At 39.4% G+C, this 72089-nt stretch overlaps 1 protein-coding gene across 1 annotated transcript; it reads left to right on the forward strand.

Annotated features, from left to right (window-relative positions):
• The first annotated feature begins 27789 nt into the window (after nucleotides 1-27789).
• Nucleotides 27790-31503, forward strand: nptx1l (neuronal pentraxin 1 like). The gene is made up of 5 exons (XM_084926391.1): nucleotides 27790-28352; nucleotides 28632-28839; nucleotides 29447-29691; nucleotides 29803-29982; nucleotides 30281-31503. Exons 1-5 carry the CDS (start codon nucleotides 27909-27911, stop codon nucleotides 30500-30502), a joined length of 1299 nt encoding a protein of 432 aa, XP_084782517.1. The 5' UTR covers nucleotides 27790-27908; the 3' UTR covers nucleotides 30503-31503.
• The last annotated feature ends 40586 nt before the right edge of the window (nucleotides 31504-72089 follow it).

A 72089-nucleotide genomic window follows, 5' to 3' on the forward strand; every position in this document is an offset into this window, starting at 1 on the left:
GTCATACAGCTGTCCAAGTCACGCTGAATTATCAGTCTGCAGGCTGCCGCTCCTGAAAAATCAATTTGAAGGGATGCACTGCAGAACAAAAACTGTCGCATGACTCGGGAGAAGCGTATGTTTTTCACAGAAGAGGTGAGATCGTTGATATGCCGAACACACATGCACACAGAACAAAAATGAGGAAGAGCAGCGGAGGAGGAGGAGGAGGAATGTGTGTGCAGATTTCAGTCCGATCTCCTGAATCCCTTTCACTGCAGCGAGATTTTCCCTGTGATTTGGCTCTGGTGCATATAAGGATGAACAGGGTGGTGTAAGAATGAGTCAAGTTGATACATGCAGTAGTGGGTGAGAAGGAGCATTTCACAGCGACGCCCACATCCTCACCATGAAGACCTGCAGTGGGCCAGCCATGGCAGACAGTATTGATTGATTTGTCTATTTAGAAACTTAGAATAGGGCACAGAATGAAGAAGAGCTTATATACCAGCACAGACACACAACATGACTAAACCACACACCTGTCCTGTCACACTCTGACAGCTTCTGTTGCCCTAGTTAGAGCTTAATATAAAGCTGTGCCATAGCGCTGTAACAAGACAGCCCACCGCAGTGTCACTTTTGACCTTTTTAATCACCCACCTGCACGTTAATGACACAGCAGGTTGGAAACATGCTTGCTCCTCATTCCTCCTCACACAAAAATGAGAACAGGTACCATCATTACCCAAACGTCTCTCTGCATAGCTGCATGTGCTCATCCAAAGTCAGAAAAGACCTCATTATCTAGACCCAGGTTAGTGCTACACTCGCCAAACACACTGATCAAACTATTATTGGTTTTTTATTTATTTATTTTCCAACAGATCCTGTGAAAAAAACATTAGCTTCTGTTGGTTGGTTAAAGCGATAAAGGTTTTAAGAGGCTGTTTGATGTGATTGTGAGAGATTGCAGTTTTTCCCCCCATTTTCTATAAATAGTAAACATTTTTTTGTTTCTTTGTTTGTTTTAATCATGAGTCCAGTCGAGCTACAGCACCTAGACCCTCTTGTCTGTGAGCTCTGACTCTTGACATTTAATTTGGGATTGCTGGTTACCGAACCAACAACAACCCCCACCCACCCACCCAGCCCGGTAGATGCTCTGAACAGAGCTATCTCTGATCTCTGCCACGTTTGCAGGTTAATTGCTGCCCGTGTTAAACCTTCCCATCTGACAAGCTGTTATGTAGGCCATTGATCCCTCCAGCTGGCTGTTGCCACATGATGCCAGCATCTGGTATCTGGGCGGAGACAAAGGTCACAGGTCACCTGTCCTCCAACCTCACGTCTGCATCATAAATACCAAACACACACATGCACACACACGCTTGTTAAACACAGTTGATTAACAATAATATGAACATTTCATTACAGTAGACTGATAAAGTGAAAGAATTTTCAGATTTTTTTTCTATATTTGTTAATTACATGGTGAATTTGAACATTTATAAAAAAGGAACGCCTGTAAAAAGATGGATTATAATACTGGGAGAACACCTGGACATTTTCATGTTTAAAAAAAGATCCTTTTTGTCTTTGTTGTTATTTATTATTAATTATTTATTTATTTATTTTTAACACTGTAGACAGATAATGCATTACTGAATTACCAAAACTGACCTGGACCTGCATAAAAAGCAGAAAATCAATATAATCTTACATAAACATTCAAGATCAAAGACTTGGGTCAATAGTGGTGGATATTTTCCACACAGTTCCTGCAAAAACTGCTTTTGATTTCATCTAAGAGGTTTTTGGGGTTTTTTTCGGGGGGGGATTCATGTCAATACTTGAAAAAAAAAAAAACCTTACAGAAACTGAAGCACTCGGTGTAACACAAACACACAAGCTGGTAGAATTTTATTTGGTGGGTTCATTTAGGCTCAAGCTGGAAGAAAAAAGTGAACTCAAGAAAATGTAGCGACATAATGAAACAACCTACAGGGTTTTTTCTTTGCCGTTTGTTTGTTGGAGCCAAGACTGAGAAGAGAAGTTGCTGGAATCGTGTCAAGTAATCAGCAGTCTTTGTTTCTGCTTGCCATTCTTACCCATTTTAAAGTTCGTTTTTCAGAAGGCGACCGTAGCTTCAGAGAACAATTGTTCGTTCTTTCCTGCAGGCCCTGCGTGGATGTCTAGCAAAGAGATTTGAATATGGCTAGAAAACCAAGCTGCCAGTCTTGTGTCTACAAGTTTGGTGACCATTTTAAAAGAAGCGCCTCACTGACAGGAAGAGATCGGCATCTGATAAGTGCTGAAGAGGTAAAACTGCATCGCGTTTCATCTAAATGACAAAACAACCAGAACACAATGAAACGGGTCTTTGCGTCGTGACTCTGGGTAAACACCATCGCGCTCTGAATACTGTATGGATGATTTGAGCCGTGGGTGGATTAAATGGAATTTGTCATCTGATGAGCTAACAAAAACTGCACTATCAATATATGGCAAGTCAGATGTCACTATGATTCACTGGGGGCTTCTCAGAAGTTCTCAAATAACGATATCACTCAATGGAAGTTTTGCGCCTGTTAGTTCTGCCTCCAGCTGTATGTGAAGCGCAGATAAAAGGCGGTGGGAGAGACGTTCGCTTCGGCTGTGTCTCCGAGGATCAACAGTGCACAACCCACACACAGCTGTGTTGATGAGGAGAGCCCCTTACTAATACGGCACGGCCCTCGAAATTTGGATGGACGCAGCCCGGAGGTGATGCAGACAATCAGCGACAATCAGTTAGTGTGTCGACGTTATAAACTTGCATGAGAAATTCAGTTTTTTTTATAACTCTCCCCCCTTCTCTTGGGAAAATATGTGTGTGTTTATCTCCTTCTCTGGATGGAAACAAACTCATGAATAAACAGAAGGATGGTGCATGTGAATGTGAAAACACATGGCTCGAGCTAATATAAATGTAGATGCTTCAGCTACAGAAATGATTTTAACTGGATTAAGGAGATACTGTGAGGAGGCGGTCCAAACAAAAAAAGAAAAAAAAGAAAGTGCCAAAGATTTCAGCCTTGGGGTTTGCTGGGAGAGAGTTTCGTTGCCTTCTTGTTACAAGGACTGCAGTGGGCCTCTACGCTTTTATTGATGACATTCAGTCAATTTTTAATGGATTCGCTGGTATCAAATTTTGCTCACCACGCTCACGGCATCAGGTTGGATCAGCTGTCTGTGGTTTGTATTGACAGGCTCTGCCTACAAGGCTATTCCTTTAAACCTCTGCGTGGTAAGGCTCGCAGTCTCTTGGAGGCTCTCTGCAGCTTCCAGAAAAATGTTTTTTAAAGTAACACCACTGCTGGAGTAGTACTGTATGCAACAGCAGGAAAGGAACAGCTGGACATGTCTCCCGTTGTTTGTTTCTGCTGCTTCCAGTTATCCGAAAAAAGCGTGGAAGTTAAAGTAAATGGGCTGCTTGACAACAGAGGAGCGTTTTGGGGTTAATGCCTTTGTGCTTTCTGCAACAAGCGAAGTGCACAATTCCTGCACTGAGAAAAACTGTTGTGTCAAATTCAGAGAGCGTATGAGTGGAGACAAGAGATCCAACCCACTTTGCTGATTTACTAAATATCCACATTAACATGCATCTAGGATGCACCGCTCTGTGCTAAGCGGTTTCAATCAGAGCTTCCACACATTTTCTTTTGAGTGCAGTTCCAGGAAAACATTTACTGCAGATCCATCCAAGAACAATGGCAGCAAACCCCTGGATGGCAGTGTTTTGAAATGAATGATCAGGCAGCTCAAAATAAAAGATTTAAGTTTTGCTTTTGACTGAGCTGTAATGAAGCGTCTTCGACAACACCGGAACCAATTGGAGATTATGTTTTTATTTCCAAGTAGGCCTGCATGAAATTACTAGACCGTTTTATTTCCCTCCAGTCTCTTTTCATCTACCTCCTCTCTCTATGTCAGGGGTGTCAAACATAAGGCCCATGGGCTAGAATTGGCCCGGCAAAGACTCCAAAAGGAGTGCTTCCTGGCAATTCTTTTGTAATTTAGCAATTTATTTTTTCATGCTGGCAGATTTCTCTCCTTTACACTACGGCAGCATTTCTTTAAAACTGAGACCCACTGTTGAATTTGCACTTGTTTTTCTTACATTAAGATATTTCAGGGATTCAAAATCTGTAGTTAAATTACTTTACACTGACAGAAAGGGAAGTGTCACTGGCCCAGCACACTTGAGGTCAAAGTGGCCTGCATGTAGTCCACCCTGTAAAATGAATTTGACATCCCTGCTCTATATGTAGATAGTTTTATAAAGGTACTTAATTTGGCATTCACATCAGTAGCACCAGGTCCCTTATGTACTGTGTGAAAACATCTTAAAATTGAAAATATCTGAGGTGATCTTACTGCCGTGGTTGTTTTTAATGATGCATCTCTCTACCATCTTTAGATCATGTAAAGCCGGTTTGGGGGAATTTCAGGCCTCGAGGGCCAGTGTCCTGCAGGTTTTAGATGTGTCCTTAATCCAACACAGCTGATTTCTATGGCTAAATTAGCTCCTCAGCATGTCTTGAAGTTCTCCAGAGGCCTGGTAATGAACTAATCATTTGATTCAGGTGTGTTGACCCAGGGTGAGATCTAAAACCTGCAAGACACCGGCCCTTGAGGCCTGGAATTGCCCACCCCTGATGTAAAGGCAGCCATTTATATAAAATCGTATCTTCTAATCTAGTTGTGTAAAGCCACACTAACTTTACATTTTTCCATGAACTCTGGATTTGGGCCATCTATAAAAGAAAGACACCAGACACAGAAACAAAGCACAGTTTCTGAAGAGTATAAACAAGTGTCAGATAAATAAAATAAAAATGTCTGAGACCAACATGTCCAGAATTAACTTAATTCAAAGCTTTAAGATTGCACACAGTTAAACTAACTTTCTTTCTGACACTCAGCCATGCATTTAAAAGACTGGAGTGGGAGTAAAATGTTTATGTTCACATGGGTGGTTGATTCATCCATCTACCAGAAAAATCGCTGGTTCCAGTTACACAGGAAAGCTAATTTAAAACTCGAAGTCTCAGAGTTATGCACATTAATATATTATATTTAAATTTGCACAATGTCTGATTTTTAATATCAGGACATAAAAGATTATCTGGTCCTTAATGGATCTTAAAGTCAGGTAAATACAACCACAAATAAACATCATCACATATTATGCCAAATCATTGATTTAACACAGACTAATCATTTTCTGTATGACTTTATAAGCTCACATCATTGTGGAGGATATTTTGCACACTCTTCTTTACATCTTTTTACAGACGAGAGACTATACAGCTAGTCTTTTTCTAATTGTCCTGTCGCTACCTGAGCCCTGTAGAGTCTGAGGTGCAGCTCTTGGGTTTCTGCAGGTTCTCTGAGAATTGCATGGTTTGACCTTGGGGTGAATTTGCTGGAACATCCATTCCTGGGAAGACTGGCAACTGTGTTGAATCTTTCTCACTGTTGACTGATGAACTTCAAATTACTTGGAAATGGCCTTATAAACATTCCCAGACTGATGGGCAATTGCTTCTTTGAAATCACCGTGCAATTCTTTCCTCTTTGGCAAACCTGAACACTTCAGACCTGCAACCTGCCCAAACTTCTGCTTTTACAGAGTCGCTCACACTGGCTGAGGATCAATTAATCAAGTGATTTTGATTAGTAGCACCTGGTTGCTACTAACTCTTTTAATTTGTATGGAAGCAGTAAGGGTGTGCTTAGTTTTTCCACACATGATGACTTCCAAATTTTGGCTTAGTTTTTGTTTACAAAAATATTACTTGGTGCAATATGCCACAAGGTTTATTTACCTAATTTTAAGAGCTGCTAAGGATCAGATCATTTTTATTTTCAGCAACTGGGACTGATAAAGTGTTGGAGGTGGAGGTTTTTCCCTCAGAGTGAAGGCACATAAATGTAAACTTCTATTCCACATCTAATTCTAATTCAAGTATAGTGTAATTATAAGGAGATAAACTATAAGTTTCTATAATATATGACTGACATGTCAGGATAGTAAGCCCGACACTGACACATCAGCATAAGGACTGTTTCTTTTAATGAAGGGTATATGCCATCGTCCATTTTAGTCCTTTCTGGAGCCCCCTTTAATTTAAATACAGCATATGTTTCAAAGTCACTTTGCTCTACATTGCCATGGCATGAGGTACATTATTTGTCTTATTGTATCCAGTAAGAAATGCATTCCCTCCAATCAGAAGATAACCTTTAAAGACAGTGAAATGAAAGGTCACAGTTAAACACCTGATACCCTCCGTCAGCCACAGCTTTACTCCGTAACTCCATCATACAGGGCACAGTCTAAGCTGTAAACATGCCCCTGGCAATGCACACAGATGATGGGGAGAATGAACAATAACAGTTGGCTCCGTGTTTGAGTAAATGAACCTTCCAAAATCGAAATCACCATACCGAAGAAACAACTCCCACGCATTTTTCATTTTTCCAGTAGAAACAAGTTTTCAGATGAAACAAGAAAATCCTACTGCCATGACCATTTGAAACAAAAGCAGAAAGCAGAGTGAAGTCTTCCTAATAAATTCCAGCCGAGCTTGGGTCAGATAAACAAAGCACCAGGCACAGAACACAAATCGATAGGTCAAGACAGGCCAAGAGTTTCTGGGGATGGAAAAAAGTCAGGTTAAGTCAGAGCTGAGAGCAGTTCATCGAACAGTGCACCTCACAGCATGTCTCTTTGGCCACCCAGTTACTCTTTGTAGCTGTGAAATCTGCCCATAAGATTTAATGTGAGCTGAAAAAAAGAGGGAAACAAAGAAAGGAAAAAGGAAAAAAAATCCTCTTTAAATTCTGAAATGTTTGGGAAGCCATTAGCGAAAGATTGGTGTGCAATACAACTTTGCAGCTATTCAAAAGATTCTCTTTTTGTGATAGTCGCCATCAAACAGACCCAAACAGACAATGACGCCAGATCTCTTCGGGCCACGAGATGAAAGCAATCACCAGCAGGTGTTTCTACCGCAAATGCATTAGGCGGTGATATTAAAGAGCGGGTATTGTGCTCCCTGCCATTCAGTCTGCATTTCCATCCACCCAACCTCCAGTACTATGTGGGAGGGTCATGACCACTCAGCCAGAGCTAGCTCTTCCATCAGAGATCAGACAGACACAGCAGGCCAGGCGCTGTGACCATACCTCCTTAAATAGCTCACACTGATGCCTGCTCACACAGATACACAATGAGTCACTATAGCACAGAGCCAAAATCCTGCTCTGGAAAGTGGGGAGGAAAAAAATATTTGATGATTCTTTTTTCTTTCTAAATTAAACTTTTTTGGACCACATATACACATTTTTCTTATTCTTGCCAGCGTATTTGTTGCACTTGTATTTGTAGCACACATGAGTCATTAAAAACAAAACTTTTAAGGGTGGACAACTCATCATAGTGCCACAGGCAGTTCTTCATTTAAAGTAACTGTGCAGAAATTCTTCTGGATTATTTATCATTTCAAAATGTAACCCCTTCTGCAGGACAGTTAAAACTTACAGTTTAACTTAAGTCTTGGGAAATCTAGTTTAAATAAATATCAGCTAATGCACAGATAAGGGTGACATTTATTTATAAGTGTCAACTACAATCAAGGTCAAAACAACCACCTTATGGCTGTAGAAGAGGAAGGATACAGGTTAGGGGATCTCCAAAGTCTGTATTGGTCAGTCTTTGGGACTACAAATGTCTATATACAGAGTTCTTTGGCACCAAAGATGTTTGCTGTGCATGAAAAGCAAGTTAGAAAAGTCTTTTCTGTGTTTCTTTAGGTTGGAGGTTGGAGTCTTTTGACGCTGAGAGCAGCTTGTTTGCTGGCAAACAGAGTTTGCATTGAATTTCCAAGTAAGAAATGCTTTCCTGCCCATGCATTTCTGGCTCTGCTGTGCTGGCTTGGGGTCCACTGTGTAACTGACGCCACCAACATTAACATGACGCTTACATTAGATCCTCTTATTGTGTGTTTTGTTTGGGTTTCCAGCAATTCGTTTAATTACCAAAATTAGAGAGGGGACAGCCTAACATATGAAACAGGAAATGACCATCGTGTAATCGATTTATTTCAACAAAGTAACTGTATTCTCATTATCACCTATTTAAACGGTAACTGTAATGAAATACAGTTACTCATATTGTGGATTTTAAATACGTAACGCCGGTACATGTATTCTGTTACTCCCCAACAATGCATATGTACAAAGACTTCTGAATCAACAAGGGCAGGAAACAGAAAAAAAGACCCAAAGATGATTGATATGAAGTGTAATACAAACACAGATTTCAAAATAACACAAAAAACTCAACATAATGAGAAACGGGCCCATAACAAGGGTCCATATTTAAGAAGTCAGCACTGAGACTAATCTTACCTCTTAGATGCCAGTGGCTCATCAGTCATTAGTGCTTTAAAAGAAGCTATATGTTAAATAACACATTTCTCCAGAAACCGAGGTTATCATAAAGGATGAAAAACTTGATGCGATGAATTTTCAGAGCACACAAAGTCTACATGCAAAGTGTTATAGTGGATGGACGGGTCAACAAAACATCAGTCTTTAAAACCAAAAAAGAACTCTTAGTTCTAACATTGCTGATGTTTTTTTTTTATAGTTACCTGTGTTAATTGTGTGTACCATGTATTTATGATTATCACCATGGAGCTAATATATAACACCTCACATCTCATAGTGCGTAAACTATGAACCAGAAAACTAACCAAAGAGGTTTTGTACCAATCAAACTTCAACCATGTGTTAAGTATTGACAAATATGTATTTTGTTTTATTTTCTAAACTTTTTTCGCCTCCTTTTGACGTCACAGAGGACTAGCTTTGACGGATATGGAAACATTTCTTTGAGTTTTCTTGGAAGCCTGGTAAAACTGAGACAGAAATATGCACGGACCAGTACTTTGTATGTTACTAGTACACAGAACATTCATGTTTCAGTCCCACAAACAATAATGTATGTATGTATCCTGTACTTTAACACCAAAACTCCACATGATCACATTTATTTTCTGGTGTTAGTGTGGCTCTCTGAAAATATTGAACCTTCAGTAAGTTGAAAGCCTGGTCAGTTTGACTTTGCAGAAATGCACAGTATTGCATTTTGAATCCCTGGCTGGAAGTTTGCTTTGATCGATGCACCAAGGCTTACAAGAGGCAGAGTGGATCTGGCACCTGTGAGGCACATTGAGTTTGAATTGACAGCTGCTGAGCCCTGAGAAGTGTCTCCAGTGTAGACAGGCAGTATTTGGTGTTGAGATATTAAATTAGCCTTACTGAGGCAAATACAATAAAAATATTGAGCTCTTACAGGAATCACATGGGCTCTGAGTTTAAAAGAAACCCATTCCCAGGACTCAAAATCAGGATTTAAAAAAGTTACTCGCAGTGAGGCTTATTATTCATCTAAGCACAAACATCCAAGAAATTTCAGTGATGAAACTTCACTTGTGTAACTGAAAACCACCAGCCAGCGTCTCCCTGAATTCCTGATGTAATTGAAGGTCTTGTTAAGAAAAGGTGCAAGATCCTTTGGTTTCACACGTATTTCAAACTGGCAAAGTACACTTTTTTCAAGAAATGCTGAGGAGTGAGGACTAGCCACTTTAAAGAAGATGCTGCGATGCCTGGCCCAAAACCATCCCGCATGCATGACGAGCAGGGCTTTTAAAAAGTAAATATAGAGGTACTGTTATATGCATGTAGAGCATCTGCAGCCATTTTTTCCCCTTCAGATTTAGTACTAGCATTCATACCAGCAGTGCCTCTGCTGGGAGAAGATGGCTTTTAGCTTTCATCTCAGCACTGACATCCAAGAATTTTCACTGATGAGACTTCACTTGTGTAACTACCAACCGCAAGGCAGCGTCTCTCTGAATTCCTGATGTAATTGAAGGCCTTCTTGAGCAAAGGTACAAAGCAAGCCTAAAATATTGTGTGCTGGGAAGGTAGCATGCTAGTGGAAACAAGCTAACGTGTTTCCATGCTCTCACTGCTGCAGAAAAATATGCTGACACTGGAAAATATCTGCAAAAACTCTACAAGCAGGAAGATCGAAACCTTGAACAGTACTTGACCCAAGGTGGTTTAACATGAGTTGGAAAAAAGGGAAAATGAGAGAAAAAGCCCAGAAAACTAGCTGAGTGAGTAAGTGAGCAAGGGAGGAGGGAGTAATGGTAAATAAACTGACTTAGCACGAGCTGGGCTTCACAAATCTGTGAAACATTACATTTAACACAAACATAGACTCGTTCCCCAGCCTCAGCAGTCGATGGCCACTCTTCATCGTCATTGCTTTGCTGTTTCCTTCATCAGTTACTGTGGAAGTGTGTCTGTCCTGATCCCAAATGACAATACACAAGAGCCAAAAGGCTGCTTACTTAACTTTTTAACTTTTGTTTGTCATTCTTTTCTGGAAAATTTGGACACGCAGAATTGGTTTAAAACTTTTCGAGATTGCTTTGGTAAAGATTAGGGACTTCTTAGTCGACTAAGTGGAAATAGGGACTATTTGGGGCCCTAGGCCGGGGCACCTCGAAGGCTCACAAAGTATAAGCCAGAGCATAAGCAATGTGCAAAGTTTGCAATGACAGTAGTGAGACCTAACGGGGTCCCACCTGACCCGATTCTGTTTAAATAAACCTACTGATAACATGATAACAACACAAAGAAAATGAAGTGAGTGGAAACAAAGAGGAAGCAGAGAAAAGCAGCACAGCGGCGAGTGGAGCAGCTAATAACCATTAAATATAATGTTAAATAGCCAAATGCTGCTAGTCTAGCCTCAGCTGTGCGGGAGAGACACTCAATTGAATAATTTAACTTCCATGAGCTTTGCAATATTTCTTTTGTTTACTTTGAACTTTAACATTTGTTATTGTTATTTTTGTTGTTGGATTCAGATGATATGACATGAGTTTGAGAAGCCCCTTGAGAAATTTTCCTCAGTGCCCCAACATAATCAAGAATCATCACTGGCAGCATCAGTGGTAATGTGGGGATTGTACTGGACTGTGGTTGTGAAAACAGAGCTTGGCCAAAATGAGGAGCTTTTGATTTACCAGTACATCTACATTCCCATCCTCACCTGTGGTGGTGAGATCTGGGTAATGATTGAAAGAGAAAGACTGTGAATACAAGTGGCCTAAATGAGTTTCCTCTGTAGGGTGTTTGGGCTCAACCTCAGAGGAAGGGTTAGGAGCTTCTTATGTCACAGAGGAGCTGTGACATAAGAAGGCTTACCCAATCGGGTAGAGAGCTGGGGGTACACCCACAAGAGAGATTCTATATCTCTTATTATATATTTTCCTCTCGCAGAGACTGCCTTCCCTGAGGAGGAACTGGAAAGTGTTTCTGGGTAGAAGAAAACCTGGAATATCTTGCTTATCCCTCTGCCCACAGGATTGAACTTTCTTTCTGATGCCTTCATCTGCACTGACTTTACAGTCTTACACTAACCTTGAATAAACACTTTCAGGGACAAAAATCATTCAGTCAGCCCTCACTAGCAGCTTATTAACATGCTCACAATAACTTCGACCCATTTAACTTTGCCATGCTGCTATGGTAACATTAAAACAAAGCTCTAAGTACAGCTGTGGCTGATGGGATTGCAGTTAGCTTTCAGATACTTGAAAACAAACTGCTGGGGTTAGAAGGAAACTCAGTACTTCTGCCTTAACTTTTTACCCCATGAAAGGCTAGTGGGAGGAACCCTTGAAAATGTTTTCTGAACTCAGCAGTTTCTGTCATATTTCATCCCTGCTTAGACACCTAAATGAAAGGATCTGCATCAGACGTTAGGGAAGGTGGTCTTTGCCTGTTCTCTGCAGCTATTCTTATGGTCGTCAAAGCACGTCTTTATTGATACATACCAATGCGTCAGAATTCGTCATTCCTCTGAGTACCATGAGTCCTTTTTCTAAAAAATGGATCAAAAGTGAAGAACGAGTAACCTGACATTGTGACATGTATTGTGCCATGTTGCTAATACCCATAAATGTTCCAAAGCAGTGCCACCAAACATGATTGCAGACTGAAATAACAATCTTCTTTTGATAGTTTTAGGTCAAAGTCAAAGTTTTACTGTATGCATGCCACTGGTACTACGCTGCAGCGTTTTGTTTTATTGAGTCTTGTCTCTATCGTACATAGAGTTAAGACAATAAAACAAGCAGTTCACATTCTCTATTTACTGAACTGTGTAAACCTCATCTGATTCAACTTGTTCTACTTGGATGTTTTTGCTCCGAGCCCTGACGCATTCACTGTACATTAATAACTTATTTACATCTGAGTGTTGCAACAAAAACATTAAAGACGCCACTGCTGCATTATAATAATAAGAAGGTGGAGGGGAAGCACCCCTCCGCTCACTCTCACACTGGTGACACAGCAGAGGATGGCATCACGGCGAGCACGTTCATTAATGCCAGTTCAGTTGCCGCGCCAAACGCTTTCAGAAAGTTTTGCTCAGAATCTGAGGGAGTTCTTTGCCAGACAATATATATTCTCCCACGGATTTAGATTTGAAAACAGTTTTCAAACTTTTGACTTGGTAACAGACAGATCCCTCTGAGGTTAGCAGAAGAAAGAAAGCCTGTGTGAGAGGTTCAGTCTTCGGAGAACAGAGAGCTTTATACTGTGATTGATTTTAAAGTAGGTAAAAGGTTGCTGGATCCACTGCCTTAGAAAAGTCCCTCCTGGTATCACGAATCTGCTCTTACATCACTGTTATTTATACTTTTGAATAACTGACTAGAAAAGCTCACATTTCCTCGCTATCAAAGTTTATTTGATATCAAAAACGAGGATGCAGCGCTGAAGTAATGATGCATTACGCTGCAATGTTGTGCATTCTACTCTCTGGACACCTGATTTGGAATTCAGTGCAGCTTTTCATCGCAAAAAACACCATTTGAGTTTAGTCCATCTTCATCACATTAAGATGTTGCTCAGGTAAGCTCTATCCTGACACAGTGGCCTACTACAAATGCGCCTATAATCCTGCCTGCCAGAACCAATTTGCACACCTCATTAGACGATGCCCGTGAAAATGTGTTTGCCAACATCTTAAGACAATAATCTGGAATGATTTATGAGGCTAAAACACTGAGAATTAATCTATTGTTTACTATCGTATGAAGTTAATGTATCAGAGTGGAAAACTAGAAAGAGATGAATAATGAGCACCGTGAAAAGCTAAATTGTAATTGTACTAAATTAGTCAACACACTGAAGGTAAAGGCTATTCTGTGTTGAGAATAATAACTTTAAAAAAAGAAGAAAATGAAGTTAAATATGCCGCTGAAACTAGTTCCTGTATCATATATAAAGTCTTTTTTTCACATCCATCCAACTGCTGTATTTGTTTTTCCAGAGGTGGTGTTAATTAAAAAAAACCTGCTTATTAGAGATCTAAATTACAAAAGGAGACACTGATGTGTAAGCAGAGCTGAAACCACCATCAGCAACTCTCTGCCCATCAGCTGGCACCTTTGTGCCCCATCAGGACACTTTACGTAACAAACAGTAAGTCAACTCTCAGCAGAGCGTTCCTCTCCTCCCTTCTTTCCCCTCCATTGGTCTGAGGCCGGGTCAAAGGAGTCTAACGGGCAGAACTGCAGCATCGGGCGCAGGGCACAAAACTAAAAGCCACCCAGGAAAATGCACGTGTGCACCCAGCGTTGGGTAAGGTGCACTCAGCCACCCCTGAAATCGCCTCCCACATGAAAACCGTATTTGTTCGATGGGAAATGAACTGTTCTCGGAGAAACCGAGAACGCGTGACTCACGATTGCTTTTGGTTTGAAAACATACAAGATTTTCTCTGTGAGCATTTCTCTGTCGCTGTGATGGCAGATTAAAGCTTACAGACAGTCATAGTAGGAAATCCCCCATCTTGTTTGAGAAGTACTCTGAGAAAGCAAGGAATCTTTTTCTTGTACTTTTTAACAAACAGAAGTAAGAGCTACACCTTTTATTTATATTCTTTCCTTCTTTTTTAAAATTCAATCCCTTTTTTCATATAGGAATATTTAAGTTCAATCTATTGATCATTCAAATAAAGATGAACTTATCTGAATGTAAATACTCTGCCTTATTATTTAGTTTTTACTCCTATTGCATTTCTTGCTCTCTTTGCTGGGATAGTTTACTGAAATCAAAGTCATAATTACCTGTTACTACGTGTACTTTTCCTGCTATCAGACATGGTATACACAGAGTTTAGAGTGGAAACCTGAAACCTGAAAGAAATGAACCTAAAAATGATTAACAGTCATTTTAAACCACAGCAGCAGATCAGTCACAAGTATGATGAGTCCAGGAATAGAAATTAAATACAAGGATTTCCCATACATCTGCCATTTAACAACAAAAGCCTTCACGGTTGTTTACTCAGTAATATGTTATTTTGCAGTGCTGTTTTTGTGGAACCCTTAATATCTCCAGTACAGAATTCATTAAATTAGCAGCATATTAATGAGCTACAAACAGGGATGATAAGATTAGAAAATTAGTTCTAGTGGATACAAAAACTGTGCTGTGAGGAAATTTGGCTGGTAGAGATTAAACCACAAACACCTAATAATGTGTATTTATGGAGATGCTGTATCAGGATCATCTTAGGAAATGCTTGACTAATCAAATGCAAGCTCTAAATAATTATCGCCTGAAGTTTAGCAGCAGCATTATTCCACATAAGCAATGGTTTAGTTTTTTTTTTAAGAGAAGAAAACAATCTATTTTGCGCTGCAGTCATCTGCAGTCCTGTGGAAAAACTAAGTACACCCCATGATTCAAGAGTTTAGACCCACATTTAGCCGCCATAACTTGAAATAATCTTTATCATTCTCTCACATGATTGAGGAGGAATTTTGGTCCATTTGTCTTTACAGTGTTGCTTCAGAAGTCTGGACTTACTGGGTTATTATTACAACACCTGCAACTGCAAAATAAGCCTACATCCTCACCCCACCACCGCCGTACTTAACAGCTGGTATGAGGTCAAGTATGGAAGTGTGTCCAAATGTCCCCACTTTGATCTCGTCTGTCCAAAGGACATTGTTCCAGATGTGTGGGCAAATGTTCATGCCAAGACATCTGTGCCTTTTTTTTTTATGTGCTTTATAGAGGGACACTCAAACCTGGCGACCCCTTCAAACAAACCACAGCTGTTCAGCCTTTTTCTAATTTACTTTGCCTTAACATTTAACATGCTAACTGAGGTCTGTAGACTTTGATGTAGCTCTGAGCATTGCACGGTTTGATCTTGGGGTGAGTTTGCTGGGATGTCTTGAATGTTTCTCACCTTTAGAATGATGAACTTCAGATTGTCTGGAAATGGCCTTATAACCATTCCCAGATTGATGGGCACCAACAGTTGCTTCTCTCAGATCATTATCAATGCGTTTCCTCCTTGGCATTGTGTTAACACACACCTTAATGTGTGTGTTAACTGCACAATACCAGCACAATGCAAGGTGAATGCTGCTTTGTAGAGGTTCTCCCACTTGCTGATGATCAGTAAATCAAGTGCATTCGATCTGATTAGCAGCACCAGGTTGCTATTTATCTTTTTAATCCCTGTGGAAGCAGTGAGGGTGGAGAGAGTCAGGTGAAAACTTTAATTTTCACACAACTTAATACTCTTTAATTTCTATCTATCTATCTATCTATCTATCTATCTATCTATCTATCTATCTATCTATCTATCTATCTATCTTGTGCTTTTAAACTACATTCTTTTAATAAACAAAAACACTAGTTTAAAAGTTTTGGCCCTTACTCACATACAAATTAAAAGGATGGGTCCTGCAGAGCGCTGCAGCTGGACAGCAGGGTTTAGGTAGCGGAAAACAGAGTCACTGATGGAAAGTAGAAAGTAGAAAGGTGGAAACAAACACTCATCTGTTGACATCTTTTCTCATCACCTATTTAGAGACAATGAATAGAGAAAAAGGCTAAAATGAAAGAGAAATAAAGATAGAAGGGGGCAAATTAAATATTAAAGAAAAAAGAGGGTCTATTTTTAGAAGCAAGTGGTGTTGGGGGGTGTTCTAGTTGTATTATTGATGCTGCTGTGCAAGTGGGGGCTCTCTGGTTCTCGCCTGAGAGAAGGCTGGCAGAGTGTGTGTGTGTGTGTGTGTGTGTGTCTGTGGGGAGTGGTCATTGCATTAAAAAGACCAAAAACGGGGCAATAAAAGAGAACAAAATCGTCCTTTGAAGCAAAACAGTCCAATATCACATTTAAATCTGAACAGAGAAATCACTAAAAACACTGAAAGCGTTAAGGAAGGAGGCTGAGAAGTTGGGGAAAAAATAGAGATTGCTGCAGTTATGTGAACTTCATTCCCTGTAGAGAAGAGCTGGTGTACAGAAATATTTGCCTGCACTTTCTGACACGATTTTAGTATTCCACACAGATGTGATGCTGGCTTCTCTCTGGCAGGGGTTCTGGGAGGGAGCCTTCATGTGGAGGCACTGATCCTGCTCTTTTTTATGTACTAAAGACACACACACACACAGATGTAGACACACTTATGAACAAGCTTGATACAGGAATACATAGTTTCAAAGCAAAGATGATTGTGACGCTGCAAAGCACTGGTTAAAAATGCATCGACTTGGGACAGCATTTATTACCAAGTTGCTGATCAGTTTCATTTAAAAGCATTAAGGTGTGACTTAACTGTTTTTATTTTTTTTATTTTTGCATTATTTCTCAATCGCTCTCTGTGACTGTACAAAACATCAAAGGTACTTACAGTGTGACTTCCTCAGATCAGACATTCTTTAGTCAAGGAGAAAAGCTTTCGTGTGCGCAATGTGCCATGCTTTCAGTTTCACACACACACACACAAACACACACTCCCAAAGAGGGAAATACATGGAGAGAGGAAGCGACCTTGATGTACAGAAAAATCAATACATCTTTACTTTCCTGGCCTTATCTGCTCCCACATTACATCACAGTAATATCCCGGTTCCTATACTGCATCCTGGATCAAGGCTGCACAGCTGCATACCTGTCGTGTCTGGTGGACTTCACATACAGGTGGAAGCCTGGAGTATAATCAAACATGCGTAAGCTCGACGTGACCTGTCAAGGGATCACACGGCACTGAATAAACTTTGAAGTATGTCTGCTTTCAGTTTCTGACATACAGATTCTTGCTCACTCGTGGACCGACGGTTCTTCGGGTCCTGCCTACGTGGACACGTTTGATCTATTTTTGTAGCGACTCCACCTGCTACACATACATAATACAATAAGGCTTCGGCCTTCTACTGACAGTGTCCTGCAATCTAAACACTTCTGTCTTCATCTTGTATTTAAAAGTGTCCCCCGAGTCATCTTGTAAACAAACAGAAGTCATGTTCACGTCGAGCTTCTTTTAAACCCACTGTGTTTATCCAGACATGCTCAGTGAATATTCTTCTAGAGGAAAATGTAGCAAAGGTAGTTTTACATCATGCAGTGCTCCACATTTGCCAACTCAGGCAAATTATAAAACGGGCTTGTTAAGTTACAGAAAAGTAGTGGCAGCTTGTTTTGCATGCTTTAGGCTTTTTCTTCTTTATTTACTATAATCTGCAGTGACAGATTCATACTGTAACACTTTCTTAGTGCTTTAGAGTATTGTACTGTCAGCTGCTTGGCCATCACTATATATAACTTATAACTTCATCCTACATTATAATGTCTGTATTACTGTAATAAACAGCTGCACGCGCTCACCCCTGTGTCCTGGATTCAATTTATTGTGTTCTATTTTAAACTATGATAAAATACCTTTTTTTTTCTGCATGCTACAAATGTTGTCATAGTCAGCAATGCATAGTGTAACTAGCAGTTACACTAATCAGCTATTTTCATAAAGCATTAATATACTCTTGTATGCATGTAGGTGTCTGTGTATTGAAAAGTTATGAATTAATTCTGATAAAAAATGTGTAGGGATGTAACAATCCATTAAGATCTGACTTACATCCACCAAGGTCAACCTAAGATTTATTGTAATTTGTTGAAAATTGACAAAAAACCTTGTAACTGAAAAAGCTGTGATTCTTGTAAGTGTGGTGTGTATTGTGAACATGTAGAAAGTATCATACAAAGATTTAAAATATCATATTATCACATCGCATTTGGCCTTTGACCTCTCCTTCAAGGTCAATAAAGTCATCTGAAGGTCAAAGTGATAAAAATGCTATATGGGCCAATTAAAAAAGATCAAAGCTTGTCAGGCAGAGTAGAACCTGTTGCCGTGGGATACTTTTTGAAAATAGTTAATCAATTTTATGAGGACTTTGTTATGTACATCCCAGTAACCAGTGTTGGGCAAGTTACTTTGAAAAAGTAATTAATTATAGTTACTAGTTACTTCTTCAAAAAGTAACTGAGTTAGTAACTGAGTTGCAAGATTCTAAAAGTAATTAATACTTGAAAAGTAACTATTGCATTACTTTAATGGTATTAAAGTCCAGGGTATAATTGGCCATTTTGCACTACTTTTGATGTTTCCTCTACATTTCACCTTTAAAAACGATTTACTTTGCCTGGTTTGGTCTCATTCTTTTCAGCACAACCTCACGTGTCTGAATTTACAGTTATGTTTTCATTTTGACATACTGTATTAACACAATAGATCTAAAATGAGACAAAAAAAACATAAAATCAGAATAGAAAAAGTGATATTTTTACTGTAACAACCACAAACATGTTTAATGAATCATACTTCATAAATGTAATTCAAATATAAATGGTCAATTTTAAAATCCTATGCACAAGTTTTGCAAACAACAAAGTTATTTGCAGCAATTTACCTTTTACCCTTTTTTAAATAACCATTTCAAACTATTTACAGAACAATCAGCTGTTCTGCATTCAATAAGATGCCACACAAATTATTTGTGCAGTTCCAAACATTTCTGTCCACTATAAAGGAGAACATCACAGCCTGATACCTGCAGGTCTGACAGCAGCAGGTGTATCACTCCTGTTTCTACCTGGAGACAGCGGTCGCCTCATTGTTCTGACACACAACACAAAACTATCCACAACACTACACACTAACTACACAAGACAACATATTAACTACACACACGCTAAATGTCACAACAACCAAATGTCATGTTGCCATTTCATTTTTTGATTGGTCGACACGTACATTTTTCCACCAACACGAACGGGCTGTTTTTTGTTTTGTTTTTTTTAATTTTTGGTCATAAGCAGAGAGCGCTTGCTAGCGCTGTCCTTAGACAGCAAATGTGACGAAACTATTCAGGAAAAAACGCTGCGTATATATTGTTTATCATGACTCTGGTTTTACGTGGCCTATCGACACAATTTAAGAACTGGTAAGAACCTTGTTGCTTTGTCATCTTGAAGTGGTCATGTGATTGGCTTACCACGACTACTTTACTCTTCCTCAGTCAAACAGCAGCACTCATGCGATTGTTTTGCCCCCTTAGCTCCAGGTGTTGTGCCAAAAAGTTATCGTGATTACCGTCCGCGGAGCGTGCGCAGTGCCCAGATTACTTACAGCTACTTCCGTGCAACTGATATAAGATGCGTAAGCTGAACACAGCTTCAACCGTCTGTTTGTTGAAAAATAGTAACGCGTCCACACCGCATTTTCTTGTTAGTAACGGTAACGGCGTTGTAACGATAGGAATAGTAATTAGTTAGATTAGTCGTTACTGAAAAAAGTAACACCGTTAGTAACGCTGTTACTTGTTTATTCCCATCACTGCCAGTAACAGATTATAACCATTTAAATACATAACAATTTGAATTCCTGATTGTATTAATATTTTTGGGAAAATAAAATTCACTTATGGTCAAAAAAAATTTTTTCCACTTAATATTTCTTGCTAAGTGAATACTAAACATGTATTACAGCTAAATAAAAAAAATAATTACGCTCTAAATCGTGTCAAGTATATTAAAATGGGCAAACAGCAAGAGCACTTTTCACTTGTTTTTACTGCACTACAAACTTGACAAAGTTTAAAAAGAACAAGGAAATTAAAATTAATATATACAAAATACAATACGATTCTATTAAAAGTAAACACTGCCCAGATAGTGAGCTGCATCGGTGCAAGTAAATAATAACTAAAGCAGTCAAGCGCTTCTTGTTTATAATTATCATTATTGTTACTCCTATTATTACTTTAACTTTCAGCATTTAGTCTGTATTTGAAACAGCATCAAAATTTCACAGAATCTTTAAGTTTTTGTAATTTGTCATTTCTGTTGATTAACAGGCTGGAATCAATCATCCTTCTACTAACACAGCGTGGGCGCGCTTGAATCTTAATAAGATGAAGAAGCACAACTTTTCCTTCAGTCGCCTTAACTTTTTTTTCTTTTTCTTTTCCTTTTGGCTTGGCGTGATCCAGCATGATGTCTTCAGTCCCTCCTGCAGAGAAAAGGTGCCAGACAGAGGCCTTGAACAAGTCAATCACTCTCCCTTTGTGTTGCTCGGCGAGAGTACATCCCTTCATTAGACTGCATCTCCTGACAGCGCTTCATGCTTCCACGGCTTCTTTGACAGCTGAGTGGTGCACAAACATGAGGCTCCCACCTACACAGTGCTTGTGCCCGCCCGGTTGGCTGGTCTGTGCCACAGAAACGTGCCGTGAACATATGGACTCGTGTGGAAATCAAGTAAATAATGACTAAAGCTGAGCAGAGAAGTGTGCACCGCACCAGTGAGTGATAGGACTTTATTTCACACTTGCATGCAATTTCTGCATTATGCCTAATCTTTTCTTACAACCCTCACTTTGGATGCCAAATAGAAACCTGCCTGTTGTGTTACCGATGATGTACAAGCAGAAAAGTGGCTCTGAAGAGGGTTCGCACTTTGATTTAAGCTGTATTTAATAGTAATAATAATAATTCACAGTTGCAGTTTAGCGGGCATCATTTTTCACATCGCTGTAAAAGGATCACACTCATGGAGGAATGGAACAGGAGGCATTTCATGTAAAGCAATAAAGGTGAGCAACATAGTGTCTGTGGAGTCTGCAGTCAGCCTCCAGCTGCACTGAAGGGATCCGAGGTGAGATTGAAATCCACCCCACAAGGCCATTTGTGATGTGGATGTAAGAATGTGTGATGCCTAATTCATAATGTAGAATGCCTTCAGGACCTGAAGGAATACTGTGCCTCTTGCATTCATCCCAAAACAATATTCAAATTCAATAGAGATGGCAATGAGAAGACAACGAGGGAGAGTGTTTTGAGTAACTGATGGGTAAGAGGAATTCTCTAAAGGTTTCAAGTAAAGCATCCTTGTGGAAACTAAAGTGGCCATGCTGTAGCTGTGAATGTCTACACGAATTGCTGTCTGTCTCTCCGTGTTAGCCCTGCAATAGACTAGCAACCTGTCCAAGGTCTACTCCATGTCCTCTTCTATGATGGCTAGGATTACCCTCCCACAGTTTAGAAAATAAAGGTTGGAAACTCTTAGAGCAAAATACTACTACAAACCTAATGCATATGTGTCATTAAGCTGCACACAAACAGCTCTGCTCATCAAAGTATCCAAATCCTCAGGCCCAGGCTTAAATAACCACTGATAACATCACTATGACATCATAACAGAGCCAGAGATGACCTAATGCACCTCTTTTGACATTCAGTATAGCCTCCATGTCCACGAAAATCAAATAGACCGACCGTTTGAGCATAATATTGGTTAATTGAACTGCACAGCATTGTAAAACAGAGTTTGATGCATGATTAAGAAGCAATTTACTTAAAAATATATGTTAAAATAACTGATTTTTTTAAGCTGGTAATATTGATCAGTTCATTGGCTGTGGTTGAAGGAGACGAAAAACAAAAAACACTGCAGGAAACACAGATGCAAGCACACAGTCAGTGTAGAGGAAGAAAAACCAATAATGTCATCATAATAACTGATAATCTATAAAATCTAAACATGCCCGTGACAGCAAAGACACTCGGTGGTGGTATGATTGCATTACGAAAAAAGGCGGTTTGCTTTTTTTTCATACATCAACAGCGGCTCATAAAGCTTTCTGTTCATATTCCAGCGCCTCACAGTTTGCATGCATTTGACAGCAGATGAGATCAGAAGAATAAAATGATGAATGACTTGACTTGTAAAATCTTTAAAAAAAAAAAAAAAGAAATACTGATAATTCATAACAGTAATTTTCGGCATTCTGTATCAAATCACCGCGTACTCCGAGCACTCGGAAGGAGAAAAAACCACTTCCACGCACACACTGTAATATATTTCCTCATCTTCTTGAGCAGAAGCAGAATACTGCCACGTTGCGCAGATAATGATCCCGATGTCAGATGATGCATTGTATCAATTTCAGATGGCTGCTCGGCTCATGCAGAAGGAACGAACAATTAAATCACAACCTTTAATAAAACATAAGGAAAGCAGTATAGTATGAAAAAACTCCATCTGCCCACCATAAGGCAAATAATCCCCATCCCACCAACACCATCACCAAAAAAAGTGATGAGAAGTTATAAGTAAAATGTCGTTACTTTAATTAGACTCTGTGGACTTTGTGCTGTCTGATATTTTCCTTGTTCAAACCAGCAACTGCATACTAAAGTTCCTGTGACCCCAAAATGGAGAGTGTTTTCCTCCTCTGGAGTAGTGAGGATGGCTGTGGCCTGCTGCACAAAGAGGCAGCTTAATTAGGCTTTTGTTCATGGAAATGATGAAATACCTTCCAGTAATTATCAGACACAGTGGCAGTAGTGGTCATGCTAAAATAGGAAAACAGCAGAATGCGCTAACCTGCAGCTTCTTCAGGCATACAGTAAATATCTTTCCACTCTAGGTGTTCAAATGTTTCTCTAATTGGTGTGATTCAAACAGCAAGGGTTCAGCTTTAATGAAGCAGAGTGACGAGGTGATAAAGCTCTGCAATGTTAGCGTTACTTTGCTACATTAATGGGTGTGTATCTGTATAATAATCACACACACATACCTGTAGCATGTATGTGTTGATAAAAATACACACCTCCTCTGGCCCCGGGGCCCCCTGCATTGGCTTCAGGAAGTGTTTATTACAAAAGTTTGCAAAAAGTGTGCATGTTCGCTGATATAGCCACCTACCACTTGTGTTACTGAAATGCATTTTTATTGGATCAAACTTTGCAGATGTCTGCATTACAAGCCTGTTTTGTTTTATTTTAAACTCTAATTTAAAGTTTTGAGGGCAGAAGTTGAGTTTCCACACTTGAAATTTAAAATTCTCCCAGTGTTCTTACTCATAGATGCCAAGGTTGATCTTTTTGACCTTATTACTGTTATTACTAACTCACAGCAGAAATGAGAAAATGTATTGGTAAGATATTCTTACATAAATACACAAAAGACCTTTGTCTCCAAAAATATTATTTAAATCAAGAACGGTCAAGCCGTGCGTGCATGAAGATGTAGACGTCGCTTTAATCGAAATAACAGTTTTAAATGTTAAATGTTATGCTTGATTAATTTCTGACATCTCAAAGAGGGCCGGTGTGCTCAAATTTGGGCATAAAAATATGTGTGGCACAATTTAAAGAGAAAATAAACAGGTTTACCCACAGTATAAGAGTTACTGCAAGAAGACTTGCAAGAAACACACTTTTTCTGCTATGTTTATTAGTAATTTAAACCATTATATACGAACTTTGTAGTATGATATGTTACAGTTTACTGAACTTAGACCCCTAGCATTATACAATGTCAGTGGACAAACTAAAACCAAAAAGATTATTGCAGCACTTTAGCAGAACGTAGGAAAGAGATCAGGGAGAAAAAACATATTGCACATTGACAGCATGTGCAATTACAAGTATTGATCCCCAGTGCTGGAGAATGCATTTCCTCTGTGTCTGAATCTATTAGAAGGTGAAGCTGTTCACCAGAACAGGTGGACAGAGGCCTGGCAGCACATCCCCGACAGAGCTGCAGTGATAGAGAACAGGGTTGTGATAAGAATGACTGGCAGCTGCTTGCGTGAGATTAGCATCTCCAGAGTCACTGATTGTCACCTCTCGCACAACGACTTGAACAACAAATAAACATTTATCCAAACCATCATATTATTTCACGCACAGCACAGCTAAGTACATTACTAATTCAATAGCTGATGCAGCAGTCACAGCAAAACAGAAATGTTTACAGGCTGAACTTGTGACACGCAGTGGAAAATGTTAACCTGAGAGACTGGAAATTCTTCAAAACAACAGTCTGCTTCAAGTGTCTTCTTTGGGTTTCACATGACTGGAGGGAGGAGAAGTGGCGGGAGTAGTAGGTGAAGGGAAGAGGTGCAGCGTGTTTCTGAGGAGCTACAGAAGGTTTTTCTACTTTAAGCATATGGCTCCGAGACTTGTTTATGTGGGAAGCCCTGAATAATGAATTTATAATGAGTGCTAGACTTTGGACGTTTTGCACTGCTCTCTTTTCCCCACAGGGTAGATGATGTCTAGGTTTTTCTGCCTGATTATGTGGAATAAAGTCAATCGAAATAATAAAAACACAGTTTCCCTTCTTTGTCTATTCGGCTCATTAACTAGCACATTTCGGCAATGGCTACAGCTCTGGCAAATCACTTTATTTGAAGGCGATACTGATAATGAATAGACTTAGTAAAAACAAAACAAAAAAAAGCACTGTGGTCCATTGTCAGTAATTACATAACCAGCACAGATTTACCAGATGGCTGATATAGAAGAGACAAAAAGTTGTTTACTCACATCTCTGGCGCTGCCAGTAAAGATGCCCTGGGAGGGCCAGAGAGCGTGGCTTCATGTTGCACAACATGTATCAAAGTTTTGGGGTTATTATATTTTACCCAAGAACCATTTCTCTGCAATAGGCCTGGTGCTTGGTGTATTGTGAGTGCTCTGGTTGTGTTGCTGCAAGAAAATTCCACAAAAAGGTTTGATGAATTCTGCTTGGTCTCTCACAAAATATAATGGTTTTGACCACTGACCTGGATTTTCCTCTGTAACTTTGTTCATCCCGTCCCTGAAAACCTCCAGATAAGCGGCCTTCCAGTTGCAACTCTACCCGAACAGTTACATCACCTTAACATCTTTTATAACAACTTTCATTCCAAACTAAAATGCTGAAAAGAAACCATTTTCACTGGTTTCATCTTTATTTTTCATAATATCAAAGAGCGTCTATCAGTGATTAACATCGGAAAGTAAAATCACTAAACCTCTCTGGCCTTTCATTCCACTTAAAGTAGACTCTGCTGCATCACTTAAATGGGCTGTAATCCACAGAGAGAAGAAGTTCAGGGGACAGTAAGTTAACAATACAAACGTAATACATACGTAAATCCTGATAATGCTCAGTTATGTCGCATATTATGACACAGAAGCACAGTGATGTGACAAGTGAAAAGTGAGGCATGCAAAGAAAGACATAAAGTACTGTGCAAAAGTCTTGAGCCTGAATTCATTTCTTTATATTTCACTTTGAAGAAGTCAGACATTGTCTTGAGTGGTAGTTCTCCAGGCTTCCTGAAAGTCTTTCAGTGTTTTTATTTTGACAAAATTTAAGGGAAACTAGACAAGTGCTGGAAAAATAAATAAAGGATATGCCTAAAAAAAGAATGTCTATAGCAGGTGGTAGATGACCAATATCAAAAAGTCATGTCCTGAAGAAAAAGGGAAAAATCCAGCGAAGACCTGATGCAGGACCTACGAGAATTCAGCTGGACCATCGGTGGATCCATCAACTGTTTGCTGAAGCCTCATCAGAAATGATCTCTGTGGAAGAGTGCCTGTCAAGGAGACATTCTTAAGGAAGGGAAGCGGGGAGAAAAGGCTGAGGTATGCCAAATTACACAAGAACTGGACCGAAAATCTGTGACAACATGTCTTCTAGAGTGACGAATCCAAGTTTGAAATTCTTTGTTCAAATTGTCAGCAATAAGCTTGAACAAAGGTGGAGGCTCTGGCATGGTTTGGGGCTGCAAATGAGCCAGGGGTTTGGGGGGATTGTGTCAAAACTGATGGAATTGTGAATTCAGAAAAGTACCAACAGATTTTTTTTATCCATCATGCTTTACCATCTGGAAGGGGTCTGAACTCGGTTGCATTATCAGCCATGGATTGGCCTCCCAGGAGCCTGGGTCGCAACATTACTGAAGCATTGTGGGACCCAGACAGACAGAGAACAGAACAGAAAGGCAGTCAACATCCAAAGAAGAGCTTTGAATGTCCTTCAAGAAGCCTGGAGAACTATTCCTGACAACTACTTAAAGAAATGACAAGAAAGCTCCCTAAGAGAGTTCAGACTGTGCTGAAGCATAAAGGCTGTCATACCAAATGTTAACTTTCAAGCTCATTAGAATTGTATAAACTGTTTTTCCCTTGTGTATTGTTGCCCAGGTTTCATTAAATCACTGCACCTACTTCCCAAATTATAAAGTCACGAGGTGTGGTTCAAGACTTTTGCACAGCAGTGAATATTCTAACAGGACACTTTTTATTTGACTACTTGCTTGTAATCCAATAATAAAACTAACACCACAGTTATATAGCAAATGAATCATCCAGTGTTAATTCCTGACCTAAAAAAGCACCTGCAACTACAACCCAGAGACCCACTATAGATGAGAGTAATTATGGCATGACCTATTTAACCACCTCTGTCAAACATCCGTCTGTCACCTGGAGTCCTGTCTCTCCTGCCTGTGTTCTTTTTTTCTTCCAAAGATCAAATTTGATTTGAAAGACAATATGTTCTCGTAACTGAATTGCAGCATTTTAATTTTATTTTAATCACCAACTGAATAAAAAGATAGTGAGAAACGGGAGGGAAAATGCCCTTCTTGAATAATAGATGGGCTAAATTGCTGGGGGACAGATTATCATTTTAGAAACTGAATTATTGAGATAATTATTGCGCAGAGCAGACCACTGACTGCAAGAGCGGGTCATTGGGGATAAATAAGGCGTGTGTGTGTGTGTGTGTGTGTGTGTGTGTGTGTGTGTGTGTGTGTGTGTGTGTGTGTGTGAGAGAGAGAGAGAGAGGTATAGCCTCTGAGTTTGTGGGGGAAGAGTGCTTTTCACGTTGAATTCTCACAGATCACCATGAGACAGACGTGTATGATCCAGATGACAGAGGGAGAAACAGGCTGAAACGAAAACATGAAACACGCTCTCCACGTTCAAACGAACTAAACGCATACACGAGCCGCTCTCTTTGCTCTTGCTGATACTGTGAAGTGGTGGGAGCTGTCCCCGGTGCTGAATCTGTGGGACACACACACACACACACACACATTATCTCTCTCTCAGCCACAAATTGATGCAACTTTCTGATCTCTGCATCCACCCGCAGCATGTGTGTGTGAGAGAGAGAGTCTTTAGGTGTACCCTAAACAAAACAAAACACAGCTGGCTCTGCTGGCACCCCGCCATGCAAAGCAACACCCCCAACTCCCAAACCACTACCATCTACAAATCAGCGTTTTCCAGATGAATATCACACGGGGAGAAATGACAAACAGCCAAAGCCATGAAAGATTTAACACGTGGGAGTCCGCGAGCGAAATGGGTTTCATCTCTTGAATGTGACGCGGATTCCGGAGCCTTTTAAACGGGGGCAGCGCGACACCCCCCCCCCCCTTCCCACCGGTTGTGATGCAGTGAGAGCGGCTCTGCGCAGAACCGGGCACGCTGTATAAAAACCTGCCGCACTTGCAGAGACTGAGTACAACAACAAGGGGGACACTGGCGAAAGTCACTGCGGCTCATAAAGCACAGAATTAAAGACGATAATAAATAAAAAGTGAAGCCCGGCGCAGACGGCGACATGCGGGCCGCAAAGAGAGAAATCTGCTGGAAACTTTTTCTATTTTCCTGCGTCTTCTTGGAGAGCTCGTCTCAAGACTTTGGCGGACAGACGCAGTTCATTTGCACGTCCGTACCCAAGGATATGGACATATGCTCGGCCACCTTGCAGAACAGTGTGCCGGGAGAGGACTTGAAGACCACGGTTATGCAGCTGCGGGAGACGGTTTTACAGCAGAAGGAGACGATCATGAACCAAAAAGAGACTATCAGAGAGCTCACCTCCAAGTTGGCTCGGTGTGAGAGCCAGAGCGGCGCAGACCTCGGGGACGCGCGGCCCGGGGGCAGGAGGAAAGAAGCGGGGACCAAAAACACGATGGGGGACGTGTCCAGAGGCCCCGCGGACACTTTGACGCAACTATCACAGACTTTACAGTCGCTGAAGCAGAGATTAGAGAATCTGGAGGTAGGGCTGCAGTTTCCGGGGATACTATAAACACTTTTGCGTACAGCTCGTTTTGCGACAAATAAGATGGAAAACATACAAAAATTATAATAAAACAATAGGTTAACAAGTCTAGATTCTTAAAATTAATTCGCAGTGTGAACATAAGATGAAAATAAAAACATTCTTTGCGTAGGTTAAATTGCTCGTTCAAGTTTACGGCAGTGACCCTCCAAAATAAAATATAATCTGGAATCTGAACCTTTTTCACCTAAATGCGCACTTTTTACCCCCTGACAGCAATTCAGCAGAAGCAACAACTCGGTGCAGGCAAACAGCCTGAAAGACCTTCTCCAAAGTAAAATCGACGACTTGGAGAAGCAGGTGCTGTCCCGAGTGAACGGCATCGAAGAGGGCAAACCCGGACTCCGCAATGAGACCGAGCAGCGTGGGAGAGTGGAGTCCACGCTCACATCGCTACACCAGAGGATCACCGACCTGGAGAAAGGTAAGTGGAAAGAGTTGGTGGTGGATTAGTTGTAAGCAATATGGGCTGGGGACTGTAACGATCAAGCAATCATAAGAAAATTGATTTAAAAAAAAACCGAAAAGTCAAGAGGGGGGGTCCAATCTAGGATAGTGGGCTACATTATTATATATCCGATTGGGACAGTGTATATCCCGCAGTTTTCAACTCCCACTATGGCCAGATTAGACCATTTCAAACATGCAATAAGTGACCTGCCACCGCCATTTGCTCCAAGAGACACACGAGAATTTACAACATCCGCTCACTCGCTCTCTTTCGCTTTTTTCTTTTTCTTTCTTCCTTTTTTCCGGAAGAACCGTCTACGGCGATTTCTGTTAAATATAGTCAATGAGGTGCGGGCAAATATGAAAAGAAGAGATGGCCGTTAACAGCGTTACCACTCCTGTGATGGATTTAGCACGCGAGATTAAAACAAATCTGGCGCGTCACCGTGGATTTGTTGTGTAACGTATAATTCCCAGGAAATATTCCCAGGATGTGAACGCTGGGAATGATATATCTGTGTGGGGTAGAACACGTCCTCTAAAACGAATTCAAGCCTGTTTTTCTGTTTCTTCTACCAAAGGTCAGAGAGAAAACAGGCCGCTGGATAAATTTCAGCTCACGTTCCCACTGAGGACCAACTACATGTACGCAAAAGTGAAAACGAGTTTGCCAGAGATGTATGCCCTCACCGTGTGCATGTGGCTCAAGTCCAACGCCTCCCCGGGAGTGGGCACACCTTTCTCCTATGCAGTTCCTGGACAAGCCAACGAGCTGGTTCTCATAGAGTGGGGGAACAATCCAATGGAGATTCTAATAAATGACAAGGTACGAGAAAAACGCAGGAAAAATCGAATCACACTCGATTTTTTTTTACACTGTAAGACATTCTCGTTTCCACTGTAGGTCTGATAATTCCTGCATTTGAACTTCTTAAAGGTAGCAAAGCTGCCATTTCTCATCAACGACGGAAAGTGGCATCATATCTGCGTGACTTGGACAACTCGTGATGGTGTTTGGGAGGCTTTTCAAGATGGTGTCAAGAGGGGGAGTGGAGAAAACCTGGCTCCGTATCATCCCATCAAATCTCAGGGCCTGCTGATCCTTGGCCAAGAGCAGGTAAGCAGTAAGCACAGCCTGGTTTTAATGCTCCACGCCTGCCAGTCGAAAGAAGCACCTTTTTAAAAAATGTTATTTCTCATGATTTAGTAACACACAACATATCATACATTATAGTATTTTATGTTATATTACAACAAAATGTAAGTAAGTTTTATAAGGTTAGATATAAGGTTAGAGCTCATCAAAAAATCCCACTGGATTGGCAAATAAACATCCAAATAGTTAAAGAGACTGTGGTTTCTCTTCACGAAGCAGGCTCATCATCCTTTATTAAATCAAACTGTGTTTGCCACAGGACACGCTTGGAGGAGGGTTCGACGCCACGCAAGCTTTTGTAGGAGACCTAGCAAATTTTCACATCTGGGATCGTAAACTGTCCGTGGGAGAAATTTACAATCTAGCGACATGCAGCAGCAAAGCGCAAGTGGGCAACGTTTTTGCATGGATGGAGACCAGCCTCGATATTTATGGAGGTGCCTCGAAGTGGACATTCGAAGCCTGTCGCCAGCTCAACTGAACTGAACTGCAGGGAAGAGAATCTCAGTGGTTTTTGCTAAAACCAGTGTTGTCACGGCCTCGGTAAACTCATTCAAAAGGTCAGCCAATCTGAGGAGACTGTGTCAGTGAATAGCGTCTGGGTTGTCATAGATATTTGAAAACATCACTTGTGGGCAGTTTGATAGATATTTTACCAGATTCTCACGTGGGATGGGCCACTGAAAAATAAAAGGGGAGCGCTCCGACACCCTGTGGTGCTTGAATGCGCATCCGGGAGGAGCAGGTGATGCCATTCTAGTGAGCAGAGGTCGCCCTCAGAGACCAAAATGACAGGCCAGCATCAAAAATACAGTAAGAGGTTAATGTAGTTTTTAGAGAACAGATGTCGCACTAGTCAACAAAATGACTGAGTCCTTCATATGTCTTTTTTCTGTCTCGACTGCCAGCGATTTTCACTGTGAAAAAAGGCCAGGTGGACTTTTGTTCTTTGAAAGGATTGTGTTCTTCAAGAGGTTACGAACTAGACAACATTGTTTCTCTGTCACTCTTCTTTCTCTAACCACCACCTGCTTGACGTGATTTGTCTGAAGAATGATGTATATTTATTGCCAATGTTTGAGCCTGAGTGCCTTGGGCTGTTGAAAAATATCTCAGCACATCCATGATCATTTGCAGAGTGTTTCTGTGTTTGTATTTATTTTCGTGTAAATTATTTTCCAAGGGGGCATTTCCTGTGACACTTTAAATTGAGGAAGGGTCAGATTGCTTATGGTAAAATGCAAATCACTGATGCCAATGGCACATTTTACAGATGCTTGTACTTCAGTCGTAATGTTTCCTGTACAGTAACAGCATGTCTTAACTTCTGTAATGCTGCGTCAGCATCTATGATCTCTGCTTTTACTATTCTACCTTTGGGTTGAGGTTTTATACTGTATTGTTATATGCTTAAAGCATGGCAACACTGACAGATGAAAAAAAGTTCTAGTTTTTGTAATAAATTGTGATACTTGAATCAAATACAGGTGTACATATATAATTATTTTTACACAAAAGACATAAAAAGTGAATTTTGAAACATTCAATTAACTATTATTTACATATGCCACAAAGTCACAACAACAGTCACCCCGAGGTGCTTTATAGACTCTATAGACTCTAAAATAATACAGAGAAATCTAATGACCCCCTACGAGGAAGCACTTGGTGACAGTGGAAAGGAAAAACTCCCTTTTAAGAGGAAGAAACCTCCGGCAAAACCAGGCTCAGGGAGTGGCAGCCATGAGCACAAAACAACAAAAGCATAACATTTTTCATGTTTAAGATCTACAACTTCTAAAAATATATAACTTAATAAACATGACAGACATTAAATGTTGCATATATGTTGTATGTGCCATGTAAGTTTAGCAAATGGCCCATTAACTTTGAACTGAATGTTTTGTTTTAAAGCTATGTGCAAAAGATTGCAAATATAGAACTGTTAACAGATTTTAGGGCTGGTAATTACACAACATAAATAGCTCTCAACATTATTTTATTCATTGCTTAGTTATCAATTGGCCAACTGAGTTAAAACATACAGAGAAAAGCTAAATCCAAAAGTTTAGTTTTTTATTTTGGCCCATCAGGCGGCCAGATATACTCAGTTTACAGTTTAAGCAAAAAAATCTCATAATTTAAAAGGTGAAAAAAAAAATATGAATATTAATGGATTATCCAGATAGTTGCAACAAATAATTTCAGGCCAAAATCTTTTTGTTTTTACAAATTTATAGACATGTTAACAGTACGAAGATAAAATGCTAGCAAGAGCAAAAAGCTGACCAGCTTAAACGTAGGATTGATTTTTCACTTAAAACAAAAAACACATTTTTTTTTCACTAATAAAACACTTCACTGTCAACATAACAAAAACATCTTCAAAAATGAACCAGAGATTACAATTAAACGGTTCTCCTCCCAAAAGGTCCTGTTACGCCTCTAAAAAGTATCCTTCTGTCATCACTCAATACAAACAAAGCAACAAAGCAGATTTATTAAAGGTTCAGTGATTAAAGCTTTGGATTTTTCATTTGATTCCCACAAAATTTGTAAGGGACCTTAAAAAATCTAAATCATTAAATGATTCTTTTTTGTGTGGTGTTCATAAAATCCAGTACAACTCCATTTAAACCAAGATTGAATTGAAGATAAACTACATTAGATATAATGTCAGGCACTGTATTCTGTTCTCATCATAAATATTCCTTATACAGTAATCTCACTGTCATTTACATATCATGAGGACAAATATATTCTGAAACATCACTTTAAAAGACAAGAACATCATCTGTTTGTTGGACTTGAAGGATTGAACAGAGAGCATTGAGAAAGTGAACTTCCTCCAAGTTTCAAAAACACCATCTTGCTTTATTGAAGAATCAATCTCCAGGTTGTGAAGTTCAAGGAAACCTCTGCTGTTGACTGCTTACATCAGTGTCTAGACTAAAGGGAAATAACTTGTGGAAAGTATCATATAGGCACACTCATACTTCAACATGTAGTGCAAACACGTGACTGTTTCTGTCAAGTAAAGGTTGTTGCAGAGGTTATGCATCTGTCTATACAGTTTCTCTCCAAACGAATTATAGCTGACACTGCTCAGAGATTAAGTCCTAAGAGTGTTGTTTCTGAGGTCATTTAGTCCCACAGCTGTCAGGTCATGCGTCCCACAAATTGATTTCTATTCTGTATCCTTTAGATAGGGACCAGCTTTAGCTTGTACCAAGTACACAGGCATTGCAGACAGCTACTCTGACATAAATGAGATTGGATTTCAATAACGAGCCAAAGGTTCTTCACAATCACAGGACGGGAACAGTACATCCAGACACATAATGAAAAACACACAGGCATTCACACAGTATAAACTCTTGCCGCGTGGCCCCTGGAGTCTTCGTTAGAAATCGACTCCTACTCTCTTACCCACATCCACCTGGCCCCGTTGATCCACAGACCACATTAGTCCGATTCAGGTCATTTTTTCTTGACCTAAATCTTGCCCCAGATATCGTCAGGTATATATTTGGCACAGCAAGATAATAGCCAGCCTGTTGACCTCTCCCCAGCTTTCCTGAGCCTTAATTGGTTTGTGTCTGCATGCACTCCACTGCAAATTAGCTCAGAGGAAATGTCAGATATAAGGCGATTCACTTTCCACCATATCTGGCTCCTCTTACTTCAATGTTTTGGCCTTCGTAGATCCATCACATGTGACTGATGATTTAAACTTTTTCATGGAGAATTATGTGTTAGTGTCCTTGTTGTATAATTGCACAGTGAAGACGCAGACAGAGCTGCGATATTTTAACAAACAGAAAATCAGTATTTGGTGATGGCATTGTAGACAACAAGGACATCTGGTATTGGGTGCACTTCATTCAGTTCTGTGAAATTATTAAATTCATTTCATTTCATACATTTCACTCACACACTATAAACGAACATTTCTGTTCACACTTTAAATCCTAGCATAGAAGCTAAGTTTTAGATCTTCATCTAGTGAAAAGTGGCACAGAAATGCAATGATACACTTAAGGTGTGTAGAGAAATATTAATGGTTGTGGGTGTGTCTGACTCGTTCATTGGCTAACAGCTTGTGTTTTTTCCAGTCTTTAGCTGATTAGCATGAGGTTTAATACCACAGATAATCTACTTAAATGTTATAGTATGCTAAAGATTTACAAAAACAGACTTAATTTTTTTTATTCAAAATTACCCAAAATGTGTGACTGTGACCATAAACTCAGCAGGAAAGTGTTTACAGAGGTCAGGACAGAAAGACATTTTTCTCATGGACTTGTATAGGATGGGTAGTTTTTTGTGACCACAGCTATCGCCATCTGGTGGCCTTCAGACAGAATGCAGGTTCTTAGGGACCTATGCATTGGCAGATCCAGAGGCTAATGTACATCTATGCTATGTTAGGCATAATGCAATTCAAAAGTACAGTAATCACAGGACATTTTTCAGTAATGCAGTAGTGTAATACATTTCTTTACTAAATTCAGTAACTATATTCCGGTTACCATTATGCTGTTACTTGTGTTGCAAAGATTCTTCAGTTATCAGGACAACAGGTGGATAGAAAGGAAAAAAAATCAAATGGGTCTTCTTCTTGCGCACCTCAGTTTGGTTTGCGTGCAATAAGGATGGCAAACTTTTAAGGAGTGAAGAAACAAGCATTACTTTTGTTTTTATATAAGGAAAGAACAAGAGTAAGATATTAAAGTGCAAATTGTGTTAAGGACAGATAAAAAAAAAACTTGCATTATACTCAATCACAGCATGCTCTTTGCAAGCATCTGCAGACAAGTTGTTAACGCGAAGCTAGCAAAGAAGCCAGACTGACGTTAAAGCTGAGTGTACGCTGACCCCAGCTCAGCAGCCAGAGCCTGACCTCCCACAAGTAACAGAGACCTTGATGAGCAGTCAGGCTTGTAGTATTGTAGCTTCCATTTCCACCTGTACGTATTTCCACAGCAGAATCACTGTGGTGATTGCTTTAAAGTCTAATTTGGGTGATTATTAACTTTGCTTTGTGTTGCTGGCTTTGTGTTAGAATACGTGTTTGTGTCGGCATGTTGCAATGTAGCTCAGTTTTATATTGTTAACTAGTAATTATGTAACAGTGCATTTCAGACCTCGTTAAAGAGGGACGTGAAAGTAATGTAACAAGCAGTGTAATGAATTACTTTATCTGGGGAGTAATTAAAGAACATACTGTATAACCTTTAGCAAAAGTAATGACAACAACAGTGCTTCCATATTTTTTATCCTCTGCACCATCCATCCTGGACCACTTTGAAAACTTACACAGAGAACAAAGAACCCTTTTCACTTCAAGGATCATCACTTACTGAAATGAGCTGACTTAGAGACCAGAAAGGAGCTTTCAGTGGAATTGTAGAGCAAAAATAGCAGGGGTGGAAGCTGGAAGTGCTGAAAGTGATCTGGAGGTGCAGAAGGAGGTTATCTTGAAGGGAGAAGTGGTTACAATTCAAATGAAGTAAGAATTTCACTTTTCTTTGAGCAGTTTTGAATGAAAGTACTGAACATAAAGGTTCATAGAAGACAGTCAGTAGATTAGAGTCATTCCAGTTTGTCCTCTGGGGACCATGAGTGTCTCGATACTAAATGTCACTGTAATCTAGTACATAGTTATGAACATATTTCAGGCTATTAAACATAAATAATAAGCTTAAAGAATTAAATAAAATAAAACATCTCTATCAGGTACAAAAACATTTTATATCCTTAAACTGCTAAATTAGTGTATTTGCTGTTATGTGAAAAATGTCCATTTGGGTTAAGTTTTGATGAATTTATTCAAACTACTCTGACTACTGCCAAACATTTCCTACTTCCTGAATGAAAACAAAGCCACTGTAGCAGTTGCACAGTGGAAAAAAATCCCACACCATAACACCGCTCACTGTGCTTTATACTTTAAGGAAAACACAAGAAATGTCTCATCAAGTGGCTAATGAAAAATTCATGACGACAGATCTGAAAAACAAACAAAAGCCCAATGTGGGCCTGAGAGAAATTTAGCTGGCCCACTGATGCTGAGTAAGAGCTGTTTTTGCCGGGAAAAAAAAGTAATATTGATGACACAGGCAATCTGTTGATGAATGTTGCTGAGAGGAATGCATTTTTAATGGAAAAGAGATTCATCACACAAATAGGAAAACTGTGATACTGAGAGTTTTTATTTTTTTCCATCCCTGTAAAGAAATTAGTTTTTGTAGCACTTGCTGCAAAAGTGCTGATACTATTTTTATTTTAAAGCGGGGTGGTCATCTCCCGAATTTCAAATTTTTAAATTTAATCTCAGAGTTGCTACGAAGAACATCCCATTGTTACACAGTTACATCTGAAAGCTCTGACTGTCTGTGAAGTGGACAAACTCTTCATCCATAACAGGTTGTTGTGCAAGTGTTTTAAAAGCTGCTGATAGCAGAGTATTAGTTGTTTAGCATACAGTCAAAGAGGATTTTGGCTTACCTGGAGAGAATATACATGAGGCACACATCCATCTATACTTGTCTTTAATCTCACAGCTACTTCAGCAGTCAGGGTAGTGCCCCTCAATGAATAATTGATTTCTCCCAACATGGGATATTCCGTTTCACATCATCAACCAATGTATCTCTGTCCAAATGTATACAAAAATGTCCTTCCTATGGGCAAACACAAACTACTGTTTCTTTAATGCTTCCTTGAAGTGTTTGCCAGATATCTACTTCTGAGAGGGAGAATTATTTTTGATTGTCTTAAGTATCAAAGCTTTAGCTGCCCAGCTTTGATTCAACCCGCTGCACATACTAAAAACAAAACACTGATGGAAAATGTATTATGATCGTTTCCTCAGGTGATTCCACGGGCTACAGTTGAGTCAAGCTGACTTATGCTAAGATAACTATGCTACAAACTAAAGCTTGACGGAAACAATTCTCATACTGATTTATTGGACAGAATTCTTTATGGATACATATAATGGAAGAAAAAAATAACAGAGGAAAATGATCTCAGTGGAAAGGTGGCTGTTGAGAAGTCATTCTGAAAGAAGTGAAACAGGGAGAAAAGACTGAGGTATACCAGATTACGCAAGAACAGAACTGAAAATCAGTGGCAACAGGTCTGATGGAGTGATGAAGTCAAATTTCAAACTGTTGTCAATATGTACAGAGGAGGCGTGGAGAGAGTGAGCATCTACAGCATCAGCTTTAGCCTCATAAACTGCATTTTTTAAGTGTTTGTACATTTTAACAAACCACTGCACCTTTTTCTTATTCTTCCAAGAAATAATGAGACTTTTGCACAGAACTGTGTGTTTCAGAAAAGAGACATTTACATTTCATAGGCCTGCATGCAAACAAAAGAATATACAGTATATTAAATAAGCAAAGTGGTAAGACTATACGACACAACTATCGATAAGCTGTTTGTAGAATCAAACCAGCCAGTGAAGCCGATAACTATAATAAGAAAGAAAAGGATCTCAATGAATCAGTCAAACCTTTGGTGACTGACTCATTTGGCAATCTCACTAAGTCTAAGGTGCAGAAGGATTTAACAAAAAGAGTGTTTTACTGCTTCTAGTTCAACAATAAAACAGAGACAACCACTCTCTACAATAATTAAACTCAAAAAATGAATAAGTCAGAGACACAACACTGGTGTTCAACTGAGTCTAAAGCCTGCAGAAAATCTAACTTTCATATAGATTATTAAAAAACCAAGAAGCTGTTTAGCATAACAGTTCCAGGACTCTACTCTAGGGTAATCACAACTTTTGACCTTTCCAAACCCACGAAACATGTGTAGACTAGATAACCTCAGGACCCCCAACGAAGAGCCTGCCAACACATCAGTGTTTAGTAACTTTGGGGATCTTAACTTGGGCGGTGTGTACACCTCCTTGGAGAACAGCTCCTCTTGCCTAAGTGATGACAGAGCAGATTAATTGTGCCTTTCAACACTTCCTGGCTGCCTCCCTTATTTTGGCTTAGATCCAACCTCTGCAGCTCTTGGCTTGCTGCCTTTGCCTTAAGAGCAAAGGTTACACTTTCCTCTCCAATCATATTGAAATTAGCACCGATATTCACCAGTGTTCAGAGGCGGCCCTGACAATGATAATAAAAGTAGGACTGTTTTTTCATGGGATCAGTTTCAAGGAATTCGTTGACTAATCTCTGCATTTAGACTAGACTGCACTCCAAGCACAGATTCAGTTTTGCTGTTGAGACGCTGTCACTAAACCCGAGTGATATTGTCATCCACAGGTGATTCTTCCTAACAGTAGAATGTGAAGAATCACATAAAATTTCATGTGGAAGGCATTCAAATCAAGGATTTAGCTATTGTAAACAGCTGGATTCGGTTTATTTTCTAAACTATTTGTGTCCGTTTTAATTTTTGTGGGATTCAAGATATATTATTTTGAGAGTGAGAGTGAGATAAAATTTATATCGTATCCCTTGAGTACAGTATTAATGTTTCCCAGTGCTTCTGAGTCCATTTTGTGTCTTCATAAGAGTTGAGCAATAAAACTGTCTTTTTGAGTTTACGTTTTTGTCTCTGAGTCCTGCGATTGGGTCCACCGTCCATCTACGTCACAAAAAAGCCAAACTTTGACAATTTTCCCTTTTTTGTTGACATGTTTAGGACAGAGCCTTCAGCTTTTAGGCTCCACTCCAGTGGAACATACTCGCAGGTTGGGATCAGGAGGGCTATAGGCTCAGGCTGCTGAGACTTCCCTTGATGCAGAGTTTCTTGTTCACTCACCTCTTTTCACTTTTTGTGTGTTTATAATGCTACTACTACATGTCATTATTGACATGCCTTTTTTCTCTTTTTCTTTTTCCTCTCAGCCCACAGAAAGTCGGAAAGTCAAGGTGGAGAGCTGTTTCTCACTGAATCTGGCTATGATGAAGGTCTCTTCATCATAACAGAGTTCTTCCTTCCCACTGTCACCAAATGCTGCTCATAGGTCATTGTCTGACTGTTGAGGTTTTCTCTCTAATATTATAGGGTCTTGTTGTGAACTAGTGCTATGTAAATAAAACTGAATTGAAAATTGAATTAAACCACTATGGTACAAAGAAAAAAAATACACACTGTTATAAATATTGTTAGTAACATCAGTGATCTTGCCTGTAAATCTGATATGTCATTATTCCATCTCCTCTTCATCATCAATCGGCCTCCTGCTCTCATTTTCCATATTTAAAATGCCCCTCCCGATTCTTCCCTCTCTCTCTCTATCTATCTTTGTCTCTCACACTCTCCCTCTTGGCAGTCTGCCTTGGCTTTATCCACAGGCATCTTATGACAGAAGCTGGCACAACAGGAATATATTTCACGAAGATGCCACGGTCCCTACACCCTCTGGGAGTTATGCCAGGGGCTGTTTTCCATAATCAGGTCAATCAAAAAACAGCCACTGCAAAGCCCTCCATGCCTTACATCCACCCCACACACACTGCTTGTGGAGTGGACTGAGGAGGTCTGCTCTGTGTGTGAGTACTCAGCACCAAGGCAAGCAGAGAAAGATGCAACACAGGTGTCCTCTCCTAAGATGACAGAGCAGGTGCACCATGAAGCAGCAAAGTCGATTTTGCATTGTTTTTTTTTTTACCCAAAACGCAAGAAAATTAACAGTAATTGTCAAGTGAGAAATGTTATGCATGCAAAGCAGAAATTATATGAAAAATAAAATCTTATAGAAAAGGAAAAGTGGGATATTTCTTCTTATGTGTTCAACTCACAAGTGACAAGGTGTGGGAGAACCCAGTATGCAGTTCTGAAATATGATGTTAGCAGAGAGTCAAGTTAACTGTAACATAAGTCGGGGCAGCTGTTTTTCTGGAGGTAGAATGGCTTGTCTACCAATCACAAGGTCAGTGGTTCAATACTACGGCCTGCATGACAAAGTATCCTTGGGCAAGTTACTGTAAAGTACACAGAAAACTCCCCACCTGTATGAATGTGTGTGTAAATGACTGAATTAGGCTTATGGTAAGAAAACACTTTCAGTGTTCATATTGAGTAGAAAAGCAAAAACATAAGCGCCAGTTCATTTGCCATTTAACATGAGTGATGAAGGATATTGCTACCCTTGTAACAGTCTTATACTGATTTACCTTATAAAGGTGTATACAATGATTTCTTTGCGGTTTTGTTTCATTGTGACACACACAAAAAGTTTTGCACAGAACTCGGTGCTGTCCTGTGAAAACTAAATCTTTCACATCATTGTGGAGGAATTTTGGACCATTTATCTTTATCTGCACAGCATTGCTTTAGTTCATTGACTGTTGTGGGTGTTTGGTTACACACAGCTCTTTTAAGGTCTCATCAAAGCATTTCAGTCAGACTGAGGTCTGGACTTTGATTGGGTCATTGCAGCACATTGGTTCTTTTCTTTTTCAGCCATTCTGTTGGAGATTTGCTGCTATGCTTGGGGTGATTATTATTGTTGCATGATCCAGTTTGGGCCATGTTTTAGCTGTCAGACAGATGGCCTCACATTTGATTCCTATACAGAGGAGTTCATGGCTGACTCAATGACTGCCAGCTGCTCAGGTCCTGTGCAAAAGAAGCTCAATGTAGTCACTGATTTTAGTCCTTTTTTCCCCCTCCAGTTTTCTGTAAAGGGTGAATTGGGGTGAATTTGCTGGGATGTCCACTCCTGGTAAGATTGTGTCACACCTGAATGCTCCAGATGAGCAAACAGCAGTGTGCTGATGATCAATTAATCAGCTGCATTTGATTAGCAGCACATGGCTGCTACTTGCCCTATTAATTCCTGTGCAAGCAGTAAAGGTGTCATTAGTTTTTCATATAATAGTGAATAGATGGATTTTCTAGTCAAGGTAATCTGGTTTTAGTCTACACTTGACTGTTGCAGTATTCAATCAGCTTATCCTTTAAAACAACTGAAGGTCATGTTTTTCTCCCATGTACTGTACAAATAAATGAATAAGCCTTTTTGTCTTTATTATCGTTTTCTATAGCACCATGATGACAATTTGCAAAGAGATGGACTGGACAGAGTTGCTCAAGGATGCACAACTGAAGCTTTGAAAGGTGACGCTGCAAAAACATATTTCAAAGGACTTAACACTCAGCACAAAAATGCAAGGACGACTGGAAAGCTTAAAAGCACACTGATTGTGTTACACTAGCCTCAATTGCTAGCACATCAGAAACAGCTCCCACTATTTTAGACAGATGTTTGACCATTGCCACTGATACAATAACAATGAATAATTCAGCATGCTGGAGAGTACTCTCTACTAGATGCTAGAAGAAAAATGGCGCATGATAAAGTTATTGAACTTTAATGGACAATCATAAGGTTAAAGAAATGCTGCTTTAGGATAAGAGTGGGGGGTACAGGCTGGAAAGGCACAAAGGTGAAGCAAAAGGTAAAGATTAACAGGGACTGAGGCTACGAGCGTGATGCAGGGATTGGGGTAAAAAAAAAGGGTCAGAGGGTAGCTTTGAATTTCCTCAATAATGTCGTTGTTAATTAAGCCAAGTCAACATAACCTGTGTGGGATAATGTTGCCAGGTTACCAAAGGTTAGTTTGAATGCAAAAAAAAAAAAAAATACCACAAAAAAAGAAGAAACAAAAATTAGGTATATTACAGCTAATGATTTTCTTCATTAGATGGTGTTTCCACAGTTAGATCACTGAATGCAGTATTTTCAGGTGTAAAAATCAATAATTTCATTCTCCCTGTTGGGATTAAGTGGTAACTTTGGGGCTGCTCTTGCTTGTAATGTCAACTGCTTATACTAGTTAAACTTGTTTATACTTGTAGGTGATGATTGCACCTTAGACAGTGTAACAAATAGATGTAAATTCTCAGACTGAAAAGTGAAGCCCATGTGGAGCCTGCAAATCTTTAAGCCTGCAATCTCTTTAAAGGCCACCAGAAGATGGTTGCAAGCACATACCTGGACAAGTGACCATGAAACAGTGTTGCTGTTTTTTTTTAAGTGTTATTACGCATTACTCATTAATTTTAATTAAAGTAATGCAGGACATTACTTAATTACTTGTCAGAGAAAGTCTTCAGTAAATGGAGAGTCACATTATTATCTAACAACTAGCCATAATCCAAGATTATTAACTATAGAAAATTGAAGCTACAGTCACCCACACTGACACATTTTTATGTTAATGAGGACACACATGTAATCTTTCTTTTAGTGTTTATGTATGAGCACAAAACCAACAACAACATGCAAAACAGAAATCTAGTCTTCAAAATGATGATCACCTTGATTCAATTGTACAATATGGCTGATTTTATCCTGGACACAGTTTGCACTTTACCATCAAACGCTTTCTTTCATGCTAAAAAACCCTAACAGACAAACACACAAAGGCTCCACCCTTTTCCTACTCCCTGCACGCTAAATCAGATCAGGTAATTATAGCATAAGCACATTTAAGAAAAAGACAGTTTGACGTTTCTTCATTGAATCCGTCTGGTGTGCAGATAACTTATGAACCGTTGTACTGCAAGTAACGACATAATTGTGACTGAGTATATATCACGTCTCATTACTGTTACTAAAAAATGTATGTGATTGCAGTAACAGGTTACTTTGGAATGCATTTCACCCAACATTGCAACTAACTTGTCCGCTATTTTGGCTGTATGACAATAATAGTGACTGTGTGAGATAAAAATTAACAAGACCCCAGTCACAATAAGCTAAAACTCTCTAACAGCTAGCCAAGTGATAGTACCACTATTCCCTGATTGGCTGCTGGAGGTTGATGGCATTTGCTGGGAAAATGATTGCTAAAGCGTCAGTCACACAAGCCTACAGTCCGGCCAGTGACCTGTTACTAGGGAAAGTTTTAGAGAAAAGTTTTCCCAAACACTGGCAAATACTCTCTGAGCTGTAATGAAACTGTGAAAAGTGCGACACAAGTTTGCACCATGTGAAAGATGCTGGCTGCAGTGCTGAGGCTTTTACTTTGAAGGCGAACCTGTATTATAGTTTTTCGAGTTTTCAAGTACTACAATTCAGTTAACACTTAGCACATATTTGCAAACAAACACGAACAATATCGGCAACAGTAGCAATCGCTAAGATGTTTTTGGTGCAGCAATTTCTTTGCAACCCATTTTTACTCAGTGAGAGCCAGAAACCTGCAGGAACCACTGCCAACCTGTTGGAGAAAACAGGTTTCCCTAGCAACTTGTGGTTGTATCACATCCCTCATCCTTTCATGGCAACTACATCCATTTTTCATACCATCTATTGTTAGGGTAACCATTTTCAACCAGGCTTTTGTGTTGTTGCAGTAGCGTAGAAACAGTATGTCTCATCCTGCTGTCCTCCATTGTTTTTTGAGTGCTGTTGGGTTCAAAGCTGTCATGAGACTCACAACTATGAGACTTAACAGCATCACAGTCCAAAGGTTTGACTTGCCTATAACATACTTTATCATATAAGAGATGTTTTATACACAATGAAGTTGGTGCACTCTGACTCCCTTATGCTCAAAGTTAAAATATTAATTGTTAGGTATTTGAAACCTGTGAAAATGAACTGGTCATTTAATTTCACTTAAGCTAAAAGTGGTGCCCCCATTGCACATTAATAATTCCGATTTCACAATACTGAATGTACCTGCATTACTGCTCACTCAGAAAGAAACACAAACATATCAGCAAATATAAAAATGTAGTGCTAAGCAACATCAGTAAAGAAATGGACTGAAGAAGAGCCAGAAGATTGGAGGATGGAGAAAGACCAGAAAGGCTACAGGATGAATGACGAGTGGTTGGAAGATGTGTTTCTACTACAAACCTTCAGTCCTGTTGAAATGTAAGAGCGCACTGTCTCAAGGATATTACACACAGCAGAATTGACAGATTAAAAAAAAATGTGAGTTTTAAAGTTGATGTAGGGAGATTGGTCTTGGTTTCACAAGACATCAGTAGCACATATTGTAATAATATGCTTAAAGGTGTGGCCAGTAGAAAAAAAATCCTTCTCCTAATTAGATGCAGGGTGGATATAATACTACCAGAGGAAGTGAGTGAAAAAACACCCCAAAAAAGAAGAAAATCTAAGAATCCATCTAAGACACAAAGATTAAATGATAGAAGTCCTCTTTCACTGTGATGAAAGCCAGCAACTGACTGATTCATAGCAGCAGGGTGACGCTTTAGACATATCTGAATTGTACTTGCCTTGGCATATTTAATTGAAAAGCAGACATCTCCAGTGATGTCACTTTTTGAAATTCTTGCCTACTTGCTTTTGTTCAGCTTCAAGCAGCACTCCTACAGATTTTACTTTACAAAAACAGACAGCAAACACAGAGATCCTTTTCACTGCTGCATCATATGCCCCTGGCCTCAGCATGGTGCAGACGGCAATGAACAAGCCACTACTGAGGGTGTGCCTGAAATACACGCAGATTAATTAAGAATATCAGTAAAAAAATACAAAACTGGAAAGAAAATAAACAAACAAATATTAAAATTAAAAAACAGACCGTTAAGTTGTCCCCTTTGTGACACACGTGTGCACAACAATTTCAGTAATCAGACCTGATGATAAGGGTCGTCAGCTGTTTTGGTTCTCTTTGTGTACAATTACTGTTTACGGTATTTGCAGGGTTGTTTATAAGTGAGACAATCTGCTTTTTCACAAGCTGCCAACAAGAAAAAGAAATATTATATAATAATATATTTTACTATATTAATTAATGGAAATAATATACATTATAATTAAGTGCCTTTATATGACAAGGTGAAGCTAATATTTACCTATAGTGCTGACCCACTGAAACGTCATCTAACAAGGAAAGATTAGGCACAATCAAGTTAATGCACAAAATGGTACAAAGACTGATGCATGCTTGAAGTAAAAAAAATAAAATAAAATAAAATAAAATAAAATAAAATAAAATAATGATATATCACTCCAAATAATGGCACCCAATTAGTACTTTGGGGTCACTTCTGATATAAAATTTACAGTCGTGGCAAAAAATAAAGTACATTCTTGTTCAGTTCTAAGGTTTTACAAATCAGGACATAATAAAAAATACTGAGTCCGCCTTAAAAATGAAAAAAAGTTCTCACTGCCTTTTACATTTAGGTAAATACAGCATCTCAGATGATTAGAAAAGCCAAAATGTAGGACCAGCATGTGAAAAACTAAGTACTTTGCATAAATCAAAGGCTTGAATTTTAATGCTTTCCATTCATGAATAAACTTTCTCAGTGTAAAAAGATGGAGTTCAAATTGCTTGGAAATGGCTTTATAACCTTTAATAGACCGACAGGCAGCAACAATGGCTTCTCTAAGGTCGCTGCTGATATCTTTCCTCATTGGCGTTGTGTTAGCCCACATCTGACCTGCAAATGAACACAATTTCTGCTTTCATAGAGGTGCTTACACTTGCCAATGATCAAAGAATCAAGCGCATTTGGCTGCTACTTACCCCATTATATCCTATGGAAACAGTAAGGGTGTACTAAGATTTCACTCACTGCTTATGAATGTTGGCTTACTTTTTGTTAAATAAATTACATAGTATAATATGTGATGTTTTGATCCTGTTAGATTGTGTTTTCCCTAATTTAACCTGTTAAAAACCTGTGTAAATGTGTAAAAAAGAAAAGCGTCTGGACTTCTTTAAGTTTCCTTAAAGACTTTTCACCTCTCATCCAAGAAGCTTCTTCAGTTCTAAGAGCAACTGGTGGAGAGTCGCAGATTTTAAGCCCTATGGGAGTGTCCCCAAGAGGGTCACGGATCTCTTATTGATCCTCTACCTAATCACATGAGTCAAGGTGTGAAAACGGGTGTGGGTCACAATCAGCCAAGGTTTCTACGATGACCTGGATGACTGAGAACCTTCTCAGACAGAAAGAGGGTGTCCGTTCTCTTTATATTCTACATGCATATTAGTGCATTTATTTTTGCGAACTATTGTTTTCTACTCAAGAGTTATATCTTGTAAGAATATGTGTACATTATATTTCAAAAAATGTAGGAACTGCAATTTTTTCAACCAGTTCTAAGCAGCTTTTTTAAAATTGACGTGTCAATTAATGTTCATAATAAAACACTGACTGCTGACAATGAGAGGACCTTAGGCTTAGATCACTCTCACACAAACAACAGGTTACTGGCTCATTGAATAAAGCAAATCCAGGTGTAAATGAACTGCAGTATAGCCCACTTTATCCGATATTTTCATCATCATTTGTTAGCTGCTTCTTTTAATTTAAGCAATGTCAAATGACATGACAATATTATGTTAGGGATCAAGGTAATGAATGTAAAAAAAACAAAAACAATATTGAAATTACTGCTGTACTAAAACAAGAGAATTTTGGATTGCAATGAGTTTAAACATGGATTGGCAGAGCAGTGAAAATGAGGAAATGGCAGATGGCTACATTGGCAGAATGCTGGCTACTGCATTAACATTATGAGGAAGCCGGAAACAACTGCAGCCCTTTACATATTACATTTTCACACATGTTTGCATGGCCACAATCACAGCTCATGTGGTCTGCAGTTACATTTTGTCAGGAGGTGCACATTAGGCTGTGGGGGATTGGATATTCATTTGGAATAACACATTTATGATACATTAGCATAATTCAAATTATGTCCACCATGTGTTTAAGAAAACAGATTTCTTTGACAGCTTGTGGGTATTTTGCACAGAAAGTACTTTGTGTGAAACTTAGTTGCAGAATGTTACATGTTATAAAAGGCCTCATTTAAGAGTTTGAACACTTGTTGGAGCGCATATGTTTTCACATAAATCCGTGATGATTTAATTACTAGAGCCACCTCCAGCTTGTTAACTACGCTGCTGCTTATACAATAGTTGCCACACTGAGGAGAATAAGACTGGAAAGTTATGTGAGGCTTTTTTGACAGGTAGACTAGAATAGTACAGTCATCTCTTTCACCTGGAAGAAAACATTCCTCTGGCAATGACTGTCCCATCTTTTCTCTATTCTGCAGCACGGCACTGCAGCACTAGGCAGGTTCACATACCAAGTCCCTATGGCACACTTAATGAGCATCCTGCACATTGTAGGTGTATGTGTGTGTATGTTTTTGTGTGTGACAACTTCAACTTTTTACGTCTCCTCTTCCAGCCCTTCTGCATATTTACTGGCTGGTTTCCCACAACCCACATTGTCATTGTGTCGGCTCAGAAACTGTTCTCTTGAAAACGTGACAGGGAGAGTCGGATTAAAACTTAATGACTTTTTATTGTAGTTTGTTTATGAATTTACTCTAGACTTACTAAAAATTTTCAAATTAATAGTAATAAAAACTGTGATAGGACTTAAAATGGGTATCAGAAATTGACTGGAATTTAACCATGTTCATTCAATTGTTTTTTTCCAACAGCAGTGACAATAGTCTGATGTCAAAGATATTATATTATGTAGTAGTTATCACCCATGAACTGAAAAATAATGACAATTAAGGAAATACCTGATCAGAGAGGTGAAGATACTGGATCACTGTTGACTATTTTAAAAGATGCACCAGCTCACTGACCAACTAATGCCTACATACAACAGAAAAATAAGGTTTTCTAAACCTGCTGCAAGGACATCAAAGCTGTGGGCCAGTGAGGCACCTGATGCTCAGTCGTGCTTGGACTGTACTGACTGAGATGTATTCAGGACTGCTAGCAACAGTCTGGATAAGTACACAGAGGCTCTGCACAGAATATACAGCTCCATCTTTTTGAAAACAGATATGTGTTCTTTACTGCTACAGCCATATAGCACTGTGACAGACTGGCGATCTCCAGGACCCCGCCTCTCTCCCTGTGGTAGCTGGGATAGGCTACAGGCCAACACAACCCTGATAAATGTAATCAAAAGAGGATAGATTTAGTAACCAATCTGTGTGCTTCTTTTAGTCATGGGAACCTTACAACTTTTAAGCTAAAGTGCAGGGGACCGAAAAACTCTGCTTAAGAAAAGAGGAGCCTAAAATCTCTAAATAAATAAATGAAATGCAGCTAGCTGTATTAGCTGAGCCCGTTATTAGCCTCTTCCTTTTAACTGATGCAGTCCTCTGTGTAACCTTCACCTTAGAGTTCAAAGGGAATGTTAACTAGAATTATCTAAATCTCTTCTCTGGCACACAGTTGAGGACTTTAGTAGGAGAGATATAATCCAACCAGTCACATCAAAAAGCTGATAGCTCTGCTCTGATGACCCAGACTGCCTCCATTCCATAAAGCATTACAAAAAAGGAAAAAGGAAACCCACTGACAATAGCTTCGGTCAAACTGTGAATAAGTCACAAAAAGGGCTCAGCAAGAAATAAACACGGTATCTAGGTTATTGCAGCATTACATTCGTATCTTCAAAGCCTTGGAAAATACTTGCGGTCAGTCAGGATAAATGAGAGGTGATTTTCTTGAAACTACACAGAAATAAGCTGTTCTATGACTCCAAACCACCCACCCACACACCCACACACACAAATTCAAATAAGTGAATGAAGTCTATTAAGCTCAGCGTCCAAATGTGCAAACTGTTGTGTTAGGCTGCGACTTTAAAAGTCACCCAAACCTCTAGCACATTATCTGCCCTAACAAGGTCAGAGCATCCTCTTAGCAGTATAATTATGGTATAAATTGGTGAGACCAAGGTTTCAAAAGTGAGGTATAAGGGGATGAATGTTTTTATCATGGAAATACTTGATATCACGGGGAAGAGAGCAAACATGTTTCAGGAGCTATGAGCTATGAGGTTTATTCTTTCACAGAGAGCTTCGTTTCATACCCACTGCCCTGTCTATTCTTCAATCCCAAAGTAACCATTAGCTTTTGTATCTCCCAAACTAGATAACAATCTGGTCTTGAGGCCTCTATACAGAAAATGCCAAAGAGAAGATGGTCGTGCTCCAAAAGGCTCCACAGGGCTCACCCTCTCTGGCCTCCCCAATTCATGACAACCTCAGCAAACATTAAATTCTTAATAACCAAAACGTAATATAATTAGAAATTTCTAATGACTGTGACTTATAACATTTGTTGTAAAAACACATAATTTTAAATACTAGTATTATACTAGTATTAAGATGAAAAAGATCATTATGAAAGTGGAGTTGACATGGAGGCTCATAATTACACAAATGGGCAACAGCTATTACAATAACAGATGTATAATTTATTATTAACCAGTGATAATAGCAAAGAAAGAAACCTCTATAATGCCTCGATATTGTCACAACTGTGCTGTGTAGTTCATTTAACCATATGTTTGCTGTTCCCCTTGGCACTTTGACATTTCTTATCATTTCTATGCTGATGACATTAAGTTGTATATATCTTTTAAGCCTCAGCAGCTGGATAAGCTGTCCACCCTTCTCCAGTGGATTCGGGATCAGCTTCCTAACAATTATTTTGTCTTAAAAGGCACCAAATTTGAGACAATGATCATAGCTCCTTCTGCTTTGTATCCCAAAATCCGTCAGTCTCTTACTTAATTATTTTTCAACCACAAAATCCAATGTTCAAAATCTTGGAGTAATATTTGATTTCTCTCTGGGTTTTGACTTGCATATAAAATCCATTTCTGTTTTTCTCATTTAAAGAACATTTGTAAATTATGAATTATATCCTCTATAACAGAAATTATTCATGCATTTGTGTCATTGCATTTAGACTATTTTAATGCCTTGTTTACCGGCTTAGATAAATTACCTCCTTCATGCCTCCAAGTGATTCAGAATGCTGCAGCCAAACTATTAACACGATCCAGCAAATCAGCTCACATCATTTCTATTTTGTCCTCTTTACTTCAGGTATTTACAATTCATTTTAAAATCATTGTTCTTGCATAGGAGCACTTAACAGCCCGGCTCTAGACTATTTATCCCAGCTTCTTATCGAGCACACTGCTGCTCATGGTCTTTGATTATAAGCTCAGAATCTGCAGCTTGTTCCGCCTGTGAGACAGAAGACCAGGTGGACAAAGCTTTTCAGTCGGTGGCACCAAGGCTTTGGAGCAGTCTAACAATTACACTTAACAAAAGCTGTTACATGTTGCTACATTTATTGAATTTCTTCTGTAGCTCAACCTTTCTTTGCATTTTTTTTTTATTGCATTTAATGTTCTTTCTTTACTCTAATTTCTTGTGACCTGCTTTGTGACCACATATCTGTGAAAGGTGCTTTATAACTAAATGTTATTTACTTAGTGTAATTCATTTGTACACAAGTGAACACAACAATCGCACTTGGACGTGAACCAAAACGAGCATGCCAAGACCCTTTTGAGGAGGAGGTTTAGATCTGGTTCCAAAAGACTCCAGGGCATTTCATTTATAGTGAGAATGTGATCCAACCTCAATCTGACCCAACTACAAGGACTACACCGAGGCTTTCCTGCAGTCAAGTACATTTTGAATTCTGGAATGCATCAGAGTGCCGTACATGTTTAGAGTATGCAAACTGTAACAATAAATACGAACATTAGGAGGAAATTTTCCAAGTGATCCACGTCTCCAGAACACAACACCTTCTTTTTGAACTTGAGTTGTTCCCAAAATAGACACATCTGCCCAGTATGGAGGTGAATGTGGTTTACAGTGGTAAATTTTGATTAATATGGAATTTTCTCTGTGTGAAAATATGCCAAACCAAGGGAAAAGGTTTGTGTACTGGAAAGAAAAGGTGAAAAAACACCCAATTACAGCCCTAACTGGGAGAGATGCCACAAACTCCCTCTAGATGAAAGGAGACAGGTGCTTTTGGCCCACAATACTACAGTAACCTGCCACCATTAATTGATAAACCTTTAAGCACCTTAAAAAAATGACAGCATCCTTTCATAAAACTCACATTCTCAGGTTTGCCCTTTCCTGCTGTAACCTTTTTCCAGACCTGCCTAGCCAGAGCTAGTAGCAGCTTTGTCAAGAAATGTTAATAAAGTTGGCTTTTGTGTGAGTCTTGGCTGAGTTTCCCTTGAATTTTCCCCTGCTGGATACAGGATGTGGCTTTTACAAAATACATATTTCAGTGCAATTATGTTTCCCCAGTGACAAGCAGAGAAACACAGGAATACACAGTGGACTAATAAAAAAAAGCCTTTAGCTGGCACATTGTAATACTACACAGTTTATGCTTTACAATGCATGCATATTTCATCTAGCGTGATATGATGCCTCTCTGTATAAGGAGACTTCTTGTAAGAATCAAATATCATTATATCTTAAAAGCCAGGTACCTTCAGTCAGCTCATGACCTTTACCACTAACACACAAACCACCCAGCTTCTGTCACGCATAAATATATTCACTGTCACGAAACAGGCAGTCATCTTACACATTTGTAATGCTGAGCATAAAGACATTAATATTAAAATAATAAAAGGTGTTCTTTTTGGAACCTGAAACGACCTTTTAATCATTTATAAAGAAAATAAATGTAAAATCAATCTAGATAGAAAGCTGGAGCCCTTTACACAAACTATGAAAACTGTACTTTGTGAGACTGCTGTATGATACTTTTGCAATTAGTACCTTAATTTCAGTACAACAATTCAGCATGTACCTTGTAGTTTTCTTTTTTTAGGCACTTACGATGGTTTAATTTCTAAACATTATCCTATTAATGACTGTTGCCTATCCATTTGTTTACTGTTGCAACAGTTTTCCCAAAACTGAGTCAGCGTGAGCTCACAACTTTAAAGCTTAAGAAACTTAAAAATGTAGAAGTGATATGAGTGATATGAGTAAGCTTGTTGTTAGCGTCTTGTTTTCAGCAAGTGCACTGTTTGGTCCACAGCGTAACCATCATCTCAGAGTTCAAAGAGAAGGTTAACAGGAATTATCCAAATCTGTTTTCTGGCACCCAGTTCTGGACTTTCAGAGCAGAGATATAATCCAAAAAGCCAAAATCTCTAATATTTTGACCCAAAATGCCTCTATTAAATCTGGCATACTATGATAAAGAGCAGGTCAGAGACAATTGTGATTAATTCAACCTAACAAGCCCTTGTGAGCTTTATTGAGGGTTCCTAGCTTTTCACAACTCACATTCTTGACAGCACTCTGAACAGATCACAGGTTAGCTATATAATAATTCCATATCTGGGTGTCAAACTACATACAAACAGGATGGAAGCTGAAAGAGCAAATAAATAAATACATTTTGTCAGCTCGGAATCATTTCCTATCCACTGACTTTAAAACCTTAATGTGTGACAAGATCCTTCGATCAGAAAACTGTGGTAGAAATAAGTCTTCGGCTTGCTGTGACTCATGCTGTACACACAGAGTCACAGAGTGGTGCTGCACCATGTTGACATGAGTCAGTTTGGGGAGATTCGACTTGAGCATATATTTAAAAAAATGATCTGTGCTTCAGCATTTTATATGTTGTGTTTATACCAGATTTAGTTCAGTGTCGGGTTTAAGTGATGTGAAAATGAAAGGCTTCTACTTTTATTTGCATTTGTAGCAGAATTGTTGCGCACTTGAAAAAGAATGCCGTGGAGACCAGGCCAACAGATTGCTGCTTTTTTGCAGTTGCAGTGCTACAATCAGAAAAACGATGGAGTTAATTAAGTAGCACAGAAGCTTGGAGCAGGTAAATCTTGTGAGGATTCGGCAGAGATGTGTTTTAAGATACAGCCCACCAAATTCAGCCAAACTGATGACACATGAGCTGTTTTAGGACAAAAATTCTCATATAAACTTGTCCTTGACTTTCTAATCTGCTGAAACCCAAACATGTGTTAAACACTACATAGTCTTCTCTGTCCAGAAAAATGCAGTATCAAATAATCCTGTGTGTCACATTGGCACAGCAGTGGTTTACCATAATCCCAAGACATTGGCTCTACACCAGGTCACCGTGGAGGGGTTCGGCTCTAATCCAAGGTCACTTTTTCAACCATGTCTGTCCAAGCTCATCATTACGTTACATAATGTTCACTTTTTTAGATAGTGGCACTGCAGAGCTTTTAAGAGTTGCATGTATCTTTATTTGGAAGTGTTGTTAAGCAATGCATCCCCAAATGAAATGGTCTGCAAGGGAGCTAAAATCCATTTATTGCAAAGCTGATGAATAAAAAAAGAAATAATGATAAAGGGGGAAAAAAAGAAACCAGAGTGTAATCTTCCTGGAGATTTTCTGTCTGAGGGGAGCCTGAACAAAGATCAAAAGACTGTGCTGTAAAAAAACAGATAAACAAACAAATAGGTAATGCAAGGATAAAAAGTAAACTGCATGTGGATACAAATGCAGTATTTCCACAGTGAGGAAAGGCCACAGTGGACAAAGTCATTAAAAGTAAGAAGCAAAATGATCCTGCCTGCAAGATAAACATACAAAGGCTTTGATAAATGTTAATTGGTAACTTCCTATATTATTACATAATGTTCATATTAAAATACAGGTCCAACCTGTGTTGCTAAAATTGAGAAATACTAACCATCCCAAAGGGTGTATTAATATATGACATCCAAATGTATTAAGCATTTTATGTCCTCATAAAATGAAGAAAAAACTATCTGGTTCTTATGGTGTTTTAAAATGACTTAAATACAACCTGAGATGAACAACAACATGTGGCATATTACACCGTGTCTTTATTTATTTAACATAAGTGAAGCCAAAATGCAGAATCAGTGTAAAAGTAAAAAACTAAGTACCCCCTATGACTCGGTAGCTTGTAGAACTACAGTTTGGAGCAGTAACCTGAAGTTTTCTGTTTGATTTTTTCAGTCTCTCACATCTTTGTGGAGAAATTTTGAACAACTTTCATTGTAGTTTTGTTGCTTTGCTTGGGATGTTTTATTTTAGCTGTGAGGCATCGACTTAATGACTGCAAGCTGCCCAGGTCGTGTGGCTGCGAAAGAAGCACAAATCATCACCCCTCCACCACCGCGCTTGACAGTTGGGGTGTGGTGTTTATGCTCATATGCTGTGTTTGGTTTTCACCAAATGTGGTACATTATGGCTGAAGATCTTACCTTTCGTCTCATCTTTTCAAGACTTTCCCAGAAGTCTTGTGGTTTTTTTCGGATGCAACTTCGTAAACTTAAGCTGTGCTGCCATGTTATTTTCTCCTGGCAATCCTTTCAAAGAAACCTACTTGTTCAGTCTCTTTCTAAGTTAACTTGAATATTTAAAATGCTTTCTGAGCATTTCGCAGACTTGGGGTGAATTTGTTGGGATGTCAATTTGTGGGAAGATTCTTGAATGTTTTCCGCTTGTGAATAATTTCCCTCACTTTGTGTTACTTACGCAACCAGAGTTATGTACGTCCTTGGTTTTTCCGGGCACACACTGAGCTATTACATCCTTACACATACCTTCCAGCAGTAAGAAATCATCAGGTAATGACTCAGTGTGACCCACTGAATCTCTTCACAAAGAAAATAATTCAGGATTTAGTGAATCTGAAGAAATCATTGTGAATAGGAGACATTGTTGAAAATCAATACTGAATGGCCGTGATCTTCAAGCTTTCCGACAGCAAAGTATTAAAAACACACTTTATTATGTTGCTTGGGCTCAGGAACTCTTCTCAATACACTTCTCAGTAAACATAGTTCATTGCCTTATCCACATTTAAAATTGAACTTCTACCAAGTTCTATGCCATTGATGTGGGAAACTGTGGGATGGCCTGAAGAAGCAAATATGAAAGTCTCATTGCCACATCCTTACAGAAAAGAGTAGTGGGACAATTTGGCTTTTTATAAGTACACAGATAGCATTTTGGACAAATGAGTGCACATGCTTTTTAACTAGCAATTTCATTTTAATGGAGAGAGACAGAATAGCGTCCAAAAAGCCTTCTGCCTCCTATAAATTAGTTGTGTGTCCTTGTGTATCAATTAATCAATCACAAATACTTCTGATCTCCACTCATATGCAGAGATGGGCAGTAAAGCATTACAAGTAACGCCTTACTGTAATCCGATTACTTTTTTCAAGTAAAGAGTAAATTAAGGGATTACTATTGCAAAAAAGTAATTAGATTACTGTTACTTTCCCGTAAGCACGCTGCTTTACTGCATTACTAAACTGTGATTTTGTATGTGTCTGTGACTGTCTCATTAGAATGACGTACGAGCGTGCAACCTCTGTGCTAGCAACAGACGTGTGTAGATCAATATTGGATAATATGGAGTGCAGGAGAGAGTACGACCATGCAGTGACAAAAACGTTAACGTCCGCTGTACAATCTGCGTGGGAAGAAAACTTCTTTCTACAGCAAAAAAAACCAGCAAAAACTTCACAGAGAAACCCCCGGACCTCCCCACTGACATGACCCACTCCTGCTAAACAGGTGAAAACACACTTAAAGAGTGACAGGACTTAGTGCTGCTGTATCTTTGATTTTCAAGTTGTGTATCATGTTTTTAAACAGTAACTAAATAATAAAGTAGCTAATTACTTTTGAAAATAAATAATCAGTAAAGTAACAGGATTACTTCCTTGGAGAGGTAATCAGTAACTAATTACTTTTTTCAAGTAACTTGATCAGCACTGCTCATATGTATAAAACAGCTGTCCACAGAATCACTCTCTTTTATTCCAGCCTCTCCACCACCATGAGGAAGACCATAGAGCTGGCAAAGGATATCAGGGACAAGACTGTAGACCTGCACAAGGCTGGAATGGACTACAAGATCAGCAAAAAGCTGGGTGAGAAGGTGACAACTGCTGGTGTGGTTATTCGGAAATGGAAGAAATATAAAATGACCATAAATACTAAATGGACTGATTCTCATCAAAGCGCTTGCCACATGCCACATTCACCCATTCAGACAAACACTTTCTTCTATGCTTTTTTAAATTGCTTTCTAACCAACATTCACACTCCGATGGATCCATTGGAGAGCAACTTGGGGTTAGTATCTTGGCCAAAGATATTTGGTATGCAGACAGGGGGACCACCGACCTTCTGATCAGCAGAACACCTGCCCTACCACCTAAACTACAGCCAGTGTTGGTCTGGAGCTCCACGCAAGACTTTGTCTCATCATCCCAAAACTACAGGGGAGGAGCTTGTTAATGATCTGAAGGCAGTTGGGACCACAGTTACCAAGAACACCATTGGTAACAGCCCCACAGTCAAGCATGGAGGTGGAAACATTATCCTTTGGGGGTTTTTTTCTACTAAGGGTAGCAAACAACTTCCCTGCATTAATGGGCCAATGGACATGGCCTTATACAGTAAACTCTTGGATGACAGCCTTCCCTCAACCAGAACCCTGTAAATTGGTGATTTACAGCATGACAATAATATACTGAAAGAATCATGGTGCCAAACTAGTCTATGCATTTTCCACAATTCACAAAATTGAAGTCTTAAGCAGCCGTCATACAACAGAAAAATGTTTTGTATTCATAACAATTTGTTTCATCCACTCACAAAGCCTTTTATGTTAGAAGACAGGATGAAGCAATTGTAAAGATGTCTGTGTTCCAAATAATACTAAATTATACTTTGTCCCAAGTGTCCAAACAGCAAGATATTCTAAGAAGGCATGAAGGCATCTTTTCTATATCCTCACCACTCATTTAAACCAATAGCTGGTTGTTAATGAGAACATATAATTGCTTTTAGCTCAGCTTTGAAGAACACGATACACATTGACCTGTGCTTCCTCTCAGCTTATTTGATGTTAAATTACTCTCAGGCTGATTCAGTTTTTTGTTCCGTTTTTTTTAGAACAGCAGCAACAACCATACAATGCAAATAGACAGCGCCTAGAAGTGCAGTTAGATCTACCCCTTAAGACAGTAGGCAAAGCAGCATATCATATTGGATTCGTTCTCCGCTACTAATGGGATAAAATTGTTTTTACCTTCTAACCATTAGTACTGTACAGCTCATATTGCAAATGTTTACCCAGTAGTCAAAAATACTGTACAGGAAGTAGAACTGTGTGAGTTGTGCTACAAGCTCTGAAATTTCACAGGCTGAACCTTTTGCTCCTCTGTAAAAAATATATGCATGTGTATTTCCTGTAAAGTTTAACGTAATCTCTGGACTCTAATGGATATGCTGTGAAATTTAGTTCAGAAAAGTCATCTAAATTTGTAAAAACTTTTTTTTTTTTCTTGAAAATCCTTTTGTGGGAGTCCAAAGAAATCAATAAGAATGTGTGCAAGCTAAAGTAAGAAGGGCCTACAGACTGTACAGCCGATACTGCCTACATGGATTTCTGTTGCTGTGACTCACTCTGTAATGCTCTGATATTCCCGTGTAGCCTCAGACAGCCCTGATCAGCACGTCAGCACTCCTATTTATGCCGATGTGCACCCCTTCCAGCGCTTTTCTTTTGTTGTGTGAGTTGTGGCATCCAGCCATGAAGGACAACTCATGAAAGAAACTGTTTGTGTATTGATAACTAACGTACAGTCAGTACAGTCTTTAAATACAATGATTCTTCACCAAAGGGTTTCAGCACATCTGAATCCCTGTCACACAAAGCATCTTTAGAAATGTAGACTGCATGAAGAAGGGGCTCAGGTAACACCCCGACTCCAGTCAAGACCATTCAAAATAAAACACATCTTCCCCTACAGTCCCACAGTTCGACACACAAGAGAGCCAAACACTTCACACCGTGATAAATGGTAGCACAGTTCTAGATAGCATAGTATAAAGCATCTGTGTTAATAAACACTTTATTGGGCCCTATATCAATTCAGCCCATCCAAAGTTGTGTTACTTTATGCTGCACTCTCTCACCAAATAACAAATGGGAGCTGAGCTTTAACAAATTAATCTGGTCTGTAGATGAGAGGGAGTTTGTACATAATGAATCACACTGCCACCCACAAAGCAGACTCACACAAACATGTGCATTGAACATTTTGAAAAAGCACACACACACAAACTATCACACGCACACGGAAGATGAAAAGAGCAACGGGGTGCCCTTGGGGAGAGGGCCAACATGGCTGTTGTGGCGCGTGTTCAATAGATGACTCAGCCCATGTGAAAACACAGACACGTGTATTTTTATTTTTTGTTTCCCAACAACTAAATTAACTGTGTTATTACCTGTGAATAGCTGGGTTCATCACAGTACAAATGCCTGGGGCGTAGCTGATGCAGGGAGCATTGTTACTGTGGTCTCTCATGGATTCTATTGCAGATGCAAATGAATAAAATTTTATTAGATGAACACAGTCTGTCTCTTGAGCTGCTGTTGCCGGTTAAAATGACAAAGAGCATGCCGTACTGGCTATTGCTAACTTGTATTAATTCTATGATTTAACTTGATGAAAGGCCAAAATTAAACTTAGGCATTGTTTGATTTGCAAGCTGGTGGGGAATCAGGATTGTCACAATAACTTCGAGCCTGAAATTATTTATGAGGGGGAAGAAGCATGACTCTAATACTGTTTTGTGTCTACAATGCTTCTAAATATATGAATAATGTATTTTCAGATTCATACCTTAAGCATTTGTGTACTGCCCTCCAGAGTCCATCCATCCTTTCTCTTCCACTTACCCACTTCAGGTGTAGGGCTGGAGCCTATCCCAGCTATCATAGGATGAGAGGTAGGGTACACCCTGGACAGGTCACCAGTCTATCGGAGGGCTAACACAGAGCAAACATGGGGACAGAAGAACATGCAGACTCTACAGAAAGGTACCTGCGTCCAACTCAGTGAAGCAACAGTGCTAACTGTGCCACCATGTTGCCCTCCAAAGTTTGCTACAATAATTTAATTTATTATTGATATACAGGTTGCTTTCTTGTCATCAGGTTCTAGCTACGGATTGTACAAATTATTATGGTCAATACTAAAAAAAGTTTCTGCGTTTTGAGTTTCATTTTTAAATTTTATTAATTATCAGAACTTAAACAGCAGTTTCGCAAAGCTGAGGATTGAAAGGATTTAGATTAATTAAGAAAAATACTAATTAAATAACCAAATAGTGTTTATAGATGGTGCCATTTCAAAAGGGATGCATTAATCAACCACAGCACATTCCTGTTTTTATTTAGTTCCAAGTTATTCAAATATAGCAACCTCCAGGGCTGGAAATTGAAGGCAACAATAATGAAATTCTCAAAACTGCCATTTAGCAATGGCCACAGAGAGAGTCACCATGGATACCAATGTTAAAACACAACTTTAGAACAACTTTAATGAATATATATGGTTAGAAACATTTTTGTGTTATATTTTCATGTTTAATTCCCATGTTGAAATTGTATTAATGCTTTAAAACTCAGAGGCATGGCTGGGTCAGGAGACACATGCATGATTAGACACTAGATACTACACTATGTGATAGGCTTCATTTCTGCCACTCTCAGTCACTGAACTGAACTTGTTGTTTTTATTCATGCTTATGGGTTCCTGTTAAGTTTATAATAAAAACAGACAATCCAAAAGACCTGTTCTCTGCTTCATTCAAATGAGTGAGGTTCTGACATTAGCACATTATTCATATTTTAGCACTATCTAGTATTCTATCCCCCTTCTGGCTTCGAAAGACAAAAAAAACCCCTGTTAAACTTAATGATGCAAAATAGTAGTCTTCAAATCAATGGATGATGTCATAGTGGCTGTGTGCACCCTTTACATATTGGGCTATGAAAAAGGATTTGTTCACTTTATATCTTATTATTTTACACATGGTCACTTAAAGGTTTAAGCCAATAAAATGAATTTTAATATTAGACAAAACTACCCCAGATAAATGCAAAATGCAATGAACAACAGTGACAGCCAATATCTACAAGTGGAGGAAACTTGGAACAGTGGTGAACCTTCCCAGGTGTGACCGAGCTCCCAAAATTACTCCGAAATGTTTACATGTTATCAAACTCATCCACGAGGCCGCAGAAGAACCCAACGCAACATCTAAAGAACTGCAGGCCTCACTTGCCTCAGTCAGGGTTCATGGTTCAACAATAAGAAAGGTCACTCTGCAAAAATGGAAAGTGTCAAGGTAAAACACAAACAAACAAAACGACACCGCTGATAAAGAAGACCACACAGGTTTGTCTTACATCTAGCCAAATATATCTTGATGATCTCCAAGAATTTGGGGGAAATATTCTGTAAACAGGCAGGACAAAAGATTTGGGTTTGAGTCCTGTTACATCTGACTAAAACTAACACAGCATTTCATAAAAAGAAATTCAAATCACCAGACATGGCGGTGGTACTATGATGGTCTAAGGCATGTTTTGCTGCTTAAGGACAACTTGCTCTTAAGGTTTTGGAGTGATTTGGACATCACAGATTGGGATGTTTTGGTATGATCTTAAACAGACCGTTCATGCTTGAAAACCCTCCACTGTGGCCGAATTAAAATAATTCTACAAAGAAGAGTGGGTCCAAATCCCTGCACAGCGACGTGAAAGACTCATTGCCAGTTATCACAAATACCTGAAGTTCTTGCTGCCAAGGGGGAAAATGACTTTTTCACACAGGGCCAGGTAGGTTTGGGTACCTTTTTACTTAATAAATGAAACCATCATTTAAAATCTGCATTTTGTATTTACTTGGGTTATCTTGGTCTAATATTAAAATAATATTATTCTAAAATGTATTTAATGATCTGAAAAATATAAGTGCTACAAATACACAAAAAATAAGAAATTATGAATTATGAAGGATGAAAATATTGTTTCACAGCGCTGTACACTCTGCTGAGACGTTATATTTTATACAAAACAAACCTAATGCATATTGATTTTAACCTGTTTGCTACCACTGTAACCAGCTGATTCTCCCACAAATACACTGGGACCATTATTCACCACCAATGTTACTTCAGTCCTACAAAGTTCAATAATGCATTACCAGGATTCCAATAATGCACTTATATTTGGCTAGATACATTAAGTCTGTTTAAGGCAGCCAGATAGAGCCTAGCAGCACCTAATCAGTACAACACAGAGAGAGAAGTATCAAATCCTTACATTTGAGAACATGTAACAAATTTATTTTAGGTATTTTGTGGCATGACACAAAAGAATTTACAGTATTAATATTCAGAATAGAGATGTTGAATAAATGTTTGCAGGTAAACAGCTTTGCAGTCATTACAGTAAAAATTACAGAAGCAAAGATGCCATACATTCAACTGTTACCTCACCTAAATAAATAGGATATAGTTTATGACCTTGATTCAGCAACACAGCTATGCTGATCATCTCATTGAAACACAGTGAGTCATTTTTTTTACATAAACTTCTTCATATTTTTTTTACTGTGGTGTAGGTAGAACTGAAAGGTGAAATTCATCCCCTTTCTTCATTTCCAATTTCACTTCATCTAAAGTCCACTGAGACTCAGAACCATAGTTCTCTTGTCACAAAAGGCTCTGAGGCAATATTCTTCTCAAAGTTCCCTGAATGGCAAGGGTGGTGTTGACAGTTTTCATCTGTAAATCATTTGGAGTCTCAGTTCTTTTTTCATACAAGAGCAGACGACATCAGTGCTTCACTGTCTGTTATGTGCTGGGAAACATCAAATATGCACAAATGGGAAAAAGTAAAAAAAACCCATAACTGACAGCATCGTGTATCATTTACACTTTGATCAGGAGCAGACATTGGTTTCACTTCATTCTCTTGCAGAACATGTGTGTGTGTGTGTGTGTGTGTGTGTGTGGAGGGGGGGGATTAGACACACTCACAAACACATAGACCATCCACTGAATACATCCAAAACAGCTTCATATGACACATCATTGTCTTCTATTAGACATTATTGAAAAAATAACAACTGCAATTCAGAAACACAAATTTGACAAACGCAACACTTTTTCATATTAAAATTCCCGGCTGTCCCCGTCATCTGTATGTCTACAGACATATAAAGATTCCTAATTACATTGGCAAGATAGAAACCCTGCCTGGAGCCATTAACAGGCTCCATCTAAGATCAAGCAGACAAATCAGACGTCACAAGAGAGTAGGATCAGTGGCTCTGTTGGAATCTGGGATTCAGTGGAAACTCTCTCCTCTTCCTTTCCCTGGCTTTAAATCCTTATCCATTGCTCAAAATCTGTCATCCTCTACTGCATTCCCCCACCTCAGCTTCTTTTAATAACCATCCTCTTTATCTCTGTCTCACATTTCTCCCTTCTGTCTCCCTGCTGCACACAACTCACCTCTGATGAAACCTGCAATCTATAGAAATATAGTGGGCTATTGTATCTGGAGCAATTACCAGAGTCATTAGGTGGATGAGAGGTAGCCACTTAGCGATGCTATTGATTAGTGGAATAGTACACTTGTACAGAAGCGGTGCAAGAAAACATACAGGGGTTGATTTAACAAGAAAAATCAGGTTCTCACTCATTTGTCACTTGCACACCAGTGCCTGTTTTAAGCACTGGTAGACTTTTACCGTAAGTACTGGTAGACTAGCAGGAGCTCAAATGAACAGCTTGATAGGTAAACACATGACTAAATGAAAATGGGGAGCTACAATCAGAGCAATTAACGGAAACAAAAACGAAAACACGCAGGAATAAGATGATGACATGGGAATATAAAGCAATACCAGCAAGAAGGATATGTGACAGGTCTGACTGACAGTTTTATTATACCAAATCCAATTTTAGATTACAGTTAGCTGGTGGAGATTCAAGTCTGGATGGCCAATCAATGTCAATCGTAGTAACCTTTCTTTCCTCTATAGCATTTCTCATGTTCGGCAGCACTGCAGTGGGAGCCACTCAGAAAATTGCGCTTCCCCCATGCCTTCTGTCCTAGCATTGGCTGACTAACCCTCTGTCACGGTTTGCCAGGGCAAGCCGTGGGGGATGTTGGAGAAAGGACCCAAACGCTGGATTTAGTGCAATGAACAGTGCATTTATTTACAGTGGGGGTAAATGTACACCACGCAATAAGTCTCCAGAGTGCTCCCTCAACTCCTGTGTTGTGCCTTCTCCCAAGTGCTGGTATTCCGTGCTCTCTGCTCCTGTGCCTACGCACACCCCGTGCGTCCTGCAGTCCCGTGTTCCGCTCTCCTGAGGAAAAAACAACAGACGCAGCCGTTATGGCACCAACTCCAGCAGGCATACACTTAACAGTACTTGAGACACTGACATGGAGTCTAACTCAACGATCCTGCGCCGGAGGAAGCTCCATCGCTCTGTTAAGTAGCTCCCCCGACAAGCCTGATCAGAAGCAGGTGTGTGGGAACCTAGGCGTGACCAGCAGCTGGCAGGGCCACACCCATCAGGCCTGCAGGTGGCTGTCCTTCATCCTCCAGCCACACACACACGTACACACACCAGCATGGAACACAAGAGCACAGCGCAGCAAACATACATCCAATAATAATAATAATAATAATAATAATAATAATAATAATGGTCCACACTGTTCACGGACCCCGAGTCCCCGGAACCGGGTCCGTGACACCCTCATTATATCAATGCCCACCACCACTGCGCGTAATGGAACCCCAGGCCTTCTAATTTGTGCCACAGGAGTGAATCACCATGAATCACCTTTGCTCTGTTCTTTGTCTTGAAAAGTTCAGCCCACTGGCTCAGAGGCACAGCTCAATCGTCAGCCTATAGAGCCCAGCCAGTATTGATTGGGCTCTACTTCAGACCACAGAGGAAGGAGCAAGTTACAATGTAATTTTGTTCAATGAATTAGGTACCAATAAAGTACTCATGCTTCCTAGTGGCACCTAAATGCAGCTACAGTGGACGAATGCAAGGCTGTTGAAAAAGCGAGTAACATGAGGGCATTTTAGAGGATTTTTTTTCCACTTACCATAGCAACAGGGTGGAGTATTCAGAAACAAAAGTTCAATAAAGGTTTAAAAGATTTTTCTTAAACATCCTTGAACTATGTTTCTATCTTTGATTCATTTGGCAGTTTATTGTACCTGTAACATACATAGTGTGGCTTACTCAAACTTCATTTTTCATTTGACAGTACTGAAATAGACCATGTCTTTTTGAAACACACTAAATACATTTAAGGACTTGCATTAATGAATTCATTCAATTCAGTTTTGCTTATATATCCTCAATTCATGACAGCGTTCACCCCACAGTGCTTTATATTGTAAGGTAAAAACCCTACAATAGAAAGAACCCCCAACAATACAACCCCCTATGAGCAAGCATTTGGCGACAGAGGGAAGGAAAAACTCCCTTTTAACAGGAAAAAAACTCTGGCAAGTTCAGGGAGGGGCAGCCATATGTGCAACTGGTTGGGGGGAAAGAGAAGAGAGCAGAGAGAGACATCTATCATCAATAAGAATTTGTTGTGGTTAATATCAGTAACAGGGGATATTATTACGATTTCGAGAGCGAGTGGCACCCAAAACCCACACCACACAGTTCATTACTGGACATCCCTATTGCATGAGATAAGAAACTAAAGTAGGATTTTAGCAGCATGGTGTTTGAGTGTTTAGCACCCACAGCAATATGTTTGTCCTTCCGTGATTTTCCACAGGTGTGCCGGCTTGTCCCACTATTGGAGAATATGCAGGGGTAATGTTGACTATTGTGCTATGAATACTCTGGAAAAAGAGATTTATTAGTGATATTAGCTTCACTTTCTTCTTAAATAAATGTTACAAACATAAATTTGGACATCGCATAATAGAGAATATAAAACTAGCTATTACTTTAATTTAGAAATGAGCAGAGCTGGAGGCTAAATTATTTCTGAAAGTCAAATCAAAGGCAACATCTTGCGGACTGGGTTGTAGTTAACAGCTGGCATAATTGCCTGAAGAGGCAATTTCATTTGTACAAAATGGGCGTATTGGTGTTTTTGCAATGTCCCAAGGATTCATTTGAACTAAATTACCCTTCTGCACAACAAAAACCTGAAATTATCTAATGCCCAGACACGTGTGCTGTAGAAATCCTCTGTTCCAGATAACAATAAACAAGAGTCATTAAAGTGATATTTTTATGTCGGACTGCAGGTTCAGTGTCACAGCAATATGTGGCCCGTGGTTGTCAAACATGGCAGATAAACAAAGCACGGCAGTACAACCCGAGAGAACAAAACCAAGAAATAATTGAGAAACACGGTCTGACGCACATGTTACCATAGAGTCAAATCTCTCCGCATAAGCCAAAGCCTCACGGGTCCCTGTAAAACCATTCAAACTGAAATTATGTTTTAGTGGTGAAGTCCCGGAGAGCGTAAGAATGAAATTCTGCACATATCAAGCACTCACCTAAGGCAAATGACTGTAATGAATTTTTATTGCTGGACAGGCAATGGGTACTGAATTGAGCGAAGATACGAGCAGTTAAAAACCTGATGAATAATTTCCAAACGTGTCAGTGAAGAGGGAAAGGTGGAATAGGGGCAGTCCGGCTTAAATAATCACAGGATGTAAGGGTCAAGATAGGATCGCACTCAACCAATCATAGGCGCCACTGAGCAGCAATGTCAAGTGAACCTTGCAAGCAATTAAATGATCAGCAGACGGCCATTAAATGGCATGACACGAAATTGCGTTTTAACACTGCAGAGTCTTCCTCTCTGACTCTAATCATTCTGAAATGGAAATCCCCATATTAGCTCAGGGCAAAGGCCTTGGATTCTTTTACCTTCCACTGGCGGATAATCCTGTCTCTGCTTGAAACCTTTGATCCACAGGCAGACAGGTAATCTGAATTCAGATGTACGAAGAGTTTTGATCAGGACTTCTTGATTGCATCTGACACAATGATCTATCTGATCACATACAGTCAAAGGGTTGAAATAAGAACTATACACCCACAGTCACTTCACAAGATATCATACAAGTTTTGGCCTGGAAAGATCTTCTGCGAAAATAACTCTTTTTATGATGGGACATCAAAGATTAGAGGGGTTGTGAACTCGTCAATGAGCTTTACAAAGTGAACAACCTGTCGTAAGGTCATTCTCGTATTGTTCTATTACATCCCGCTTTACCCTCTAACTCTTGACTATAACTACTAGCTCAGGATCACATAAAATTCATGTTATGGTCATCTGCTGGCTCACACTCAATAAATGCAGTAATGTGCAAAAGCTTTGAGCCACTAATTATTTCTTTATATTTTGTATATTTTACACACTTTTCTAAAAATAATTAGAAATACAGGTTATAAGGCAAAAACCTAGTCAAGTCAATATTTGACATGTCCACTGGTATTCTTCAGTACAGCCTGTCATGAGCACTTGAAATGAAGGCAACTGAACACTGAAGTCCAGTTGCCTTCCTTTCAAGCATTTAAGACTCCCATGACCTGGATGAATAAGAACTGACACAGACTTCAACACAGCCTCAGGCAAGACTTGTCATTTCTTTAAGTAGTCTTTAGGACTAGTTCTCCAGGCTTCTTGAAGGACATTCAAAGCTCTTCTTTGCATGTTGGCTGCCTTTTTGTTCTGTTCTCTGTCAAGTTGATCCCACACTGCTTCAACAATGTTGAGGTTTCGGCTCTGGGGAGGCCAATCCATGACTGATAGTCTTCCATATTGTGTTTTTCTATTCAGGTATGCTTTTACTGCACTGACAGTGTGCTTGGGATCATAGCCATGCTGACAAATGATGCTCACAGTACTGTGTGTTTGTTCAAAGTGTGATACTTTTATGTGTTCAGAATTCAATCAAACTATGACATAACCTCCACCCGGTTTTACAGATGACTGCACTGACTGTTGTACCACTCTCCTCTCTTCTGTACATATTGTTGATGATTTGAACCAAAAATGACAAAATTGGAAATATCACTTCATAAGACATGTTCACACTGATTTCAGTTCTTGTGTAATTTGGCACACCTACGCCTTTGACCACATCAGTAAAATGAGTGTACTGAAACTCAGTGAAAAAGCATCCTGACTCCTTGGAAGCAAAATACAAAGTATTGATTGGTCCCTCAAGACTTAAGCACAATACTTTATATGTTTAGTAATCTGTTAAACAACTACCTACATCATTACGCCCTCTATGAGTTTGAATTGCTTTAAAATAATTGCCAGTATGCACTATTTTCCTGTAATGCAAAACCCTTTCAGGGGCACCATGTAGAAACGTACAGTCCAGATTAACAGCACATTAAGAAATCCAAAAACACTGTTTCCCTTTATCTAGTAAAGTATATATTATATTTCAGAAACTGTTTGAAAGGCATTTAGAACATATCTGGAGGCAGAATTTGTGATGCTTGACCTCTCTTCACAGCTTCCTGATCATCAGTAATATTTACACAAACACATTTGCTACCCCAAAGTCATAAAATACTTCTTTTCCTTATAAATTATGAATGAGATGCGGCCTGTGAATTTAGCCAAGAGCCATTCCCATTTCATATCAACTTCCATCCGCAGTTCAGACTCGACATGCTGAAAGAGCCATAAACAACAACAGATGCAAAACTCTGCAGGATTCCTTGTTTAATCATACAATATGGCTCCAACTACACAAACAACGGGGTCTCCACATACGGTGACTGCCACGCACACCCACACACAAAACAGTGTCTGATGGGAATTCGGATCAGAGTCAAGGTAGATCATATAAAGACTGCTGGCAAGTAAATATTTGTTGTGCTACCCTCTTGCTGCACTGTCTAGCTAGCTGTATTTACAATAGGACCTAAAATACATACAGTAAATGTATTAATATGTTCATACATTGTGTCGTTTTCACATAGCAACAATTAATGGAGCAGCTAAACAGATACAGGGAAGAGTGGTTGATGCTAACTTTGGAGTCAGTTGATCAGGATTTATAGTGCACACAGGATCTCGGAGCACTTTAAAAGCTGGCAGAAAATGTATGATCTGCCACTGAACTGTACTATACTGCAACATGTCAAACCTTACTTGTTTCTTTTTAACAAGATCAGTGCTCATAACTCTTGAAATGTAACATTTTCACAAGCCAGTTTGCTGTGTTTAATGTAGTTGTAACCCCGTTAGCACTTTCACATTACTTTTCAGTAAAAAGAGTTAAATTAAGAAGGAGAAGGGGAAAAAAGCCCTTAGTCTTTTTACTGGGTTCTGGATTTTGCCTTTACATTCAGTTGTAAATTGTATTACACCAGGAGGACATTAATCTTGCAGTTGTCCAAGGTAATAATGAGTTTCTTTAATGTAGTCTCAAGTTCTCTTTACCTTGAGAAATACATTCATCAGTGAGTCTACACATACAAGCGTGCCAGTTTTCTGACAGGTTTTCAGACTAAGTAGAAACCAAGAGTGGTTCTTTCTCCGGGTGTCTTCTTCTGTTGCTACACTATCCTTCAGCTGGTTGCTGGCATACATGTATAATGACATTATGATCTTCATTTAAGGAGATTCTCATTTTTGTATTGATAAAAGATCAAAACGAATGGTGAAAAATGAAATTGCTTCTCCTAAAGTAGCCACATTTCAGAGCACTTTGCTCTCAGCTTGCTGGCTTTGTTGTGGTTTGTAGAATTTTCAAAAGTAAAATCGGAGGGACTCCTGATTCCTCTTCTGTTGAATCAGCTCCCAGTTTGGATTTGGGGACAGGCACGCTCTCTGCTTTTAAGATGAGCCTTTTTGATAAAGCTTCTAGTTAGGGCTGGATCAGGTGACCTTGAATCCACCACATGCTGTAATAAGCTTAGACTGCTGAGAGGGAATTGCTCAATGCATCCCATGATGCACTGAGCATTTCCTCTTCACTCAGCTGTTTTCACCTCTTTGCATCTTTTCTCTGTGTGTTCATACAACATTACTGTTTTTAATTATTACCAGTTATTAAACTCTGGCGCTCTCTCTCCTGTAGTTTGTCTCATTGTTCTCTTTTCCCCTCCCTCAGCTTGGCTCTGCAGGTGGTTCCATCCTGTTAAAATTGCGTTTTTCCTTCCCACTGTTGCTAAGTGCTTGCTTATTGATGTTGTCTGATTATTGGGGTTTCCTTCTAATACTGTAGTGTCTTTAAAATATAAAGTGCCACGAGGCACTTGTTGTTGTGAATTAGCCCTATATAAATAAAATGGAATCAAATTTCATTTCTTTTCTATCTAATGAATTGACGTTTTTTGTCTTATCCTTTCCTTAAGCTCATTCAACAACCAACGGATTTTAACAGTCAAAGGCCCTTGCATTGCATTGTCTCTTTTGTTTTGAAGTGCTAATGATCCACAGAACAAAAGACTTGCACTAAATTTCAGCACATTGGGATGTAGCAGTGTTGCCAAAGCAAGTGCCACAAATTGGCTCTCACATTCAGGCTTTCATCCACACGGTAGTGTGTGTCTGCATGCAACAAGTATGTAATAGGCTTAACAGATCACAGCTGAAAGATCCTTGGTCAAGAGCCTAAGCCAGTCTTGAAGGCAATTACAAGCACAATGCCTTCACACAACATGTAAGCAAGACGGACAGAAAGAGGATTAGCCGGGGGAGGCGGGGGTGGTGATAGTTAAAGCTGTCATTGTTGAGACTCTCTGCATCGGTCTCGTGTGGATGCAGAGAGGGGAGATTGATCATTTCAATATCCAAATCAGGATCTGAAAGGCAAGAAACATGGGTAACACACCAGCCCAAAGTTATTTTAGCCCTGACAGGTGATGAGTTTCCCTCAGGCACATACAATAGGCAGACCTGTCAAGCTCTATATCTCATCTCTGTTGCTTGTCAAAGCAATTTTCCCCAACTACAGGTGGGACAGTCAAAAACATTTTCCACATCTGCATTTTGAAAACACCTGCCTTAAAGGTTTATAAATGTAACACTGACATGGCAAAACCTTGAGCAGTATACTAGGATAGGGCAAATACAGGTTAGAGCATTAAAAGGAAGTAAATTACTGTATTCACGTTTTTCTTTTCCAAATGGAGCAAATCCTCCAACCTAGTCAAGGCATTCAGCTCAAGCTGCATTGCTTTAGACATGCCTCACTCTCCTGACATGATATACCAAGCATACCCTGTCAATTAGGTGGTCTATTTAAGCAACAAAATTTCCCATCTCTCCATCTCTCTGTCTGACATACTCTGTCAGTGCATTTCTGCCTGCTGTTTCAAAACCCTCCACCTTCAGCATCTGCCTGTCCCTGCACCTCTGAGCTCCATGGGGATATTTACTCATCACTCCCCAATTACTGTATGCATCATAACCGAGGAGCTCGAAGCGCTTGGAGACAAACACAACTATATTCTCCTGTAGTAATAAATAATTTTAAATGCAGTTTGCCCAACTGGACTGACAAAAACCAGCTGAATCACAGTCTTGAAACAGCCTCCTCATAAACAGTAACCCAATTTTAAAAGAAGGCATTTTAAAATTCATAGAGAAGTCCAACTTCCTAAAAAAGATTTTTTTTTTATATCTGCATAATAAAAAAAAATGAAAACCAATTTCTGGCAGTACTGTTTAAACATGAGTTGTTTAAATGAAATTCAGTGATGGCTAAACTGCTTGTCTTTCCCTACCTGATGTCATAAACTGGCTAAACCGGTGGAAAAATGGGCTCAAGTGCAGAACCCAAACGAGGACCACAGAGAATGATTTTACTTTTACATTCTTTATTTACATGTTCAGTGTTAAGTGTAAAGACAAAAACACCAAGGGGGTGGCTGGAAATCCCTCCGGTCTTAGGTGAGATGCAGGCTACAGGGGAGAGACAAGAGGTAGATGGATCCCTAGTTGATGCTAGGGATAGTGCTGGCATACATTTATGCTAATGTTTTGGTCTTCATTCAAGGAAATTTGCATGGTGGAAAATACTCACTCTAAAGTTCTCAAACTGATCTCCCTGTTGGAGCTCAGTCTGGGGGGGAGTTATTTTTTTCTCCTTATCTTTCCTCGTGTGGTGCATTTTCCATTGTTATACCTCTCTGACCTGTCTTCCCCATGTGATGTTTTGTGTAATGTATGTATGGTCGGAGGGTAAGATGGCGCCGCCATTGCGTGCAATAGGTCGGCAGCCTTATGAAATTTCCCCTTGTGGGACTAATAAAGGTATATCAATTCAATAAAGTAGCCACATTTCAGAGCACCCCTTTCTTAAAAGTTTTAAAAGTAAAATAGGACGCAGAGCTTTCAGCTCTCAGGCTCCTCTCAGCTCCCAGTTTGGATATGGGAGACAGACATTCTCTTTGCCTTCAAGATTAGGCTTTAATTTTTGATAAAACTTATCATTGAGACTGAATTAGGTGACCCTGATCTTGCTTTTTCTGTACTGCAATAGACTTAGGCTGCTGGGGGTTTCTACATCCATTGCTACATCCGAGCAGCTTCTTTGTGATCCTACTCTTTTCCTTCTGCCTGGAAGCTCTATATCCAGTATCCTTTGTCCTACTTCTTTGTCTCCAAACTGGTCAACCTGAGCCATCCCCCTGTCCTCTCCCAGTGAAAATCTTAGCATCTTCCAGCTCGGCCTCCTGTCTTTTTGTCAGTGCCACCGTCTCTAAACCATACATCATAGCAGGTCTTAGAATATTCTTGTAAGCCTTCCCTTTCAATCTTACAGGCTTTATGTTTTATGGATTAAACACAAACGAGGGTTAATTATTGAACATTAAGGGGCTAGTAGGCAGATTTTGTTTATGCTAAGCTAACTGGCTGCTGGCTACAGCCTTACATTTTATGGATAGATGTGACAGCGGTATTAATCATCTTGTGCAATTCTCTGCCAGGGAGGGAATTTTTCTCTAAAGGTATTTAAATTTGTGATTCTAATTCAAACAGCATGGAGCGAATTATGAATTGCATTGACTAGTGATGGATTAAACATTCTGTAAAATTCAGATTTGAAGGTCATCGGGTTTGAAACAAGCATTTTAGAAAACAAAAAATGATGCTTACAAGAACCACACAGGACCCAAGTTGCAAAAGTCTCTTCATTTCTTCATAACATGGGCTATAGGGAATTTGAGCCGCAGTGTGTGCCAGTTTGCATCAAACAGCCATTCTGTGTTTTCCACTAATCTCTTTCCAAATGAAAATGAGTTTACTGTCACCTGAGAATAGAGGTGTCCCTTTACTGTGAGGAAAGTTTCTTTTAATTACACAGCACATTGACACACGCAGTTTAGACAAGGACGGAGGGCTTAGATGCTACA

The sequence above is a fragment of the Perissodus microlepis genome, chromosome 4 (genome assembly GCF_051167445.1).
Source record: "Perissodus microlepis isolate ML-2025 ecotype Zambia chromosome 4, ASM5116744v1, whole genome shotgun sequence".
Taxonomy (NCBI): domain Eukaryota; kingdom Metazoa; phylum Chordata; class Actinopteri; order Cichliformes; family Cichlidae; genus Perissodus; species Perissodus microlepis.

Coding starts and splice junctions, on each gene's coding strand:
- nptx1l (XM_084926391.1), top strand. CDS start 27,909: ATGCGGGCCGCAAAGAGAGAAATCTGCTGGAAACTTTTTCTATTTTCC. Junction 29,692..29,802: donor AGATTCTAATAAATGACAAG/GTACGAGAAAAA, acceptor AACTTCTTAAAG/GTAGCAAAGCTGCCATTTCT. Junction 29,983..30,280: donor TGATCCTTGGCCAAGAGCAG/GTAAGCAGTAAG, acceptor TGTTTGCCACAG/GACACGCTTGGAGGAGGGTT.